The sequence below is a fragment of the Miniopterus natalensis genome, chromosome 5 (genome assembly GCF_054644295.1).
Source record: "Miniopterus natalensis isolate mMinNat1 chromosome 5, mMinNat1.hap1, whole genome shotgun sequence".
In the NCBI taxonomy this organism is placed as follows: Eukaryota; Metazoa; Chordata; class Mammalia; order Chiroptera; family Miniopteridae; genus Miniopterus; species Miniopterus natalensis.
Window position 1 is genome coordinate 4,303,332 of NC_142085.1, and position 69,201 is coordinate 4,372,532.

Sequence of the window (69,201 nt, forward strand, 5' to 3'; positions counted from 1 at the left end):
TTACCTCCTGGGGATTTCTGCTACATTCACATGGGAAAGCCTTTGAGGAAATACCAGCTGGGTGTGCTCGTGTGCTCCTCAAACAGGTTTCCCAGTTTTCTTAATCTTAAGTTATAACCTATCAATTCATTTAATAGTTTGGAAGGCCTCTTTCATTTTGGATAGGGGTTGGAGTCATCATTGTAAAAACATATTCAAATGGAAAATCCCAATGGTTTGCAACTACATTGTTTTTGCACACAACCACCAAGTTTGCTACCTGAGCTCGTTACCAAAATACTTGAAAATGCCAATACCCACAAATTACTTAGCAGCTCTCTCTGCCATTGCTTATAAAATCAGAAACCATTAAGCACATCTATATTTAAGTCTACCAGTCTTCTTTGTTCCCCAAAGTATTTTAACTGAAATCAAGTTCAAAAGAACATTAAAGTTATGTCTAAGGGAACCCAGGGGCAGCAAGGTGGGCGTGAAGGGGACTGGGTGGGCTTCTCCATCAGCTGCGCTGTAGCTCAGGTGCGCGTGGGTCAGCGTCAGGACCTTTTGATATATACCCCTGCAGATTCTGTGTGTGTGTGGCTGTTTTCATCTTAAAAACTCAACCTTTAAGAATTTGAATTTCCAAACCTATTTTAATAAAGGGTTGATGCCAATGGTATGACTACAAACACTGAATTTTGACCCAAATGGGAGCTTCTTAATGCTGTTTCATTAATTCAATAATTTTCATTTCCTTTACCCAGCAGTCTTGTTCCAGTTGACTCCCAACTGTCCGAGTCAAACTGGTGCCACACGAGATTCCATTTGTTCTGACCCTGACAACTTTTTACGGCTTCATCTACTACCACTCCCCTAGCCCTTACCCTTGCACCTGCTGTTCCCAGGGCCCAACTTCCCTTTCTCATCCACTTATCAAATGCTCCATCCTTCGGTTTAAAAAGTGTCCACCTCTTCTCCAAAGCTTTTCCAAGAAGTTCTTTAGCTCTATTCCAAAGGGCTGAGCAGTCTTTCTCCATTGTTTCTGTAGCACTTAGAACATTTCTATTAGTGATTCCCTCCTGTCACATATGTATCTACCTCTGTCTCTACTACTAGATTTGCTCTCACAGGGCAGGGATCCTACCTTACCCACCCTTATATCCCTGGCAACCAGCAGAGTGCCTGACCAAGAGGATTCTGTACCTGTGGAATGAATGAATAAATGGGCTTTGTGTCTAAAACAGCGTGTCTTCACCTCCTGGGCAATTACTTGCCATGGACTCTGCTATGCTTCCTCACCCCAGATTCTGCCTACCACAGTATCCAACAAGTTTATGTAATCAACACCTGGCAAAACTTGCTTTATTATCAGTCTACATTTTCCGCTCTGCTGTTTTTCCTTGTCTACAAATTGGCTTTTCATTCATATCCTTCTTTATTTTTAATTTTCTTAAACTTATGGGGGTGACATTGGTTTATTAATGTGAAGCTGACCCCAAAGGCAAGATAACAGCAAAGCTAAATGAATGGGACCACATCAAACTAAGAAGATCTGCACGGCCACTAAGAAGATCTGAAACCATCCACAAGAGTGTGACCACCACACGGAAGAAGGTACCTGCAAACACCACCTCTGGTAAGGGGCTAATATCCAAAATGTAACAAGAACACACACAACTCAACAACAAAAAAACAAACTCATCTTTCTTCAGCATTTTAAACTTGAACGATGGGGTTTCCAAGCTGACAGTAGGGCAGTAACTCATATTGAGGAACTTTATGCTTATAAAGCACTACTTACACCTCATGGGAACAACTGGGTGAGGAAGGGCTGTTTTTTTTGTTTGTTTGTTTTTAAACCTCACCTGAGGATATTTTTTCCATTGCTTTTCAGAGTGGAAGGGGGAGAGAGAGAGAGAGAAACATTGATGTGAGAGAGACACATCGATTGGTTGCCTCCTGCGCAAGCCCTGACCAGGGCCAGGATCAAGACTGCAGCCAAGGTACATGCCCTTGATCAGAACTGAACGCAGGACCCTTTAGTCCGTAGGCCAACACTCTAACCACTGAGCCAAACCAGCTAGGGCAGGAAGGTTTTATTACACCAGTTGTGATCCTAAGGGTAAGGGCTTCCTCCTATCAGCCAGCCAATATATGGCCGAGTTGGGACCCAAAACAAATCTCCAAATTCCAAACTCAGTACTCCATTGGGGCTGAGTCATAGAATGCTTGAGGGCTAGGGAACCTGGACTTCTGTTCAGCAGACATCAGGGGCTGTTACAGAGACCATGAATCTCCAGGGACTTTAGCACCCTGGTATTAAAGGGGGGCTCCCAGTAGTCCTCGGGGAGCCCTGTTGTTCAGACTTTAATGAAACTTTAAGTAGACATGTAGGGGCCTTGTCTGGAAGGCAGTGAAGAAAGAGTTCTGAAAAGGAGGCAGAGGAAGAGACAGATCCTGAATTTACTGGAAGGGTATTAAAAAACAAATTAAGTAAATAAATATATTTTAGTACCTCAAGTAAAATAAAAAAAAATAAAAAGGTTTACGCTGTGCATTTTGGGCCTGGCTCTCTTGGACACAGCTGTTTCCAGCAGTTAACAAATGTCTTTTTTCCCCTAACAAGTATTTATTAAGTGTAATATGTGCCAGACTCCACAGAACAAACCTATAGGTACAAACCACCACGGAATAAATATCTAACAAACTCCAGGACCAAGCTGTAATAACGGGTGTACAACTTACACACCTCAGAGAAACGCTCACACACCTGCACCAGAAACATGTTAAAGGAATGTTTATAGAAGGACCATTTGTAGCAGAAAAAAACAAAAACAAAAGCTGGAAACAATCCAAATGGCACCAACAGTAGAAAAGGTGATTAAGCTGCGGCATGTGTCATGCCATGAGAATGAGCTCACTAGAAATCTGCATTTGGGTTATTGGTTATCAGTGTACAGATGACGTTAAAGCCATGAGACTCCAAGGGACTGAGGAGCAGCAAGTGGAGAGGTGCTCTGAAGGCAGCTCTACAGCATCCAACCACCTGGGGAGAGGAGGGGGAAAGAAAATGAACTAGTGTCACACATCAACACGAATGAACTAGAAAACACTACCAAAGCCAGGAAATCAGACGCGGTATATTCCCATTTACATAAAGGCAATGAACAGGAAACTGTCAACAGCTGTCAGCCAGGATACAGCTGGCCCATGAACAATATGGTTTTGAACTGCGCGGTCAAATTTTATGTGGATTTTTTCAATAACTACACACAGTACTGTAAATGTATTTTCCTTATGACTTGAACAACATATATAACATACAAAAATATATGTAAATCAACTATTTTATGTTATTGATAGGCTTCTGATCAACAGTACACTACTAGTCGTTAAGTTCTGGGGGAGCCAAAAGTTAGACGCAGATGATGTTCACAGCTTAGGAGGGTCAGTGCCCCTAGGCCCTGCACTAAGGGTCAACTGTACGTGCATGGGTGGTAAAGACTATAAAAAGGTGGCGATTACTACAAACCTCTGGCCAGGGGCTGCCTCCAGGACCGGGGAGAGGGATGCAAGAGCGAGCACACACAGGTGGGGCGGGCCACGTCCCGCCTCAGCCTGAGCAGCGGACCCCGGACATCTCTTGTGCTGCCAAGTGCACACATACGTTTTCATTCGTATGACATTTCACATTGAAAAGAAAAAAGATTACGGGATAAAAGAAAAGCATTAAGGGTGACATTATGATGGCATCATGTGCACACAGTACATTGGAAAGGTCTTGCTTAACACCTTGCTGACTAGCCCTAGCCCGTTTTGCTCAGTGGTTAGAGCATTGGCCTGTGGACTGGAGAGTCCTGGGTTTGGTTCCGGCCAAAGGCACGTACCTCGGTTGCAAGGTCAATCTCCAGCTCCAGTCGGGGCTTGTGAGGGGAGGCACCAATTCATGTCTCTCTCTCTCCCCCTTCCTCCCCCCCTTCCCCCCCCTCCACTGTCTCTGAAAAGCAATGAAAAAAATATCCTCAGGTAAGGATTTTCAAAAAAACCCACCTTGCTGACCGGTCAGAAGGCTCATGTCTGCACTTACATTAATGTAAGTAATTTTAAACACGTTGCTGACCAGTCTCAAGTATCCAAGTGTGGAAAAGTAGCTGGCCACACAGGCGAGCTCCGGCTCGAAATAGCTGGTCAGCAAGGTGATTAAGTGGGTGATGGAAAGTGACAAAATGTGGAGCTGGAAGAAAATGGAGAGACCAGCACACTCCCTTCTCCGACCTCCCTCCTCGCCCTCTACAGCTCCACTGCACAGCTCTACCATAACCCTTACCACCCTTATCTGCTTAGAGAGTGACCTATGCCATTAGCTGTAACCTTCTCAAGGGTGGGGACTTCTCTTTATTCACTCGCAGTGACTAACGCATGGCACAAAAGAGGTTCTCAAAATTAAGTTTCTCATACAAATAAGTTACACGGTGCAAGTTAAGACTTTCAGGGCATGGTTAACAGCTCCCTGATAAAGGAATGACTGGGAAATGAAAGACCGTATCCTACCTATTGCCATCTCGTGGAGGCAACCTTCCAGGTTGGGGCGGGGAGCGGGGAGCAGCAGATGAGAACAGCTCCTGATTCATCATTGCTGCCCAGCCTGGGTCTTCCCAACTGGGAAACAGACATTTATGAAACATCCGATATATGCTAACACTTCACAGAAGTCATAATCCACCCAAAGACACTATAAAATACCAATCCCACTTTACAGATGAAAAAACTGAACATCAAAGGGAAAAAAGCAACTCAGACAAACTAAGAACAGCTGCACTGGTCCCCAGGCGCAGCTCTGGAGTTTCCATAGCTGACACACATGGGACCATTCACTCAACTCTGGGGACAGGTGAGAGCCAGCATTGAAAAAAGGTTCGCTTAAGACACACGATTTTATCAGAAAAGCACTGAAACGACTAACCTTTTATTTTTATTTGACTTCTCAAGAAGGGTGGCAAAGTCAGGAATTGCCTTTGATGAGGTTTTACCACTGTTTCCTCTTGTCTGTTCCGAGGTTTTCCCATGAGAATGTTCACTCGGACCTGGCTGGTGTGTGGCTGGAAAAGTGGGTACGCAGTAACACTTTCCAACTTCTCTCTCTCTCCCCTCACTCCCTCTTGCTTCTCTCCTCTTGGTGGCTGGTTCTGGCTTTTTCTCAAGAATCTTTCCTTGAGCCTCTGCTCTGTAAGCTCTCTCCCTCGAATCATGCGTTCCTGGTGACCTTTAATTTGCATCTGCTCCCTCTCATTTACCTGTTTCCTTCTCTGTGCCTTCTGGACACCAGGCCCGTCTGGCACGATTTTTGGGAATGATGGTTCAGGAGGGGACTGCAGTAACTGTCTAAATGTTTTCTTCGTAAATTCTCTGACCTGTACTGCTCGATGCGTGTGCCTCTCTATGTGTCTCATCTCTCTCTCAGGTACCAAGTAGCACCGTTTCTGTCTCTCTGTGCTTTGGGTTGTCTTCCCTTCCAATTTCTTCTCAACTCCATTGCCTGTCTCTTGTTCTTTCAGCATGTCCACCAGTCTTTTACTATAATAAGACTCCACTCGGGCAAGCCAGTAGTCCAGGGAAAGATCTTGCTCCCTATAGAGTGTTTGGTACTCTTCTTGATTTTTTTGAGTTATCAGTTGTCTTGCTGCTTTTGTATGTACACCACCTAGATTCTATCAGAGGGAGGGACAGAATTTTATAAGGTGACCATATTTATACATTGAACGTATTTAAACAGGAGCTTACCCTGACTACTGACACCAAGAAAAGATGAGAGAGGTCTTTTATATACTTTGGTTTAAGAACTGTGATTTCACTCCCATCATTCCTAGGTGAACCTGTGAGCTCTGAAAGTTGAACTATCTACCACCAGAATCAGAAACTAGTTTTTTAAAAATATAGTGTTGGAAGTTTTCAAAATAATACTTTATTTTTCAAGTAAGGATATAGCTAGAAAACAGTTGCCAGTGTAGACACACTACTTGACGGTGTCACTTCAGTAGAAAGATTTCAAACCTAAGGTTCTTTCCCTTAGTAGTTCCTAACTGTATGATGTGAAGATGATTTATTTACCAATATTTTTTTCTCCAGTGGGGATTGCTGACCTGAAGCAATCCTAGGGTCTCTAGATGCTTTAACCCAGGCCAACCTGAAACATAAAAAGCAAAGGTAGGTTAGAATGTGGGAGAGGTCAGAACAAATCTCACATACTGACTGAACCAAACAACCCAATTATCTGGCCAGGGCCATGGGTATTCCCGAGTAGAAAGAGTAAACCTGCTACCGGCAAGACCACCACAGGGCCACTTCCCCATGGAGGCCTGCGTGCTCCTACAGTGGACAATAATAAAATGAATGCCCTTTTAATAAGAGCATATCATCTTTTCATATAAATTAAAAGCATACTTCTCTTGTGGGCTCAACGCAAACCATTCCGAATCTTGTATCAGGGACTGGGAGAGGGGAGAGACAGGTTCCTTGGTGAAGCGTTGCCCACGCACACCTATATCAGACTGCTCAGTGCCCCAACCTCCTCTGTCTTCAAGAACTCTAGACTGAGCTGTTAGTTCATTCTCTTTCTGCAGTTTCTTGATCCGGGCCCTCTCTGCCTCTATCAGCAAATACAGCATCTCCGCCCTCCAACCTTTTGTTCTGAAATTCTGCTCCTCCTTACACTGCCACTCATCTTTCACCTTGAATCCATTATGACGCCGCTCCCTGCTGAAACCCTTATGATGGGAATTTGCGCTTACTCTGGGTTTATCTATAGGACAGGCTGACGGCAACACAAGTGATGACCAACTTTTTGTGCCATCCCTGGTCTAATCTAAAGTTCACTGTGAGGTCATATTTAAGCCACCAAAGATGCCTTGAATTTCATCTCTAAGTCCTTCGTTTAAAAATACTACTCATGGTTAAGAGCATGGCCTTTGAAGCCTGATGGGGCATGTGTGACTCCTACTTCCACCACTTCCTAGGTGCAGGACACAGGGCAAGCAACTTAATCTCTCTTTACATCAGCCCCCACATCTATACAACAGAGATATAAGACAATTATCTGCCTCTTGAGATAATAAAGAACAACTGTGAACTAGATGAAAGAGCTTGGCATGATGCTTGATATGTGCCAAGTTCTCCATAAATACCAGTTGTCTCTCCTCCACCGGTGAAGCCCCAACTCTATAGTCTTTCTGCTTTACTCAATGTAACAGTGATTTTGCCTTCTTCTGAACCTTAACATTTTTCCTTCTATGACTCATTTGAAAACCAATCATGGTTTACATTATGGTATCTGTATTCATATATCACTTTAAAAACTCTGACTAAAAGTCAGACTCATAAAGGGTGGGACTTATATCTACAACTCCAATGCTGTGTCTCTAGTATCAGAAGGGATCCTCATGTCAAACACTGGGTCTCACTGATGTCTTAGGTACATTCTTCTTTCTTACTGCTCACCTAAGGACATTTTTTCCCATTGCTTTTCAGAGACAGTGGAAGGGGGAGAGAGACACCGATGTGAGAGAAACACACGGCTTGGCTGCCTCCCTCATTTGCCCCAAACGGGGCCGGGGATCGGGCCTGCAACTGAGGTGTGTGCCCTTGGCCACAGTCGAACCCGGGACCCTTCAGTCCAAGGGCCAATGCTCTAACCACTAGCAAAACCAGCTAGGGCCTAGGTATGTTCTTATTTCCCTTACTATGTATATCTATTTTGACATTTTAAAAAAGAGCATCTTACTTTTATTTTTCTGTATATAGCACCAAGCACAGTGCTTAGCATTAGAGTCTGTGGCCCCAAGTCCTCGCCGCTGACTGCCGAGCACCACACGATACCTGAGCACCTGTCTCTCTCATGTTCCCCGTAACACTGTACCTACTTTTCATTAAAACACTCGCCAGTCTTCCTTGAGGTGTGCTGGCATGTTTGCCTTATATGCCCGTCCTGGCTTCTCACGTTGCCCTACTGGTATACTTTCATTGCATTTTCATTCCTCATTTGTACTTCCTAATGTCCCAGAACAGTTTCCAGCTTTGCGCCGAGCCTCAGCTCCTAGGCGGCAGAGGCGCTGACCGACACTCGCCGGGCGGCGGCCTCCCCGGAGGGCCTGGCGGGAGGAGACCGACTCCACTCCGGGCTTCATGGGGACCGGCACGCAGAGAAGCGCGGGCAGAAACGCCCACCCCAGGGCGGCGGAATCCCTCCGCCGGGCGCCGGCCCAGCTCCACCGCCCCTGCGGCGGCTCCGCCCGCGTCCCTCAGGGGAGGGCCGGGGCCCGGCTCCAGGCCCGAGCCGGGCGCCCGCCGCAGCCGCCCGGCGCGGGGCCGGGAAACGCTCCGAGGCCGTCCCCGCAGCGCGAGGACGGGAAGCGGCAGGGCTTCCTAGAGCTCCTTGTTCTCACATCCCAGGAGGGGCTGGGGCCGCCAACTGCGCACCTAACGGGGGACCAAGTCCAGCGGCGGGACGCGAGGCGGGGACGCGGCGGGAGGTCGGAGCGCGACCGAGACCCGCCCGAGCTGCGGCCCCGCGGGCGGCCCCCCGCGCGCCGCTTCCGGTCGCCGCGGGACCGCGAGCCCTCCGCCCCGCCCCGCCCCGAGGCCCCCGCAGCCCCGCAGCCCTGAAACGCTGCCTCCCCCGGCGCCCGGCGCCTGCTCCCGACCGCCGCGCCGGGAGGCCGTCAGGAACGGCGGGGCCGCAGGGCTCCGGCCCCAGAAATCGACAGTCGCTCGGGCTGGCGCGATTTTCGGGGGGAAAGCCCCCCGCACTGGGTCCCTGTAAGATGCGGGACCGAGCAAACACCCCCCCAGCTTCGGGTCCTAAGAGGAACAGCAGCGGAGGCGCGTCAGTTACCGCTTTCCTACTGGAAGTCACAGAACCAGGCTGAAGGCGACGCTACGCTCCCCGCCAGAGGTCGCCATCCCCAAGGGTCTCGGGACCGCGTTTGCGTTCATTAGGACGTCACAGCCGACCGCGCGCCGGCGCTCTAGCCCGCCTCGAGCTCGCTGCCCGCCGCGCCGGCGCTCTAGCCCGCCTCGAGCTCGCTGCCCGCCGCGCCGGCGCTCTAGCCCGCCTCGAGCTCGCTGCCCGCCGCGCCGGCGCTCTAGCCCGCCTCGAGCTCGCTGCCCGCCGCGCCGGCGCTCTAGCCCTACCCTAGGCGGCTCCCGCTCGCCGGCCCAGGAGCGCCCCCGCGTCCCCCGGTGTCCGACGCGGGCTGGCAGTTCCCGACGTGGGGGCTCCGTGGTCGCGGAGGCACGACACAGGCGTGGGACGGGGCTCGAGGTACGCAGGCTCGGGTCCAGGAACAGAATAGGAACGACCCCTGAGTGGGGAGGGGCCCCCTCGTTTGTTCATAACCTTCTCATGCGCTTCCCAGCGCTCTACCGCCCGTCGGTCATGGAGCTCGCCGGCAGCGGCTCCAGCTTCCAGTCGGACCTGGACTTCTGTCCGGATTGCGGCTCGGTCCTGCCGCTGCCAGGGACTCAGGATACAGTCACCTGCCCTCGCTGTGGCTTCTCCGTCAACGTGCGAGGTGAGGCGCCCCGAGGCCGCGCCCGGGCTGAGATCCCGCGCGGACGGGGCGGAGGCGCGGGGCCGGTCGGCTCCCCCGGTTGGGACCCTGAGGCCCGAGGCCAGGCGCTAGGACCTTCCCCCCGGGACGGCGCCTGAGCGGAGGGCGGGCTGCGGCCGCCCGGCCGCGGGGGCGGTGCGCGCCGGCTGCCGCGCGCGTCCGTGCAGCCGCCCCCTGTGCCTGCGCAGACCTGGAGGGGAAGGTCGTGCAGACCTCAGTCGTGTTCCACAAGCTGGGGACGGCCGTGCCTGCGTCGGCGGCGGAAGGACCTGAGTTCCAGGGGCCCGTGGTGAGTGAGTGACTTCGAGGGCGGGCCCCACGGGAGGGTGGGCAGGAAGCGGAGGGGCAGTTGCTAAGGTCCGGGGAGCCTGGGGCCCAGTTCCCACGCAGAGGAGGGCCCTGGAGAAGCAGCGCCCGGGGCGCGCGAGGCCCCTAAGCCGCTCCCCGCAGGTGGACCGGCGCTGCGCGCGCTGCGGGCACGAGGGCATGGCGTTCCGCACCCGGCAGATGCGCTCGGCCGACGAGGGGCAGACGGTCTTCTACACCTGCACCAACTGCAAGTGCGTATCCTTTCCCTTGCCCCCGCCCTTCCTGTCTGTTTGCTAACTAAACAGATCTAGTGATTTACGTCTTGTAGTGAATAAACAATTATTTTTTTTGGTGCCGTCCGTTTTTTGTACAGTTCTGGTAATAGGGAGACTTGTGGTCTTTTTTTAAAAGAAAGTACACTTTTCTTATCCTTTTAATGCCAATGGACTAAACCTTTTAACATATTTAAAAGGAAATGAGCCCTGGCCGGTGTGGCGCAGTGAATAGAGCCTCCGCCCACAGACCGAAGGGCCCCGGTTCGATTCCGGCCAAGGGCACGTACCTCGGTTGCAGGATGGATACCCGACCCCTGTCTGGGAGTGTGCGGGAGGCAACCAATGGATTTGTCTCTGTCACATCGATGTTTCTCTCTCCCTCCCCCCCTTCCACTCTCTGAAAAGCAACGGAAAAAATGTTCTCGGGTGAGGGTTAAAAACAAAGCAAAACACAGCTAACTAACTAGAGTTCCAGCGCGGGAATCGGGAACATGGGGGAAAGCAGCCTCCAATGAGGTGATGGCTGGTAAGTTTTCCAAGGTTGATGGGGAAAAAGAAAACTCAATTCTCAGTGTCGAAAAGTCCAACAAATCGCAAACAGGGTAAATTTTAAAAGCCACATCGCGATATATTGCATAACACTTCAGAACACCAAAGACAAAGAGGAGCCCTACTAGGCATTCAGAGAGCCTGTATTCTTTCAATCATGCATGGCTAGTTCTCACAAAAGTACCACTTCCCCAAGTGTAATGGAAGAATCCAGCAGATTCGTACTGACCACGGAGCAGTACTTGCCTTCTGTATTTTTCATTTCCTTTTATTTCATTTTTTTATTATGTTTAATCCTCACCCAAGGGCATTTTTTTCCATTGCTTTTTCAGAGAGTGGAAGGGAGGGAGGGGGAGAGAGAGAGAAACATGTATGTGAGAGACACACAACCATTGGTTGCCTCCCACATACTCCCAGAGGGGCCAGGGATCAAGCCTGCAGAGAGAGAGAGACATCTATTGGTTGTCTCCTGCTCATGTGCCAAGGGGGCCAGGGATCAGGCCTGCAACCCAAGTACATGCCCTTGGCCAGAATCGAACCCTAGACCCTTCAGTCTGTGGACCAACACTAACCACTGAGAAAACCTGCTAGGGCTAGTTGTTTATTAGACTGTCTATTCGCCATTTCTCTCTCTGTCTTTCATATTTTCCATCACTTTCTCTCTATTCTGCTTCTGGGTAATTGCAGGGTTCTCTTCCAGGTCACTAATTTTGTCTTCAGTTTAGTTCAGCTATTATTACAATAAATTTTTTTTTGAGCCCTACTTGATTATTTTTGAAATTTCCTGTCATTTTTAATAATTCCCAATTCTTTAATCATTTCAAATTGCTCCTTTGTTCTTAAAATATATATTTAAATATTAAACATGGCTATTTATAGTATGTCTCATAATTTTGATACCCACAATTTTTGTGGGTCTGATGCTGCTGTCCATTATTTCTGCTGACACTCTAATGGTGCTTTTTTTCTTTGTTTTGTGTTTTTTGACTGTAAGTTCAGTTTTTTAGAATTTGAACTGTGGGAATTCTTTGAGGCATGGGGTGAATGCTGTATTCTCAGCATTTGTGTTTCCTGTTCAGGTGCTTTGAGGTGCTACCAAGCCAGAATCACTTTAAATAAACTTGGTTTCAGGTTTTTTTGGACTACATAGGTAGTATGGATTTGGGCTGCAAGTCCATGTAAGGGCCAGCTTATGGTTAAAAAATTTCAGGGAGATTTTTCTTTATCTACCTAGTGACACAAATTCCCCTTCTGCAGAGTTAGATTTTTTTTTTTCTTGTTCACTTTTACACAGAGGGGTAGCCCCTTGGGGGTCCCAAATTTATGCAGAGTCTCTCCTACCAGACATTGTAGATCTGTCTCAGTTTCCTCCATATGGCTGTCAAAACAGCAGGGGTTTCAGTTTTAATGTACCTGTTCAGTTTCCTGGTTTTACATCATTTACCCAATGCAAAGATTGCCTTTACTTTCAATGGATTAAAAATGTTTATTGTTAGGTGTCTTTTGAGAGTATTTTCCCCAGTCTTGTCTATTTATTTTCTTAACTTTTTTTAAATGAACAGAAGTTTTAAATTTTTATTAGGTCCAGTTTACCTTTTTTTTCTTTTATGGCTGGTGCTTTTTGCATCCCAAGAAATATCTGCATACTTTAGGTCATAATTCATTAGATATATTTTTAATCCCAGCATTTTTAGTTGAAGTTGGAGGATTGTTTAGGGGAGCTAGCCTTTTACAGTGTCCTATATAAAAGCCCTTCCTTGACTATTTGAGTATTTCATCTTACTCTGCTGGAACCTCTTCCTTCGGTTCAATATAACAAAGAAATCCTTTCTTTCTCCATAGGTTCCAGGAGAAGGAAGACTCTTGACTTTTTTTTTTCCTGGGCAACTCAACAATCCCTCCCTGCCCTCCTCCTTGGAGGTGAAGGATATTGATACTGGGTTCCTAGGTCCTTCTCCGCCCCCTGGCTGCAGTATTTGCTCCCAGAGGAGAGGCGGGTCATGTGGGGATTACTGTTGTCTCCATCGTGCTCCTATTCCTATTAAAGCTATATTTTTCCTATTAAAGTTCCTATTGAGTTTTCCTATTAAACTATATTTTTCAGTACGTCCCAGACATGTGTCTGTTACCTATAATCTGTCTTGTTCCAAATGGAATTTAAATAGTTCACAGAGACATATTTGTTCTTTCAACAAATACATCAACTACAAAAAGTATAGATGAGAAAGAATGAAAAAAAGGCAAAAAAATGAAGCCAGCAATGAGGCTAATATAAAAAAAGCAATAAGTATTTTCTTACTAAATCTATTTGGTTCCTTAGTTTAGTGAAACAAAAGGTGGGAGTTTGGATAGTGAGAGATTCAACAGAAAATTTAACCAGATCTACTTGATAGGTAAGTTTAGACAAAAAATCTGATGCTAAGGGATACCAGAATGCACTTACTACATGTGAACACTCTGAAAATTGTTTTTTATTGCTCTTAAGATAAATGTAATATATGTTGTAATAGATTGATATCTAGAAAGATAAAAAGTAAAAACTACAAGGGATCCCACTCCACAGATTTTTAAAAAAATATATCTTTATTAATTTCAGAGAGAGGGAGGAGGAGAGAGAAACATCAATGATGAGTCAGTTATTGATCCTCTGCCTCCCGCACGCCCCCTACTGGGGATGGAGCCTGCAACCCAGGAACGTGCCCTGGCCCAGAATCCAATCTCTATCTCTTGGATCACAGGTCAACGCTCAACTGCTGAGCCAAGTCAGCCGGTCAGATATTTGTCTTTTTAATGGGTTATATTATACATACTGAGTTATATCTTGCTTTTTGCATGTTAAACCAAAAACTTCAAAGGGAAACAAATACATAGTCCAGGCACAATAAACATTCAAATTGTAGCCTGGGAATCAAGAGTTCCTGCATTCCTAGGCTTAAATGGTGATCAAGGGGTGAAAGCAATGATTGCCTTGTGATTGTGTGACCCTTCGTGTATTCAGAGCTCTCAAAAATCCCGGGTCTTGCTGGACCCCCTCGGCTACCTTGAGGGGTGGGCAGGACAGTCTTCTGCACTGTACATTGGAACTGTTCTGGCTTGACTGCCCTGCCCCATTCCTGAAATCTGAAACAAGGTTCCTGTTTCTGCCCTACGTTAAGCCTTTCCCTGGCCCATTACCCTGGATAAAGTCCCCGTTTCTTAGCAAAGCATACAGGGCCTCCCATGTAACCGAGACTACCTGTCAACCCTCCACACCCCTTACATGCCAGCTTTGTACATCCCAACTGCATGTCCTTCCGTGCACACACCTATGACTGTAAGCTGCTCTTTTACCTAAAAAAAAAAAAACATTTGTCTGCCTTCGGGTTCCCTTTTCACCGCTCTTGCTCCCTGAGAAACATGCACATATTTTTATCGTAGCATAAGTTGCCCTGTGTTATAATTTATGAGCATTTCTCTGCGTATGCTTACTCATTACCCCAGAAGAAGTGTTGGCAGTGTGCGGCTAACCTCGTTTCAGAGGTGAGATTCCCATCTGCCTGGATACCCCGGCGTCTTACGTTCTGTTAGCGCCAAGCACGCCCGCCCTTCCCACTGGCCTGGGAGCTGGAGGCGGGCCGAGGGTTCCCGCGCCTGCCCCTCCACGGCCTGGCGCGGCCAGGACAACGCCCCAAGTCGAACGCGCCTCAAGGGCGCTGCTCCAAAACTCGCAGGCGCCGGCCCTCGAACCCAGGTTCTTCTCTGCTTGTTTTTTTGTTGATCCTCACCCTATTTTCCCACTCATCTTTTGAGAGAAGGGGGGGGACATCGATGTGTCTCACGTCGACCCCCCCACACGCGCCCCACGGCCGGGATCACCCTGCGACACGGGCGCGCGCCCTTGACCCGAGCGAAGCCCAGGACCCTCCCTGGCGCGGCCGAGGCTCAGCCCGCGGAGCCCCCGCCGGGCTAGAATCCAGCTTCCCACGGCTGCTGGGCCCCTGACTCCCGCAGGAAACAGGAGGGACACAGCGCAGGGGCGCTGCCTTCGCTCAGCGTCCTCGCCCTGCCACCCACCGGGGGCTGGGCGGCCCCGGCGCCGCGGCTCCCCGCCCCCGCTCGCCGCGCCGCGCCGCGCTGCCCTTGACCGCCCTCCGCGCCCCCGGCGCCTGCGCACTGCCTCACCGCCGCGGCCCGCCCCCACGCATGCGCTGCGACGCGCTGGGCGCCGGGCGAGCCGAGGGGTCCGCGGCCTGCGTCACACCCGGAAGCGGAGGGCCGGAAGTGGGCTCGGCCGCGCTCCGCAGGGCTGGGGAAGCGGCCCGGAGGAGGGGAGCGAGGCGCGGAGGGTCCGGCTGCTCGGCGTCAGACACCGTCCTCTCAGGTCCAGGCGCGGGCGAGGGAAGGGCTCATCCCCCGTCCTCCCCGCTTCCCCTCCCGCGGCCTGGCCATGGCCGAGGCCGGGGCCGGGCTGAGCGAGACCGTCACGGAGACGACGGTTACCGTGACAACCGAGCCCGTGAGCCGGGGCGGCGCGGGCGTGGGCCGGGGCGCGGGCGTGGGCGTGGCCCCGGGCGCGCCGGGAGGGAGGGGGCTTCGGAGCGGGGCTGAGGCGCTGGGCGGGGAGTGGGGCGGAGCGGGCGGAGTATCGGGTTGGGGGAGCCTCAGGTCTGGGGGTACCTGGAGGGGCAGAGGTGGTGCAGAGGGCGGTCAAGAGCCGTGTTGGGACGTGGGGTGCTGCCCGGGCTGGCGGCGTGTGTGATGAAGAACGGGAGCCCGCGGTGCGGGAGCCAGGGGTGCGGGCGACAGCGAGCGTGGTGGGAGGCCAGCTGTAGGGGAATTGGGAAGAATGCTGATCAGTATTTGTCAGAGGGATGAATGTACAAGGAAGCAGAGAGAAGGAGGGAACAAAAAAGGAGATGCAGATAATGTTTGAAAAATCAGAGAAGATGTAAATACAGAAAAGGTAGCATTTTTGCAAAAACAGGTTGTTTTTAAAGGGAGAAGATTGTATTGGGCTTAATAACACCTGGATTGAGGGAGTTTAGAATAATAGTTACCAGAGACTCCAGGATTCTGGGGAATGGGTGGATAAGAGGTAGAGAGGGCTGGGCTTGATGAGGAGAGGTGAGAATGGAGTTCTTCCTCTAATGGGAAAAAGATTAGGGAGTCTGGAAAAAGAGATCATAGACTAGGCATTGGGACTGAGAAAATAAACACCACCATGATAATTTGGGGGAGAAAATGGAGAAACAGCAAGGGTTATATTTTCCTTTGAAGATTTGCTGGGACCTTCCCTAGGTTAGGAATTGTGACTTCTTTGTATACTAGTGGTTGTCAAGAACAGGAAATACATGATTCCTGCTGGAGGTCAGAGACCTGTTCTATTTCATCTCCGACCACTCAGCTCTGCTGGTGCTATGATACTGATTGAGCTGGGATAGGGCCTCAAGGAGGCCCCTGGGAGGGAGTGGGAATGGTCCGTAGGAGGTAACTACATAGGTATGCCCATCTCTGTTAACCTAGGAGAACCGGAGCCTAACCATCAAACTTCGGAAACGGAAGCCAGAGAAAAAGGTGGAATGGACGAGTGACACTGTGGACAACGAACACATGGGGCGCCGCTCATCAAAATGTGAGTGATTGTTGGCCCACAGTGACGCTGGAGTTATCACTCCCGCCCGCATGCCTTCTACCTTCTCACATCCACTGCCATCCTGAAGCCACCAGATGCCCCCAGTCCTGTCACTGCCTTGGTTGTTCTCTGGCATCAGGGAGAGGAGGTTAAAGTTAGAGGGGAAAGAGGTACGGATGGGCTCAAATTGGGATGGGCATGCCAGGGTTTGAAGGGTATCAGGTGAGAGAAGTGCAGCTTTGGATTCCTAGCTCTCTAAAAGGATTAGGGGTTGAGTGTCTGAGTGCCAGGAGGTGAGCCGGGGGAAGCTGGATCCTGGATGGTGTTAGGAGACAATGGTGGAAGGAGGAAGCTGGATCCTGGATGGTGTTAGGAGACAGTGGTGGAAGGAGGAAGCTGGGTCCTGGACGGTGTTAGGAGACAATGGTGGAAGGAGGAAGCTGGATCCTGGATGGTGTTAGGAGACAATGGTGGAAGGAGGAAGCTGGGTCCTGGACGGTGTTAGGAGACAATGGTGGAAGGAGGAAGCTGGATCCTGGATGGTGTTAGGAGACAGTGGTGGAAGGAGGAAGCTGGGTCCTGGACGGTGTTAGGAGACAATGGTGGAAGGAGGAAGCTGGATCCTGGATGGTGTTAGCTGGATCCTGGATGGTGTTAGGAGACAATGGTGGAAGGAGGAAGCTGGGTCCTGGACGGTGTTAGGAGACAGTGGTGGAAGGAGGAAGCTGGATCCTGGACGGTATTAGGAGACAATGGTGGAAGGAGGAAGCTGGATCCTGGATGGTGTTAGCTGGATCCTGGATGGTGTTAGGAGACAATGGTGGAAGGAGGAAGCTGGGTCCTGGACGGTGTTAGGAGACAATGGTGGAAGGAGGAAGCTGGATCCTGGATGGTGTTAGCTGGATCCTGGATGGTGTTAGGAGACAATGGTGGAAGGAGGAAGCTGGATCCTGGATGGTGTTAGCTGGATCCTGGATGGTGTTAGGAGACAATGGTGGAAGGAGGAAGCTGGATCCTGGACAGTAGCAGGAGACAATGGTAGAGGACTTCTTACTGAGGTCCAATGGGAACAGAACTGACCCTACATCTTACTCTTCCTCGTTTTTAACTGGGCTCCTCCTTCCAAATGCAGGCTGCTGTATTTATGAGAAACCTCGGGCCTTTGGTGAGAGCTCTACGGAGAGTGAGGAGGAGGAAGAGGAAGGCTGTGGTCACACACACTGTGTACGAGGCCACCGCAGAGGACGGAGCCGCGCAACCCCAGGACCGAGCCCCACCACCCCTTCCCAGCCCCCTGACCCATCTCAGCCTCCCCCAGGGCCAATGCAGCACTAAATTCCTCTCTCCCCCACCGTTCCTGTGTCTGTCTGGCCCTGACTGTGTTCATGTGGCTACTTGGGGACTAAGCCCGTGGTTTGATCACTCTCAACACCCCCTCCCCCTCCGCCTGAGAGGGACGCAGAGGAGGGTGGACAGAGATCCTGGAATTCTGATTTGCTGCTATTCTATTCTGGGTTGCCCCAGCCCTTGTGGTTTTTCCCCCCCAACACCCATCCTCCTCTTGCCCACAGGTCCAGGCATCTTGGTCCCTCTCTTCCCTTTGTTCCCACTGCCAAACTGCCTGTCCTGTATCCAGTTGTCTTCGCCCCTATACTCTGTACTTGAGTCCCAAACACTTAGATTGGGTTTCCAGCAGCCCAGCTTTCACTGCCAGGGTCCCAGTCAGATGCCAGCTGATCTTGCCCAGCTCTGCCTGCTAACCCTGGCTTAGAGCTCATCCGCTGATGTGCTTATAGGGTCCGAGCTCTTGGTGTGGCTGGGAGCTCTCCCACTGCACTCCTGCCCCCGTCTCTCATGCCCACAAGAGGAGCTGGGGGGGGAGAGAGGTCTTTGTCTTTCTCACCTTTAATGGAAAATGAAAAAAGAAATAGTCATGTCCTCTCTCCTCAACCTCATGAGATCTAGGATTTCTGACACAGCTGGTTTCAAGAGTGGTGGCTTAGAGCCAACTCTCTCCTCAGCCTTCGGTCTCCTAGCTTCAAGACTGATCCATTGTAGTCCCAGGAAGAGGAAGGAAAAGAGAGCAAAGAGATGGGGGAAGGCCCCGACACTCTGCTCTCACCCCTTCCTTCTTAGGCTTTGCTGTCCGCCGGTCCAGATGTCCAGCTCCCTTGGCCCTCCCCATACCTCATGGGGATCTGAATGTCATTTTCCAGGCCTCTTGCCATGCACACTTGCAGACATCAGTCAAATCCATACCACCATGGAGAGCTCATTTATTGCCACAGATGCACAAAATAAATAACACAACGTCACAAAACGTGTTAAATATGGGCCCATTTATACATAGGGGGAAAGGTGAGGCTGCATACAAGGATGCCTTCAGGGTGTCGGGCCATTTCTCGGGTTGAGGAAAGGAGAGGTAGCATGTGCAGGGGGTAGTTTAAAGAAGGTTCTTAATGAGAAAAGACTGAACAGGGGAAGCAGTCACCATGGAGTAGCGCCACCCCCAAAACCCTTGATACTAAGCTTCCTAGAGAACCCTAAGGCTAGAGTCCAGCCTCTTGCTTTTCAAGAGGAGGGTCTTGTTTTGAGAAACCCGAGAACGGACTGGGCAGGAAGGCCCAAGCCTCAGGGCTGTGGGGAAGGCACTGGGCCTTTCTTTGAGACTAGCAGAGGCAGGAGTCAAAGGTAAATATGTGAGGAGCAGGGACTCTGCGTAGTAAACATGGGCCGTTGGCCAAATCTGATGGGGGGAGGGCCTGTTCCACATCCCGACCTGGAGCAGGGTAAGAGAATGGGGAGACCAGTTGGGAAGTACTGGGGCAGCTGTGGGGAGAAGCTCCCAAGAGGAGGGGGTGGGAATGGACTGGGCTTTGGGAGTGGACTTGGAAACGAGGCCGGCTGAGGTCTCACTACTTGGGAGGAGAGAGTGTAGGTGGGAGGGGGCGCTTGTCAGTACTCCGCTGGGCACGTGGACGCGGTCCCTGGCGGGCGCAGGGAGTGCCAGGCCCAAGAACCAGCCTCGCCGGGCCAGGCTAGAGGAGCTGTGGGCGAGGCGCTCAGCCTTCCGCGGGCACGATGCGCAGCGGGGCGCGAGGGTCTCGCGTGCAGAGCAGTGGGAAGACTCGCTGCCCCAGGGGGCCCGGAGCCTGGAAGGCGAACAGCAGGTCGAGCGAGCGGCCGTCGTAGAAGGCCACGCGGCCCCGCTCCCAGTCCAAGTCCACGCGGATCCTCCGCGGTGGGGGCCCGGCGCCCCCCAGCGGGGTGGGCTCCGGGGCCGTGAGTGCCCACAGGCGGCCGCCTCGGCCCTCCAGGGCCCACACGGAGCCCACGGGGCACAGCCCTACCCGGCCCTTGCGTTTCACCGACTCCCCGGCCGCGCCGAGGGCATAGAGGCCCTCCGCGTCCCCGCCCTCCCCAGGAGGGCCTCCGCCGGCGGCCGCCGTCTCCACCTCCCAGCAGTGGCGCCCGGCCCCGAAGCCCTGCGCGCCCAGCACCGCCGGGAGCTGATCGAAGCGCGCCGGGCTGTCGGGGGGCTCGGGCGTCCCCGGCGGGGCCAGTCGGACGCTGCGGCGGTCAGCAGAGATGAGCAGGCGGCGGTGTGCGGTGCTGGGGTCCAGGGTCAGGTCCGCTGCGGAGCACAAGACGGAGAGCACCGAGTGAGGGGTTTCGGGGTTCTGAGGTAGGGGTGGGACAGGACCAAGAACAGGCGGCAGCTGAAGGGGCTGTGGGGCCAGAGAGGGTGCGGGCATGTGAAAGCAGGTCTAGGCCGGACCCAGCCTCTGCACCGATGCACCATTTCTGTGGAATTGGACTTGGAGAAGGGCCTGCTGGCGGGGGCAGGGGGCACAGCGTCGTCGGAGGAGGGTGCGCCTGGCTTGTGCGGTGGGGGAAGGTGAGGCTGATGGGACAGGGAGGGAGGAGCATCTGGGGTGGAGCTCAGGAGCTGGGTCAGCAGGATGGGGAAGGTGGATCTAAAGAGGAAGACTGATACCAGATACCGAACCCCAAGTGTCATAGGGGAGGGGCAAAGGGAGGAATCCTAGGTATCTGGAGAAACCAGCCCACTCACCCACAGGAATAGGTGGAGTGGACAGGCCTATTCTACAGGGAGTGGGGCTGAGTGGCACAGTTTGGTGACAAAGGGGCCAGAGAAATGGTCATTAGCCTTGAATGTATGGGGTGCCCCGAGGAAAGACTTCTGGATTCAGGTACCAGAAGCAGGGAGCAGGATGGTGGGTGACCAAGAGGGTGGAGCATCTTCTCTAGCAGTTTAAAGAGGGGTGAGGACAGCCTTGGAGGGACTGAGGAAGGAGCTCCCAGAAGCTGCAGAGAAGGCCCAGAGTGCCAAGGGCAGGGCAGGGCTGGCGTCCTGGGGTCCTGCTGGAGAGGAGTGAGGAGTGGTGGAAGCAGAGACTCCTGAGAGGCAGCTGACCTCCAAGGGTCTGCTGTGTGAGTGTTTGAAAAAGTAAGAGAGGGGAATGGCTGGAATGTGAGGACTTGAGGGTAGACATTGTTATGGGTTGAATTGTTTCCTCCCAAAAAGATATGTTGAAGTCCCCCAGTACCTTAGTACACGACCTTATTTGGAGACAGAATCTTTATAGAGGTAATAAAGTTAAAATGAGGTCAGTAGGGTGGGCCCTAGTCCAATATGACTGGTGTCCTTATAGAAAGAAGTTTGGACCTGGAGACAGATGCTCACAGAGGGAATGTGAGGTGAAGACATAGGGAGACTACCACCCACAGGCCAAGGAATGCCGGGGCCACCAGAAGCTAGGAGAGCCACGGGACAGACCCTCAGCCCTGAGGAGGGACTGAAACGGCAACACCTTGGTTGCTGCCTGCAGAACTGAGACAAGAACTCTCTGCTGTTTAAGCCACTCGACGTGTGATGTTTTGTTACAGCAGCCCTAGGAAACTAACACAGACATCAAAAAGGACTTGACTGTTTTTGAGAGAGAAAAGGGAGCCACCCTAAAACACTTACTCACTTTCCTCCCTCCTGCCCTCCTTACCGGTCAGCCTGTGAAGCATGTTCTTGACCACTGGGTAATCTTCAGGGAGATCATCATCTGAGATAGACGACTTGGGTGCTGGGGCATCAAATCTGGACGAATGAGGAAGAGAGGTCAGGAAACCAGTAGACACCCTCTGCCTCCTGCTGCCCCTGTCCCACCGACTCGAATCCTTAGAGCAAGGAGGGGTAAGGCACACCCAGAAAACCTGTCTTGAATGGGTACAAAGATGTGGGCCCAGTGAGGTGATGGATGTGGCAGCTGGTAGTGGAAAGAAGGAACAGTAAACATGGGACTCACCTTCTCCATGCCTTCCTCATATCCTGGGTGGGCAGAAGAAACGTGCAGGTGAGCTCTGAGCTTTTACTGTGGGGAGCCCCCCCCCCCCCCGCCCGCGAGCTGGGTCCAAGCTGGTGAGGGCCCTCCCCACCTCTCAGCACATCTCGTTACACCCCCCTTCCTGTCCTCCTCCATGCCCCCCCCACTCAGGTCACCACCCCTTCTGACACCACCTTCCCCGTTCCCCAGGGGCCTTCGGGCCCAGCTGCATCCGTGCCATTCCCTGCTGCCCCCACAGCCCCTCTGTCCCCCACTCTGTCCTTGTGCACCCTCCTGAGGGTGTGACCCCTCACATCACACAGGCCAAACACATACTCAGAGCCCCCGGGCTAAGGGTTGGTATATAAAAGCCTTATAATAAAGCTGCTTCACTTCTTGTCATAAAAGCCCAGTGGCGTTTATTGAGCCCTTTGCTTTGTGGTCTCTCTACTCTGACCAAGGAGGCAGCTGGACTTGTGTCCAGGAGGCTCAGCAGATCTGCAGGAAACCGTGGGAGCCGGAGAGCCCGCCGGTTACCGCCCCCACCCCTCCACGGCGGGGATTCCTCCTTCCCCTTTCCCTGTCCGGCGAGAAGGCTGGAGCCGACCATTCTGGTGCTGAAGGGACGAGAGGAAAGGCTTTGCCTGGTTATGCCAATGACACCTAAACCGATTAGTTCTACGCAGACTTCAAAGAGGGGCAGCGGGACCGAGATGGCTTAGCTGCTGGCGGGGAGCCGGTGGGGAATCCCCGGCACCGGGGGGCCGCGCGAGGGAGTGGGGGTGGCTGGCGGCCAAGGAGTTGGGGCCCGGGTGGGACGCGGCCGGTGGGTGGGTGAGAAGGCTGGGAAGCAGAGGAGCCGGGGCCCCAAAGGCAGCTCTTCCGGACGTGGCCTCCACCCCGACCGCCCCTGCCTGGGGCCCTGGGAGGAGCCGAGGACCCGGTAACAAACAACCGGCTGCGCGGACCGCGCGCTCTCCCTCCCTCCTTTCCTCGCCGCCCTCCTCGCCCTCCGCTGCAGCTTTTTCTCCGCGGCCCCGGAGTTAGCTACGACCTCCCCACCCTCCGCACCCTCCGCACCCTCCCCCGGGGTACCCCGCTCGGCTCCCGCCCTCAGCTCCCTCGGCTCAGCCGGGCCCCTGCTGCGCGCGCTCTGTCCAGCGCGCACCGGACTCGGCCGCGTCCCTCCCTCCCCTGGCGGCAGAGGGTCAACTCCTTCCCGCCGTCCTCCGGCCGCCTCTCCCCTCGCTTAGAGGGCTGGTGGTCAGCCACCGCCCCTCGTCCTTCGCTTTTCTCTAAACTCCAACCTTTGCCTCAACTGCCGCAGAGGCCCCGGCTCGGAAGGTGCCCTTCCCCGCGCCCCAGGGGACCGTGAGGCCCCCGTTCCGCCGACGGCAGCGGCGGGCGGAGCGCACCGCGGCCTCACCTCTCCCAGCGGGTCCAGGCTGCCCATGGTGGGGATGCGGCCGCCTCGGCGCCTCCCCGCGCGGGCCCCGGGCTCGGCCAGCTTCTCCCGCAGGCCGCGGCTGATGCGCACCTCCACCGCCAGCCGCACGTTGGACCTCAGGCTGCGGCGGGGGCACGGCAGGCCGCAGGAGGGGCAGGCGGGCGGGGGCGCCTCGGGGCCGGGCGCCGGCGGGGCCCCCCAGCGGCGCGCCAGGCACGCGCGGCAGAAGCTGTGCTCACACGCCAGGAGCACCGGGTCCTCGAAGGGGCCCCCGCACAGCGGGCAGGTCGCCAGCTGCTCCAGACGCTCCACCAGCCCGGGGCCCAGCGCGGGCGCCTCCATGGGAAGCCAGCGTCCGGGCGCCGTCCCTTCCGCGACCGCCTTCGAGCCCCCGCTGCCCGCTGAGCCGCTGCCCTGCCGCCCGGCTCCCGCATGAACTGCCTGCCGCGCCTCTGCCCCTCTCCCGGGACGGCCTGAGTCCCGTCCAGCCCCAGCCTCCGACCGCCCGGCGCGGCGGGCTTTATAGGGAGGGAGGAGGCCCCTGCGGGAGGTAAACAGCAGGCCTTGCGCAACGCCTCGTCTGGTTCTCCCGCGTCCCGAGGAAGGTCTGGGGGAGGAGGGCGAGAGGAAAGGACACCTGGTTCTCGAACCCGAAAGGGGTCGCAGGGGCGCTCTGGGGCGAGGGAGCCGTCTACGGGGAGAGAGCCCAGCCCCTCTCACCCCCCGAAGAGCCCAAATCTCCCCTCCCCTCTCGGCCTGCGGTGTGCGGGTGGGCAGGGTGCCCAGGCTCGCTTCTGGCATGTGTGCCCACATCGCCGGGGTGTGAGTCACCCCGGGTGGCTGGCACGCCCACACCGGGAGCTGCGCCGGAAGCGCGGCCGGCGTGCGGAGCTCCGCGGGCCGCTCCGCCCGGTGCGCGCCTCTCCCCCCGCCGCTGCCTTACCTACCGCGGGCGAAAGGACGCTCTGAAGCTTCGGGGTCAGGGGTGGGCAGCAGGCGCCCACACTCCTGCCTCAAGGAGTCAGGGTAGGGCTCTCTCAGCTCTACTTCTGGCTGGCTCCCAGGCCTCTCTCCTCACTTCTTTCTGTGTCTCTCTTTCTAGTTCGTTCTTACTGTTCTTCCCTATGTATCTTTATTTCCACTTTTTTCTCCCTTCTTCTTTGGGATGTATCCAAGGGTTAACTGTTTCAAATCTCTTGGTAAACTGAGGCCCAGAGAGCCGGCATTGCCAAGGTCTCACAGCAAGGAAGTGACCAGAAGTGGAGCCATGCCCAGATCTTCTAATTTGTGTCCTTTCTGTGACTCCACCTGCCTCTGTTTATCCACACCTGAGGATATTTTTTCCATTGCTTTTCAGAGAGAGTGGAAGGGGGAGGGAGAGAGAGGGAGAGGGACATCAAGTGGTTGCTTCCCCCAGGTGCCCCAACCAGGGGTGGGGAGCCAACCCGGGACCCTTTGGTGCATGGGGCGACGCTCTAACCACTTAGCCACACCGGCCAGGGCCACCTGCCCCCTTTTTATTTCAGATTCCTATAACTCCCTTCTGCTTTCTGGTGCTTTCCTGATCTTTCCCTATCTTTCCTTGTGCCCTCTTTCCTCACCTCCATGCCCGTCTCTTCCACCCTCCTCCCTCTCTGCCTCCCTTCCTTCCTCTCAGCTCCCTCTTCTTCCTAGCTCCTGCACCTAGCTCCAGCCAGGCCTTTCTGTCTGGATACTCTTGGGGGGTTGTGAGTAAGTAAACATTCAGATGTCTACAACTAGGATCATACACACTGTTGTTCAAACATGCGTGTGCTTCCATCAATGTCTAAATGCCCAAAAGTGCACAGACTTACAGACAAGTACATTCACATAATGCCAACCTCACAGACGCCCATATCGCCGCACACACACTGAATACCACAGGGACGAACACCAGGTATTATTCAGGGGCAGGTGGGCATACTCCCGGAAAACACGCAGAGACCCTCTGTCGCTAGTCTTATTGTCCATAAGAACAGTACAACAGCAGCGGGTCCCTAGGGTGCGGCAGCACTGTATTGGGCACCCCTCAGGCACCCTCCTACCCCCTGCATGCTCAGCAGGGAGACATCCAGATATGATACCCTAATGAACTATCACAAATAAACACACACGCACTCCGCTTGAAACACACCTTCCAGATCAATGCTCATAAAACACTCAGCTATTCAAGTAAAAGACTACAGATACGACCAAATCTATTTTGTGAAAGATGGGCGTCTCTGTCCTGTTATAGAATGATGGTCCCCCAAAGGTGTCCACATCCTGATTCTGGAACATGTGAACATGTGACCTTACATGGCATAGGGCAATCAAGTTTTCAGATGGAATTCAGGTTGCTAATCAGTTGAGTTTAAAGTAAGAAGATCACTGCAGATTATCCAAGTGGCTCTAGTACAAATTCAAAGTCCCTCAGAGTGGAGAAGACAAAAGAGGACAACCAGAGACACTGAATCATAAGGCATGCTTTGCTGCCACCCGGCGTGGCTCAGTGGCTGAATGTCAACCCATGAACCAGGAGGTCAGGGTTCGATTCCTGGTCAGGGCACATGCCTGAGTTGTGGGCTCGATCCCCAGCAGGTGGGGTGCAGGAGGCAGCCGATCAATGACTCTCATCATTGATGTTTCTATCTCTCTCCCTCTCCCTTCCTCTCTGAAATCAATAAAAACATTTTTTTTAAAAAAGAAGTACTTTGCTAACATTGCTGGCTTTGAAGACTGAGGAAGGGGCATGTGCAAAGGAAGTGGGCAGCCTCTCGGCGCTGCAAAGAGCAAGGGGAAGGAATCTCTCCTGGAGCCTCCAGCAGAATCCAGCCCTACTGACACCTTGGCTTTAGACTCTAAGACCCATTTCAGACTTCTGACCTCCAGGACTGTAAGCAAATAAATGTGTGATGTGTGTTATTTCACACATTTCAAACATAAGCGTGTGATCATTTGTGACAGCAGTAAATAGGAAAGGAATGAGCAGGCTTTCTTTCCCTTTCCCCTCAGTCTCTGGTCCTGGGGGCTGTCTGCACTTGCTCGCCCCTTCCAATTCGTCTGGATTTCTCTGAATCCCCCTGCCTCTTTTGGCCTTCTTGTCCAACCTTTCTTGTCTTTTTTCCTTTGTATTGCTTTATCTTCTTGCTCCAGCCCCACCTCACAGCCTCTTAGACATTGGGTTCTTTCTGGATCTGGGCCTACAGCGTGGGGGAAATGCCTCTGGGTCTCTGCATGTTTTCTTGGAGCATGCACACCTTCCCTGAATAATACCCGGTGTTCGTCCCTGTGGTACTCAGTGTGTGTGAGGCGATATGGACGCCTCTGTGAGGTTTGCGTTATGTGACTGTACCTGTCCGTAAGTCTCTGCACTTCGGGGCACTAGACATTCAAGCAGATTAACCAAATAATCCTCATGCCTAGGGGCATGGCCCATGTCATAGGAAGGTCATCTTCACAGCCTGGTCTCATGCTGTGACAGCCATGGGACCGAGAGCCCAGCCATTTGCAATGAAGACCCTGGGGTCCCGCGAGGTGAGGGGCTTGCCTAGGCTGACACCGCAGGTTAGAGGCAAAGCCAGGCTGAGACTCAGGTCCACTGCTGCACTAGGTGTCCTTCCCTTAAACCTGACTCCTCTCGCGTTCTCTTGTCCCTCCTGTGAGCCTCCCTCATCCTTGTGGCATTAAAGCCCTGCTGAGGGCTGAGGGCTGGCATTTCTGTCAGAGAGGTTTGTTCTGGATGCTCATCTTTCCTTCTGACGACCCTTATCAAGGTCACTGATTTTTCTTTATCCACCCTTTATTTTTTTATTTTTGTCTTTTAGAAACTTTATTTTTCATCAACCTTATTCTGTATAAGAGTTTGGGGAAGAAGAGCCAAGACCCCTCGGTGGTTCCTGCCCGGTAGGTGCCCTGAGCAGTGGGTGCAGCCCAGTCCCAGTCCTCCCCGTGGCGGCCGAGCCCCAGGCTTCCGTGGGAAACCGCTGAATGGCTGGGGGCCCCGGTGCCTCCAGACCCCCTGCAGCCTCAGGCTGAGCAGCAGTGAGCTCAGGGCCCAGAGCTGTCCATTCCCCCTGAAATGCCTCCTCGGTCACACCCGTCAGCAGCGCCTGCTCTTCCTCTCCTGTCTCCTCAGGGCCTCTGTAGAAGCAGAGATCAGGCCAGACCTCCCGTGGGTGCTCTCGGGAGATGGTGCCACCATGCACAGAACTTCTTGCGCCAGCACCCACTACCAGAGACCCACCGAGTGAGCCCCTTTGTTGCTGCTGCCAGGGCAAGCAGTATCCACAGAGCGCTGAGGAATCTGTGTGACATGGAGCGTGGCAGACAGGTTAACACAGGCTGGTGCTCAGACTGGGGTCAGACCACCAGCAACCTCGGCTGTGGGGATGCTGCCCGGGTCTGGCTGGTGGACGTTCCAGGGCTGAAGCAGCCAGGCCGGCAATAGGAGCAGCTCCAGCAGCAGCAGCAACTTCAGCGCAGCTCGCTGGCCAGTGTTCTGGAGGATATGCCACCAACCTCATGGGGTTTTCAGAGGCGACAACGGCAGAGCTGCCAGCAGAAGCTTCTCCCAGGTTCTCTCCAAGGCTTCTGATGTAGATGTGTCACTCTTCCTTCTGTAGATATGATGTTCCACTTGGGAGTCAAGGTAGGTGCCACCTAAGTGAGTTCCTGCTGCAAGGAATTTGAGGACACCCCCTCCTTCGTGTGCAGGACATCAAAGGCTCGGGACATTCTGAAAGTTTCCCTTTAAGTTGCGTGGGAACCAAGAACAACGCTGTGTGGACCCCTCCTGGGTAGCACAGAAAAGCTCTCTACCCTTCACATTCCCCTTAAACGGTTACTAGTCATTCTGTTCTGAGTGTCCCTGGCCCTCTTATCCCTCCCCCACTCAGCAGGGTTCCTTTGGGAGTGTGCATTCAATCACTCAACAGCTAGGAGTTAGGGTATAGTGGTGAGGAAGCCAGCTGGCCCTGTAGCTTCTGTTGGGGAAGACTAACAATAAGCGGAAGATAATTACAGATGGGACAAGTGCCCTGAAGAATATAAAAGGGGTTATGTAAGAGGAATTAACTGGAGGTCTGCACTATTCATAATAGGGTGTTAGAAAAAGCTTCTCTGAGGATGTGACTTTTTAATTTTACCTTTTTTCAAAAAATACATTTTTATTTATTTATTTTTTCTTTAGAGAGAGAGGAAGGAAGAGGAAGAGAGAGAGAAACATCAATGTGAGAGCAAAACACTGATCAGCTGCCTCCTGCACGCCCCCTACTGGGGATCGAGCCCACAATCTGCAACCTTTTGGGGCACAGGGATGACACTCAACCAACTGAGCCGCACCAGCCAGGGCAGGATGTGACTTTGAGCTGAGTCCCAACTGAGGAAAGGAAGCCAGCAGTGACAAGAACTAGGGGACAGCATTCCAGGTAGTAGGAACAGCAGGTGAAAAGACCCCGAAGTGGGAAAGACCTTGATAAAGCATGAGTTGTAATGAGAATGGTTTGATGTAAGATTGGAGAGGTACTAAGGGCTAGGCCGTGCAGGCCCTGAGGGCCCAGGCTAAGGAGATGAGTTTTCTCCTAAGAGCAGTGGCATGCCACTGAAGGACTTAAGTGGAGAATTTATAGGGCCCAATTTATGTATTTAGATGCTCTATCCTACTAGTCTCTTCTCCCCATTTTCTTTTCTAAGCCTTGTCTTCCTTTGCATATTTACTGTGAAGATGAGCATCCCATTTCCATTCCACTTCCCCAAGGGAGAGAATGAGTCTTCCAGACAAATTGCTTATTAACCTGCACACCAGTGCAGCTAACTCGATTCTGGTTCCCATCTCTAATAGAGAGTTGTAGATTTGTAGGATATTAGAGTTGAAAAGGACATTAATGACATGTAATCTAACCCTTATATTATGGATAACAAAACTGACCCCCAGAGGGTGACCTGGCTTTTGAAGATAACTCATATGTTAAGTGGAGGAGGTGGAGGAGTCCTTACCCCTCGGAAATACAGCAGCAGGTTGTTCCCTGTTTCTTAAACACTTACTTCAATTTAAAAAGGTATTAACTGACCCCTTACTATATGTCCAGAATCGGGGCCCAGCTTCACCAGGAACAGAAGGAGCAAATGACGAGGTCCATGCACAGCGCCACTGGGGTATGCTGGTGAGGGGGACAGCCACTGCCCCGCAGCAACTTAGAATTCACAGCAGGAGAGAGACTTCGCAATCGCAGTTACACAGACTGTGCTATGGAAGGAAAGTACAGGGTGAGGATCATGTCAGGTAGGCCTTAGTAAGGAAGCAGAAATCACTCCAGATGTCTTAAGCAACAAGGAAACCGGATCATAAGAAAATCACTTAAAGGCCTGGAGGACTAGAAGTCAAGTGGTCCTTCAAGGTCACCATCATAGGTCAGAAATGCTGCAGCTACTCCTAGCATGACAGCCACCCCCCAACTGTCCTACTCCAATGGACCTCTCCTGTTGATGGGAGCTTGTCTCCCCAATCTGTTAGAGGAAAATGGCCTCCACCTCACCCCCGCCTTTAAAATCTCACTACATCTAATTAGCCAAACTTGATTTTCCTGTCCAGAAACTAGCTGCAAAAATTTCTGAGAAATAGATGCTTTTTACTTTCCAGTCTCTCCAAGAGGAATGAAGTCAATCCATACATCTACAGTTGCCAGATAAAATACAGATGTCCAGTTAAATTTGAATTTCAGAAAAACAATGAACTTTTTTAGTATAAATATGTCCCAAAACTTGTATGGAGCATACTTATACTAAAAAATAACTCATTATTTATTTGAAATTCAAATTTAAATAGGTATCCTGTATCTTTATTTGCTAAATCTGGCAACCCTACAAAAATCCAACACAGACACTAATTAATAGCAGGGTGTCCTAAGTTAGACTGGGGTAACCCGAGAGATAAATAAGAGTTCATAAGGCACAGAGAGGAGGGAAGGGCATTCTAGGCAGAGGGAACAGCCTTGCAAAGACTCTGAGGCAAGACGAGGGGCCTGTCAGACACCCCGCACCTCTGCAAGCTGTGCAGCCCTCTAAGCATGCGACATCATCAGAACAAGATCAGGTCTCATTTACGCAGCAACTCATAATTTTCAAAGCTTCTTGTTTTTGTTTTTTTAAATTTCACTAACTACTCCAGGAGTGTGTATAACATCATTACAGGGAGAAACTGGCCTAGGCTCGCCTGCCCAAGGTCAAAGGCTGCAGGGGCCAGAGTCGGGGCTGGGAGTCAAGTGCTTCTCCAAGCCCGGAGCTAGAACCCTGACTCCTGACCCCCAGAGACACAGACACAAAGAGCGCCAGGGACAGGGACCATGAGTCAGAGAAGCCGAGTCAGGAGCATGAAAGGAAGCGGGAGGCAGGGCAGGGGGGCAGGAGGGAGCCAGCAGCACAGAGTGACCTAGAAAAGCTTCCGAGCCGGAGCCGGGGCTGCGAGGAGCCCCGCGCTCTCGCGCAAGACAGATTCAGCTTCCTCGTTCCTCCGCCGGGTGACCTGTCACCAAAGCATCGCCGGCACGCGGCGCGCACCCAGCCTCCTAATTGGTTCCGGAGCCTCCCAGTCCTGCCCCCGCCCCCGGCGCTGCCCGCCCTGCACCCCGGGGGAGGGGGAGCGGGCCCGGGACCCACCCGGCGCTCGGCCGCCTTCCAGCCCGCCCCGCGCGGAGCCCGGCACCTGGCGCGCTTTTATCTGCAGTCTCTGGGCGCCTTTGCTAGCGTCCTAGAAACCCGCGCGGGTAGCGCCCCCGCGCCCGCGCCCACGCCCGCACCCCGCCCGCGCCCCGCCCGGGGGTGTGGCAGGGAGCCCCGAGGGGGCGGCCCGCGGAAGCTGGACACTTGGGAGGAGAAAGCAGAAGGCTGCAGACCCGCGGTGGCGGGACGAGCTGGGGGGCAGGGCCCACCCAGTGGGGGGGGAGTGAAATGGTCAGAGGCGGGAGAGAAGCCGCCTCACAGGAGTGTCTGGACCTGCGAGACCGTGTCAGAGCTGACGGAGAGCTGGAAATGGGTTTGGAGAAGGCGTCACAGTGCCTTTTCCATTTACAGCACCTCCATGTGCTTTCATTTAGTTCATCCTCTGAAGTGGGAATCCTGACCCCATTACAGACCCAAGCAAGCTGAGCGTGGGGGGCTCCGGGGACAGGGTGTGCGGGGACTGGGCAGAGGGCGGCGACACCTAATGCATGACCTATTAAAGGCGCGGCACCGCCGCAGGGGGTCCCACAGCCACTGCGGTCCTCCCTCGGGTGGGCGGTAGGGACTTAGGCGAAGCCAAGACACTCCCGGAGCCCGCAAAGCGTTTCCACGTGCAGGACGTGACTTCATCCCCGTAGCAGCGGAAGAGAAGGGGAGACCCCTGGGCGGGCGGGCGGCGGCGTCGGAGGCCAGCGCGCACCGGAAAAGTAAGCGCGGAGCGCTCGGGGCCGAGTTACCCGCGACCGAGACGCCGCGACCGCGCAGTCGGAGGGCCCGGGGGCGCGCGGGGGGCGGAGCCCGGAGGGGACGCGGGGGCGGGGCCTGGAGGGCGGGGCGCCCGGGGCGGGGGCCTGGAGGGCGGGGCCTGGAGGAGGGCGGGGCCTGGAGGAGGGCGGGGCGGGGCCTGGAGGAGGGCGGGGCCTGGAGGAGGGCGGGGCCTGGAGGAGGGCGGGGCGGGGCCTGGAGGGCGGGGCCTGGAGGAGGGCGGGGCCTGGAGGAGGGCGGGGCGCGCGGGCGGCGCGGGGCGGGGCCTGGGGGAGGGCGGGGCGGGGCCTGGAGGAGGGCGGGGCGCGCGGGCGGCGCGGGGCGGGGCCTGGGGGAGGGCGGGGCGCGCGGGCCGCCGCGGCGGGGTGTCCGGCGCGGCTGCGGGCTCGGGGCCAGCCCGGGTCTCCGCGGGCCCCGGTTAAACGCCCGCGGTGGCGAGCGGGGCGGGGGCAGGGAGCCCGAGGGCTGCACAGGCTGCGCCGGGAAAGGCGGAGCCGCGAGGGCAGCGGCCTGTGACCCGGCGGAGGCCGGGTGGGCAGCACCGCGCAGGGCTGGTGGGGAGAAAAGGAACACGACGCGGATCACTTCTCAGGATTGTAACCGAAGCTACGCATACACGGGAAAAGTCAAATAATTAGATGAGTTAGTGAGGAAAATGAGTGGCCCCACCCCCACCTTCCCCGCTGTGACTCGCCGCTGAGTTGCTGTCCGGCGTCTGGCCCACGTCTGCAGACACCAAGCTCCCATCCCCGCGGCAGGCTCCTTCAGTTTCAGGCTTTGGGCCGTAATTTGCTTTTATGAGAGATACATTTTTTTTTTTTTTGGTACATCTTTATTGATTTAGAGAGAGAAGGGAGAGAGAGAGAGAGGAACATCAATGAAGAGAGAGTAAGAGAGTCACTGGTCGGCTGCCTCCTGGGTGGAGCCCGCAACCCAGGCATGTGCCCCGCCGGGAATCGCCCGGGATCTCCTGGATCCTTGGTATATGCTCAACCGCTGAGCCACGCCCGGCGGGTGGAAGATCCCTTCTTTCAACCACCAGTCTCAGCTGACCCACGGACAGATATCCTCACCATCCCCCGTCCTTACTTTATAGCTGTTTCAAGAACACTTACGCCCACACCGCATATGCATTTCCCCATGAACATAAATATGTAGGTAAATGCCCTAAAAATGTCCTGAAGGACATCAAACTAGGATTTGGGGGGACACTGGCTCAAGGAGAATTTCATTCTACCTGTCTGGTTTAAATTCTTTGCAAATGAATGTGTACATTCATTACTTGTGAAATAAAAAAAAAAAAAAAAGGCAAAACTAATCCACACAACAAAACAAAAAGGTAGCTATCATTACCCACAGTTTACAGATGCGAAACTGAAGCCCAGAGACTTGAGGATTTGTTCAAGGCCTCAGGCAAGCACAAGTGGTAAAAGCCAGATTTGAACCAAAGGCAGAGACGGAACAAGCAGCGGGGCACAGCAAAGGGAAGCAAAAAAGAAAGCCAGGCGTCAGGGGTGGGGGACAATGAGGAGCCTTTACCAGGAGGGCCGTCACCTCTGGCAGAAAGGGACGGAGAAGGCAGAAGGTGGGACACTAGAGCTGTAGGTTTGAAGGAAATGTAAGGGCTCTGCCGAGGAGGAGTCTCAGTCATTGTCGGAAGCTCTGGACTGGAGGAAGAAAGGTCACAGCCCACGTCCTCAGAGAGCATCCCCAGGGAGCTCAGATGCCAGGCACCTGCAGAGAGTCACCGGATCCCAGGAACTGATGGCAGGAGTGAAATCATCACCCCAAAAGGCAGTAAGCAAAGACAAGGACCTTGAGGTCCAGGGAGCTTAACCCATCTAGTCTGAGGCCACTGTCATGAAACCAACAAAGAAGTCACATCTGATAAGTTTCCTAAAGGCCCAAATGAGTAGGTATGGGAGTCACTGGGAGGCTGTGATACCAGCAGGCTGACTCACACAGGCAACCGGGCCAAGCAAACACGCTGCGGTCTCTGCCCTGACAGAATAGGAATGTTGGGGAGGAGTGGCAGAGAGAGGTCACAGCCAAGGCCAGGACAGCTGGCTCCTCCCTAATCACGACTCAGCCCCACCAGTGCTCCGGGCACCTGTCCCCTCCCAAGGTCCAGGGGTGGTGACATTAGGGCTGAAAGTGGCAGCCCTGTAACCTGGGATAATATGATTGGGTTGGGGGCTGGACACGAGATAAACTGGAGACTTGCTCTACTTGAAAAGTGATTTCTGTACAGATACACACACATACCCCAACCCTCCCAATTCACCCTTTCCCCCTTCCCCACCTAAATACTGAGAAAAAAGAAAGAGCAGCCTCGGACATTGAGAAGCTGGCCTGACACTCAGCATCTAAGCCATGTCATTCTCCGTTAGGCATAAACTACTGCACAGAACACCAACCTCAGAGAAGTTTACTCTGAGACCATGATAAGTGAGGCAAAGTAAGTCTAGTTTATAATTCTGTGCGAACACAGACAAAAACAGGTCACTCTGCCACCCACAAAATATCAAACGTCCTTTCTCTTGGCCAAAAGGAATGGCTGCTACTAAAAAAAAATAAAATAAAAAGGCAAAAATAAAAACACAATTACAACTTTATTCTCATTATAGTTTTCCCTACCTACAGATAGGATTGACATATCCAGCCAGAATTTTCTCTGCTTTCTGATGCTATTCAATCTAGAGCAAATCCCTACTTTCCTAGACTCTCCTCCAAATCACCAAACCAAAGCCCAAATCTTATAATAGGTATTTTCCCTAACACCTTGTACTGAGATGCCCCACAGTTCCTTGTCATATGCACCCACTCTTGCTGTAAAGAGTAATAAACTCAACTTGTTCAACTGCAGGTGCGTTTCTGGGGGTCTTTAGCGGGAGGACATTGATAACATCCAGTGTTTCTCTTTTTCATTCTTACCTTCTGGGATCTACAATGAGAGACTGGAACAAGCATGTGTGGGAAAAGATGGTACAAAGGCAGGATGTGCTGTCAGAAGGGACAAAACCAGTCATGCATTCATTCAACAAATATTTATTGGGCACCCACATGTGCCAAGGACAATAGGCAAATAAAGCAGAACCCATGATTATCAGGAAGCTCTCAGTGGGCAGCAGGAGTGGGCAGACATCTGAACAGATCACTGTGACTCACGGAGGTAAGTGCAATGACTGAGATGTGCCCTGGGGACTGTTTCATCTACACTACTGTGGTAATGCGGGTAGTGGAGGTAGCGATTCCAGAAAGGCTTTCTGGGCCTGGCAGGTGTTCTCAGTGGTTAGAGCATCAGCCCATACACGGAAGGGTCGTGCGTTCGATTCCAGATCAAGGACACATACCTGGGTTGCAGGTTCAATCCTCAGCCCCAGTTGGGGTGTGTATGAGAGGCAACTAATTGATGTGTATCTCTCACATCAATGTCTCTCTCTCCCTTTCTCTCTCCCTCCCTCCCTTCTATTCTCTCTAAAAATCAAGGGAAAAATATATCCTCGGGGGAAGATTAACAACAACAAAATTTTTTAAAGAGAAAGAATGAATGAAAGGCTCCCTGGGAAGGGGAGTACTTGAGGCCCTGCAGGCTGAGGACAATCTCATGAGAGTGGACAACAAGAGCAGGTCAGGGAGATGACAGATGAGATGGTGGGGAATTTTACCTGCTATTGATCTTTATTAGAATGAAAACTCGGAGGCAGGTTAGGGGGCTGGAGGCACTTACAAATCATGATATGCAATTTGAGTGTTTTCCCTTATCGAAAGTGGGCATCATTGAAAGCCTGTTGAAAGTTCAGTAAGTCCTGACATTATCATATTATGTTTTAAAATTTTCATTTTTCAATTTCAGTTCACATTCAGTATTTTGTGTGCGTGTGTGTGTGCGCACACACATATATAAATATATACATATGTATTAGTTTCAGGTGTACAGCACAGTGCTTAGACATTTATATAATTTATGATGTGATTCCCCCAATAAGTCTAGTACCCACCTGGCATCAGACATAGTTATTACAATATTATTAACTATATTCCTGATGCAGTACTTTACATCCCTATGACTATTAAGTAACTACCAATTTTTACTTTTTAATCCCTTCACCTTTTTCACCTATCATCCCAACCCCCCTCCCATCTGGCAACCTTCACTCTGTTCTCTGTATCTATGAGTCTGTTTCTGTTTTGTTTGTTTGATTACACATAGAAGTGAAATAAATTGGTATTTGTATCTTTCTGTGACTTATTTCACTTAGCATAATACCCTCAAGTCCAGATGGTAAGGTTCCATTCTTTTTATGGCTGAGTAATTCTCCATTGTATATATGTACCACCTCTGCTTTATCATTTATTTAAGGCCTCTGTCTCCTTGTTGATTTTCTGTCTGAATGATCTATTCACTATTTCAATGGTGTGCTAAAATTACCTATGGTGACTGCATTACTGTCAATCTTTCTTTACACCCATCAACATTTGCTTTATGTATTAGGTGCTTATGTTGTAACAGAAACCCAGGTTTGACTACCTGCCAAAACCAAAGCAAACTCGTGAGAGAGGTGCTGCTGAAAAGGAAAGAGGTTTATTCAAGTGCCTTCTCCCCCCTGAGAAGATAGGAAACCATTGTCCCAAAGCCTATCTCCACATCTCAGTGCAAGCAGAGGTTTTTATAAAGAGGGAGAGGGAAAGCAGAACAAAGAGATCAAGGGGAGGGCATTGAAAAATTCTCTACATGCAGTCAGTCCAGCACAGCACATTCTGATAAGGATCTCTAAACCAGTCAAATGATGGTCTAGTGTGACTCTCCTGGTTTTATGGTTGAAGGTCAGCAAACCACCCATAGCTGGGATGACTGCAGGTCAGAGTCATACCCTTTTCCATCCCCTTACTTTTAGTGTGTGTGTATCTTTCATTCTGAGGTGGGTCCCTTGTAGGTAGCATAAATATGGGTCTGTTTTCTTATCCATTCGCTACCCTCTGTCTTTTGATTGGAGCATTTAACCCATTTACATTTAAGGGTATTATTGATAGATAAGTATTTATTGCCATTTTCTTCTTTATAACTATGTTCTCTCTTTTTTTCCCTTCCTCTTCTTAAAGAAGACCCTTTAACATTTCTTGTAATATTGGTTTGGTGGTATTGAACTTTTTATTTATTTATTTATTTATTTATTTATTTATTTATTTATTTATTTATTTATTTGACACTATTACAGATATCCCCCCCACACACACACGCACACACACACTTTGCCTGCCTCCATTCAGCCCTCTGGCCATCACCACACTGTTGTCTGTGTCTATGGGTTATGCATATATGTTCTTTGGCTAATCCCTTCACCTTATTTCATCCAGTCCCTCCATCCCACCTCCCCTCTGACAGCTGTCTGTCCATTCTATGTATTCATGCTTCTGTTTCTATTGTGTTCTGTTTCTATTGTGTTAATTTTTTTAAATGTATTTTTTAATTGATTTTGGAGAGAGAGGAAGGGAGAGGGAGAAAGAAACATTGATGAGAGAGAAACATTGATCAACTGCCTCCTGCACACCCCCTACTGGAGACTGAGCCTGAAACATGGGCATGAGCCCTGACTTGGAATTGAACCAGTGGCCTTTTGGTGCATGGGAGGATGCTCAACCAACTGAGCTTCACTGGCCAGGGCTTTCATCAGTTTATTTTGTTCATTAGATTACACATATGTGGAATTTATGTTTCTCTGACTGGCTTATTTCACTTAGCATAATAATCTCCAGGTCCATCCATGCTGTCACAAAAGGTAAGAGTTTTTTATTTTTTATGGCCGTGTAGTATTCATTGTGTAAGTGTACCGCAGCTCTTTTATCCCCTCATCTACTGATCTTTATTTTACCTTCCATTTTGAATGATAGCCTTGCTGGGTAGTCTTGGTTGTAGGTCCTTGCTTTTCATCACTTTGAATATTTTATGCCAATCCCTTCTTACCTGAAATGTTTCTTTTGAGAAATCAGCTGACAGTCTAATGGGAGCTCCCTTGTAGGTAACTAACTGTCTTTCTTTTGCTGCTTTTAGGAATCTCTCTTTGTCTTTACTTTTGACATTTTAATTATGATGTGTTTTGGTGTGGGACTCTTTGGGTTCATCTTTCCTGGGATTCTTTGTGCCTCCTGGACTTGTGTGTTTTTTCTTTCACAAGGTTAGGGAAGTTTTCAGTTATTATTACTTCAAATATATTTTTAATGCTTTGCTCTCGCTCTTCTCCTGATACCCTATGATGAGGATGTTGTCACGCTTGATGTTGTCCTAGAGGTCCTTTAAACTATCCTCATTTTTTAAAATTCTTTTTTCTTTTTGCTGCTCTGATTGGTGTTTTCTGCTACCTTGTCTTCTAAATTGCTGATTCAATCATCTGTTTCATCCAACCTACTGTTTATTCCTTCTAGTGTATTCTTTTTTAAAAACATTTTTTTATTGATTTTTAGAGAGGGAGAGGGAGAGAAACATCGATGTGAGAGTGTTATATTGATTGGCTGCCTTCTTCATGGCCCCTACTGGGGACTGAACCTGCAATACAGGCATGTGTCCTGACCGGGAATCCAACCAGCAACCCTTCCGTGCATGGGATGACACCCAACCAACTGAGCCATGCCAGCCAGGGATAGTGTGTTTTTCATTTTAGTTATTATATTCTTTATTTCATTTTTTTAATGTGTTTTTATTGATTTCAGAGAGAGAAGGCAGAGAGAGGTAGAAACATCAATGAGAGAGGGCAGGAAGAGATTAACCAAAGAACTTATATGCATAACCCATGGACACAGACAATGGTACAGTGAAGGCCAGGGGGGGGAGGGGAGAGGGGAGGAGGAGGGGGTCAATGGAGGAAAAAGGGGAACATCTGTAATACTTTCAACAATAAAGATAAATAAAATAAAAAAGAAAAGAAAAGAAACATCAATGAGAGAGAAACATTGATCAGCTGCCTCCTGCTCAGATCAAGGCTGCAACCGAGGCACATGCCCTGACTGGGAATCGAGCCGGTGACCTCTTGGTGCACGGGACAATGCTCAACCAACTGAGCCACACTGGCCAGGCTGTACTCTTTATTTCTGACTGGTTCTTTTTTATGGTTTCTGTGTCCTTTCTTATGCTTATTGTTCCTGTGTTAAAGTTCCCATGAGCTCACTGAGCATCCTTATAGCTGGTGCTCTGAGGTCTGTGCCTGGTGGATGGCTTGTCTCCATTTCACTTAGTTTTTCTTCGTGAGACTTTTCTTCTTCTTTCACCTGGGGCGTGTTTATTTGTCTCCTCCCTTTGGCTGCCCCTCTGTGTTTGTTTCTGTGTTAGGCAGAGCTGCTACATCTCCCAGTCTTGGTGGGGTGGCCTTATGTAGTAGGTGTTCTGTGGTGCAGCCTTTCCATTCACCTGAGCCAGGTGCTCTAGGAGTGTCCCTTGTGTGGGCTGTGTGTGCCCTCCTGTTGTAGTTGAGCCTTCAATGCTGTCGGCATGTCAGTGGGTGGGCTTGTCCCTCAGGCTGACTGGCTATAAGGATTGGCCATGACAACAGTCTACTGGCTGCTGTGCTGCAGCTGATCCCACAGAGCAGGATTAGTTCCAGCAGGTTCTGGCGTCTGCCAAGACCACCCTTTGGGCGGGCCACTTGTGGAGATAATCATGTGGTGCTCTGTTGTAGCCTGAAGCTGGCCACCAGGTGTGTTGGTCTGGGGCCTCTTGGCTGTGGTTTCTGATGCAGGTCAATGTCAGATGCTGCCTGTGACCAGCCCAGCACTACCTGATAGGAGCTACAAACTGATCTGTGGTTGGTAGCTGCCTGTACTGGACCTGGATGCACGTGGGAGAGGACACACTGTGAAGCGAGACTGCCACCAGTATCTGGCCTGGGGCAGGTCAGCAAAAGACATATGGCACCCTGAGGCCTGCTGCCACCTGCTGGCTGCCTGTAATGCTCGGCAGCTGAAAGAGCCTTGGACATTGTGAGTTTGCTGAAGGATGTCATCAGGGTGGGGCAAGAGGTGTTCACCAGGTTAGTGCAGATTCAGATCTGATGCCAGTGCTGAGTCTGAGGCTACTCAGAAAAGTCTCAGAGTACACCGAGACCAGCTGCCACTCCCTGGGGCCTGAGGACCTTCGCTGAGGGATGTGTTCTCAGGGACTGTCAGAGTTGAGTGAGTAGAATTCACCAGACTAATGCAGATTCAAATTTGGTCTTGTGTGGGAGGGCTCAACACAGGGACAATGGAGGCTGTCCCTCCAGCCCTGGCCCTGAAGCCACACAACCGAGCTTTTCCCTCTGAGCCACTGTCCCTCCCCCGAGCCCAGGTGAGTACCTGTAAGTCTGAGAATGGACACTTTAAGAGGATGCCTGGGTTTCCAGTAGCCTTCTGTCTTGGGAGAACAGATTTCCCACTGATATTCACAAGCATATGCTTTGTGGGCTCCTCAGGGGGTCCTCTGCAGTGTGATATCCCTCCAGATTTTCAACTGCCACATGTGGCTGTGGGGCCAGTGGTTTCATGTCTCGACATGGTTTCTTTTTATCTTTAGTTATAAGACTTCTGTTCAGCTAGTCTTCAGATGGTTCTTCAGGCTGATTGCTCTATAATTTAGTAGTAAGTTTGACGTGGTCATAGGAAGAGGCAAGCATAGCGTCAACCTGCCTCACCATCTTAACCAAAACTTCAATTACATTATATTTTTAAAAATCACGTGAATGTCTGCAACTTATTTGAAAATGCATAAAATTATAAGATGGGGTCATGGATGGATAAAGGGAAGGATAGATAGAAACATTTGATAAAGTAATTATAATAAAATACAAATAATAGAATCGGTGTAATTATTTGGGTGGTTGCTGTAAAATTCTTTCAACTTTTCCATCTAAAAATTTTCATAATAAAATTTTGGGAAAAAGTTTAGTTTAGCCTCAGTAGTGGAGGATGGGTTGGACAGGATAAGTCTAGAGGCAGGGAGATGGGGGAGGCAGCTGTCATCATAATCTAGGTGAGGTCGACCAGACAAAAAGACAAATTACTGAATGGAAGGAGCTATTTGCTAATGATGCATCCAATAAGGAGTTAATATGCAAAATGTATAAGGAAGTCATACAACTTAACACTCAAATTACAGAACATCTGATTTAAAATGGCAAAGGAATTGAATAGATACTTTTCCAAAGAGAGCGTAGAGAAGGCCAACAGAAAAGATGCTAAAAATCACTAACCATCAGGAAAATGCAAATTAAAAGCACAATGAGCTATCACCTCACACCTGTCAGAATCAATAATAAATCAACAAAGAACAAGTGTTAGCGAGGATGTGGAGGGACGGGAATGTTCCCCGCACGCACTGCTGGCGGGATTGAGAGTCGGTGCAGCAATTATATAAAACAGAACGGGTGTTCCTCAAAAAAGTGAAAACAGAACTACCATATGACCCAGTGATCCCACTTGGGTTTTTTTATTTATTTTATTTTTGTTTAAAATATTACAGATGTCCCTTTTTCTCCCCAATGGCCCGTTCCTCCTCCCCAGTCCCTCTCCCCACCATTGTCCATGTCCTTGGGTTGTGCATATCTGCATATAAATTCTTTGGTTGCTCTCTCCCCCTCCACCCACCCGCCCTCCTCCATCCCTCTGACACTCCTCAGTCTCATCTATGCTTCCATGTCATTGAATCTATTCTGTTCATCAGTTTATTAAGTTCTTTAGATTCCACGTATAAGCGAGATCATGTGATGTTTGTCTTCCTCTGCCTGGCTTATTTCACTTAGCGTAATATTCTCCAAGTCCATCCACACTGTCCCAAAGGGTACAAGATTCTTCTTCTTTACAGCTGTGTAGTATCCATGGTGTGAATGTCCCACAGCTTTTTATCCACTCACCTCCTGATGGGCACTTGGGCTGTTTCCAGATCTCAGCTATTGTAAATTGCATTGCTATGAACATTGGGGAGCATATATTCTTTCTTACTAGTGCTTCAGGATTCTTAGGATACATTCCTAGGAGTGGAATCCACTTTGGGGTTTGTATTCAAAGAGATCCAAAATACTAATTTGAAAAGACATATGCATCCCTATGTTCATTGCAGCATTATTTAGAATAGCCAAGATATGGAAGCAACCTAAGTGTCCATCCATACACAAATGGATAAAGAAGATGTGGTGCGTATATACAATGGAATATTACTCAGCCATAAAAAAGAATATAAGCTTACTATTTGGGACAACATAGATGGACCTAGAGCATATTATGCTCAGTGAAATAAATCAGTCAGAGAAAGACAAATACCATGTGATTTCACTAATATGTGGAATTTAAAAAACAAAATAAATGAACAGAAAAACAGGAGCAAACTCATAGAAACAGAATATTTTGATGGTTGCCCTATGGGAGCGGGATTAAGGGATGCATGAAAAGGGGATGAGACTGAGAAGTACAAACTTCCAGTTATAAAAACAGTCATGGGAGTAAAGTACAGCATAGGGACTACAGTCAATAATATAATAACTGTATGGGGTCAGATGGGCACCAGACTTACTGGGTTGGTTGCTTAGATCTAATCACTATGTTGCACACCCGAAACTAATATAATGCTGTATGTCTACTGTAATTGAAAAAATTTAATTTAAAAAATGAGATAACTATAAAAGTAAAAAAGAAATCAGATGAGGGCTCATGGCCTCGCCTAGGCACTGGCAGGGCGAAGGACTGCGGGAGTGAGGAAGAAGGGGCTGAGGACAAGGCCCAGGGGAGGGTGACTGGGCAGGTGATGGTGCCATCAAATGAGCAAAGAACAGGGCAGTGGGGACAGATCTGGGGATGGGGACAGTGTGACTTGATGACCTCGAAGTGTCTGCAGGAACATGCTTTGGGACTCACAGATTCGCGGCCCCTCAAGGGGGCCTTGCTTGCGGTGGAAGGAGGCTCGGCACTGTGGGCTTCCTTCTGTTGACACCCGCGCGGCTCCGATGGAGTTCCCTGAGGGTCGGGGGGCTCCTCGCACTGTCCCCCAGGGAGCAGCCCTGCTGCCTTCCTAGTGCCTCCTCAGCTCCCATTACACCGTTTCCTCTGCAGCCTTTTGAAGTCTCCCCCCCTCCTTCCCCCAGTCCCCAGGCGCCAATCGTCCCTCTTTCTGGAGAACATGTCCTCTGCCCCCCACTGCCTGTCTTCCCCTCTCTTCATCTTAGCCTTCCTCAAGGCTTGTCTTTGGCTCCCTTCCCCGTGCCATGGTCTTTCTGTGCTTTATAGCCAGGCCTCCGGGGCGACAGGTGGAGCACCGGTTGAACTGTGTCTGCCGGAAAGGCGTGCTGAAGTCTTAACCCCTGGTATTTATAAATGTAACGTTATTTGGAAATAAAGTATTTTCAGGCGTAATCAAGTTAAACTGGGGTCTTCCTGGCTGAGGGTGAACTGGACACCTAGTCCAATTCAACCGGTGGCCTTACACGAAGAGAAGAGTTTGGACACAGATGGGGGAAGAAGCCGCGTGAAGCTGGAGGCAGAGGCGGGGCCGATGCGCCTGCAGGCCACGGAGCGCCGGGCGCTGCCCTCGGGCAGCAGAAGCCAGAAGCGGCCGGGGTCCCCCGCAGCCTCCGGGGAGCACAGCCCCGCTGACACCTCGTGCAGACTCCCGGCCCCAGGGCTGCGGGAGCACCAGCTCCTCCCGCCCAGCGCCGGGCTGCGGCGCGTGGAGCTGGGAGGCAGCGGCCGCCCCGCGGCTGCCCAGGGGATTCTGCCCTTTCGGGTGGGCTTCGTGTGCGCCTGGTTCGAAAGACCTGGGCCTGCGCATCGGTGTCGCACCGGGACCATGGGGATGCACTGGTGCCTGATTCAGGTGAGGAGTGAACGGAGTCATGTCCATGGGCCGAGTTAGTAAAGTGTCAGGGGCGTAAGCAAGTCGTTCCGGCACCGCCGAGACCTGCGGGGAGCAGGAGGCCCAGGGCCGGGGGCAGCGCGGCCAGGCCTGGTGGCGAGTTCGCAGCCCCAGCCTCGGGCCGGGCCTCGGCGGGCGCGCCGGCCTCCGGGAAGTTAAACAGCCCCCCCCCGGGAAGCGCTCCCCCGGCAGCTCGCCGCAGAGTATCCCTCCGTGCACCCCCGCAGCTGGAAGGAGGGCGGAGGGCGAGGCCGCTTCTGCCGCCAGGGGTTCGCGGCCTTGGGGTGCGCGCAGCTCCACGGGGGCAGCCGGGGACCCGCCGGCGAGGCGAGGAGAGCTGTTCCGCCAAACCCGAGAGGGCGGGAGGAATTAGGGGCGGCCTCGGTTTAGTAAACATCTGTTCACCGCCCGGCCATTCTGGGGTCCGCTGGCGGCGAGGGCCCGAGAGGCGGCAGCGTGGCGTCGGCCCCGTGCGCCCGGAGAGGCTGTGCCCCCGGGAGCTCAGCTCAGTCCGCGCGCCGAAAGGAAATGGACGTGACGCCAAAGACGCGGCTCTGAGTGCGGGAAACGGGCAGTGCGGGCGGGCGGGAGGATCCCGGACAAACGTGCGAGGGCTTATCTTGCGGGTCCTGGCCCGCGGGTCCCCGGTCCCTGTTGTCACCGGACAGCCAGGTGAGGCTGCTCGTGAAGCCCGCGGCGCCTCGCGGGGAGCCGGCGAAACTGGACCGGGAACCGGCCGGGGCCGCCCGCGCCCCTGGGATCCGCGTCCCCCCGCCCCCGCCGCCCGCCCCCGCCGCCCGGGTCCCTGGGGTCCGCGTCCCCCCGCCCCCGCCGCCCCCCCCCCGCCCGCGCCCCTAGGATCCGCGCCCCCCCGCCCCCGGCCCCGCCCCCGCCGCCCGCGCCCCTGGGGTCCGCGTCCCTCCGCCCCCGCCCCGGCCGCCGGGACTGGGCGCCTCCCCAGGCCTCCGCGCCCCGCCTCTCAGCTGGAACCGGCGGCGAATCCCGGGGAGCCCGGCGCCCCGGCTGGAGAGCCAGGGCGGGGAACCGCGCTCATTTTCAACTCCGGCGAAAATCCCGGCCCTTGTCCCGTCTGCTCCGGGCTTACGAGCCCCTCTCCGCTTCACTTCTTCGGGGTCCCCGTGGAAACGGGGCCAGTCCCGCCCCCGAGCCCCGGAGACTGCGCGCCCCTGGCGCCTTTGAAAGGAGCTCTGCGGGGAGTCGCACTCGCTCCCGAGCGCCTGCCCTGCGAGACCGTGCTTGCAGCGTGTCTTCTTCAGTTTTTGTTAAGTGTGAACTTTCTTATTATGGAAATTTCAAATATGTTTAAAGCGGAGAAAATAATAGGATGAAGTCTCGTGCACCAATCGTCCCCTTCAACAGTGGTCAATTCTTGACCGATTCTGTCTTATCCGTTACCACCCACTCATCTCATCCTCCCACTGTCCCCCCTGTTATTTTTTATTTTTATTTTTTAATCCGTAAGGAGAGAGAGGCAGAGAGGGAGGGAGAGGGGACATGGGCCACCCTCGGGTGTATGGGACCGTGCCCCAACCAACTGACCCACACTGGCCAGGGCTCCCACTGCGCTTTAAGCAAATCCCAGACATGTTTTATTGGTAAACACGTTAATATGTAAAAAACTAGGGTGTGGGGGGTTCTTTTGAGAATTTTTGTGAGTTTATTGGAGCCAAACTGACAACATGCCAGGAGGCAAGATCTCAAGTGCTCCAGAGAATAACCGTTTTTGCAGTTTCTTTTTTGCGTTTGAAATTGAGGGCCCGCAGGTGTGGCTCGGTGGCTGAGCACCGCCTCCTGACCCAGAGGTCGCTGGTCGGATCCCCGCGCGGGGCACTCGCTGGGCGTCGGGGGCTCCGTCCCCAGCGGGCCGGGCAGGTGACCGATCAGCGACGCTTCTCTCTCATTTCTCTCTCTATTCCTCTCCTTTCCTCTCTCTCTTAAAAAAAAGAAAAGAAAAAAAAATTAAAGGAGGGGGAAAATCCCTTATGAAAATGCAATTCTCGCCCAGCGGGCTTACTCAGCGGCTGCTGGGCGCCTCGGGGAGGCGGCCGCCCTGTGCACCCCACGTCCGCGCCGCGCGCTTCCACTCTCCGAAAAGCGTCGGAGAAAGTATCCTCCATGGGGACAAAATAAAATAAAAAACGCAGTTATCATATCTTTAGGAAGCACAGTTCTTTAATATAAATGTGCAATGTTCAAATTTCTGTTTCATAATTTTAAAAATCAGATTACAATTGACTTGCTCAGACCAGTGGCTGTGAGTGAGTGCAGGGGGCATTGGCAGGTGTGTCCTTAACTTTCTTGTCTAACAGGCTCCCTTTCTCACCCACCACCCTTCTTTTTTTTTTCTCCTGGCAATTTATTTGATGAAGAAAACTGGCCCTTTGTCCTGTGAATTTTCCCAGACCGGGATTTGCTCGCCATATCTGCAGTGGTGTTACAATGATTATGATGCTAGGAGTGATCAGTGGGCTCAGGTGTTGTCAGTCTGGTCCAACACGACAAGATTCCCCATCAGCATGTCACATGTTTCTAGCAGCTTTTGATGACTATCACCAAGGGCCATTATTTCGTTAGGTGTTAGCCAAAAATAATGTTCTTTCAACCGTTCTTCACTCATTACCTGAATTTGTAATGCAGACTGTCCCTCAACCATTGGGTTGTCCTAGATATGTTTGAACAAGAATGGGAGCGTAAACACTGAGGCTTTCTCTTTACTTACCAGTTTTCAGAAAGTTGAGTGGGTTCCTGGCATTCTCCAAAAACGACCAATGAGTTAATTTTTTTAGTTATTATAATGAACTGATTATTTTTTACAGATCTGGTGTGTTTCAGTCAGTCAGTTATTGTCTTTATCGATGTTAAAATTGTCCCATCTTTGACACTTCAAGTTGTCTCCTGAGTCATTTCTGATGTGACTCTAGGAGCTTTCTCACAATGTAGTGCGTCACGGTGTTCCAGAGTCATCTTGTATATTTTTTCCCGCAGACCTAGAATTAGCCAGTTCTCCAAGGAGCTGTTTTCTTTTTGCCAGGAAATAATATTTGGAGACCACCATCTAGGTGTAAACAGTGCTCACTCTGTGCATCTAGTCAGGCCATTATTTTCAGGCCTTCTTTGTGAACTGAGATTAGAAATATATTTTATTAGTGTTAAGAGAAAATACATCATGAGTTTATACTGCTTTTCCAATTCAAATTTGGGATTACTATATTTTTATTTCTATTCTTTTATGTCACATTCATATAAGAAAACCTAATATTTTCTTTTAGGTTGAAAATCTTGAATCCTAGTAACATTAACATAATTACTTGTTTGCTTCATCCTACTATATAGGTGTATATACGTATATGCCCAAACACATAATAGATTCAGAATAACAACATTACCAAGATGACAACGGAAAATTTTGTTTTATTTGCAATTCTTTATGTCATTAAGATATATCCCACTAAATATATATGGTCAATTACAGCATTTAAAAAACATGTGTTTTTATTGATTTCAGAGAGAGGAGAGGACAGGGAGAGAGGGAGATAGAAACACCAATGATGAGAGTCATTGATCAGTTGCCTCCTGCACCCCCCTGCTGGGGATGGAGCCCACAACCCGGGCATGTGCCCTGACCGGGAATGGAACCCTGATTGCCTGGATCCTAGGTCCATGCTCAACCGCTGAGCCAATTACTGCATTTTAAAGTCACTTAAAATAACTCCTCTCCTCTCAAATACATTTTGTTTTATAATGATGTAAAACATTTACATGGTTCCAAATGTACACAACAAGGTACATCCACAAAAGACTAGTTTTTACCCTTTCCACCCGGCTTTTCTTGCCCCCATAGGTGTTTTGTTAGGTGTTGGTTTATCCTTCCACTTAAAAAATAAATGCAAACAAACAAATATGTATATTTACATTCCTTTTTTCTTAGGTAAACTGTAGCATGCTGTGTGCACAGTTACCCTCCCCCCCCCCTTTTTCACTTAACAGTATATCTTGGAGGCCATCCTATAATAATACACAAATAGTCCTGATCTGCAAGAGTGGAAGGCACGGGGAGCCTGACCGCGTTCCCTGGAGACACAACGTCCAACATCACGTTTTTCAGGTCCCCAGAAAACAGACGGGCCAAGGCCGCGTGGGCAGTGAGGCGAGGAGAAGGGCGGCGGGGTCAGCCGTGCAGGCCCGTCTGCGTCGCAGCCAAGGAGCAGCTGGGCGCAGGCCTGCCTTCCACCGCTCCGCCTTCAGCGCCTCGTTGGTTGCCATTTGGGTGGTTTCCAGTCTGGTCCCTCTGGCCCCGGTACACACTGCGCTGCAATGACAGCCCGCGGAGGTGCGGGGAGCGGGCTGGTGAAAGTGGGGCCAGAAATCAGGCGGGGCTCAGGAAGCCCGAGGGCTGTAACCTCCCCGAGGGCTCGCGGAAGCCAGCCCCACCCTACCAGGTGCGGCGTGGGCCAAAGCGAGCGGCGCGGGGAGGAGGCGGGGAGGAAGGCAGAGGAGCGACTCCAAGGGCTCTGGGTGACCCGGTGCTGGCCAGCGCGAAGGTCTGCCCGGGAGGGAGGTGCGCAAGGTGTGGGCGTGGTTGCTCGAGTGGGGTCGGAGGAGGCCACCTCCCGCACTCGCGATCCACGCGGACGCCCGCTGTCCTTGGACAGGCCCGGAGATCCTCGGGTGCGGGCCGGGTGAGCGCCTGGCTCCCGCAGCGCGCGCCGCGCTGCGCCCAGAAGCCTCCCGCGGGTACCAGCTCCAGGACCCCGCCCACGGCCCCCGCCCCGAGTCCGGGGGAGCCCCGCACCGACCGCACGAGGTCCTGCGTCACGTTTCCGATCCAGGGTCGCCGGGCTGCTGGCAGGTGAGCTGGAGGAACACCGCAGCCCCGGGTCGGGTCGCCCCGCCCCGCTCCGAGCGCCCGGGCCCAGCCGGAGCGAGGCTTCCTCTTCCCAGCCGCCCCCCGGGGTGGTGCCCCACCCTGCGCGCCCGTGTTAGCCCCTAGCGGGCCCCGCGCGGGGCTCTGTGGGTGTGGGGAGCTCCCGAGCCGGGTGGGTGTCACTCGAACCCGGAGCTGAGACTGCCTCTTTTCCTTCCCGCTTTCCTTTGGTCCCGACTCGCCTCTCGAAAAGGACTTGGGTCCCGTGCAAGACGCGTGGGGCAGACCCGCCAGGCCCGAGCAGCTTCCCCGCGCGGGAGCCGCTTCGCAGAGCGCGGGGCGCGCGGAGCTCGGGCTGCGGGGCCCGCCCGCGGCCTCCGTGCCGAGGTTGGGGCCGCCCCGGCTCGCACCCCACAGCCAGCGGGGTCCGCTTCCCCCGGGGGTGTGCCGCGGGCCGCCTCGGGTCCGTGGGGGTGCGGTCGGCTGACCGCGTGACTCCCGCAGGGCTTGCGGGTCCCCAGACCCCACGCCTGGCAGAACGGCTGCCTTAGGAAATGCTAGTTTTTTTTTTTAAAAAAAAAAGTGTAAGAGAGAGGAGTCACTCTAGGGACGTCCTCGGCCCACAGCGGGGCGCTGCCGCTGACACCACCCCCCCCCCCCCCCCCCCCCCCCGCCCAGAGCGGACCCGTCCCCCCGCGGCGCCGAGAGCCCGGCCGCGGGGCCCGCTGTCCCGCTGGTCCCGTCTCCCTTCCTTTTCTCGGAGTTGACAGAAAACCCCGGCGTCGCCGAGTGCCCGCCGTCCCGCATCGCTCGCGGCGGGAGGCCAGCGCCCCCGGAGCTCCCCGGACCCCGCCGCCCCGGGCGCCCCGAAGGAGCCTGGCGCCGCCGGACCGAGCTCCGCGGGGGGCGGGCTCCGGAGAACAGCCGGGGCGGAGGACTCGGAGAAGGGGTGCGGGGTGTGCTGCTTGTTGGCTGTTGTTAATCCCCCCGAGATACTTTCCCCACTGATTGAAGGGGGGGAGGGAGAGACCCAGGCTGTGAGAGCCGCGTCGACCCCACGCACCCCGACCCGCAGGCAGCGAGCGAACCGCCGCGCGGCTCTGCGCCCTTGAGCGGGACTGAGCCGGGACCGTCGGTGGGCGGGTGGGCCCCCGCCAGCCCCGCGGGCCAGGGCTCCTGCGGGCCGGGATTCTAACGTGGGAAGCCGCGGAGACGGACGAGGCGCCCCACGCCCGCCGCGCCAGCGCAGCACCCCGTCTTCGGGAGCGGGAGCCGCCGCGGCCCGTCCGGGTCCTCTCCCCGGCGCGCAGCCTCGCGCGGCCTCCCGAGCCCCTCCCAGCGCCCCCCGACTCCCGCCCCCGGCCGCCGCGGGGCACCGCCCACTCCGGCCGCCCGGCTGGGGGGGGGTTCTGGCCGCGGGGCGTCTTCCTGCGGGGGCCCCTCAGCGCCAGCTCCCCGCGCTCCTCGCTGGGCTCCGGGTGGGGGGCGCGCTTGGACCCCTCGCTGCACCGCAGGGAGCCTACCCGAGAGGGTGCTCCGGCTCTGAGTTTTTATTCCTTTGGGAATTATTTTTCTTTGACAAGCACCCTAGGAATCAGGGAAAGAAAACCAATTTTGCCAGAAGCTGCAAATTAAAAACAAAAGCAAACACCCTGCCGCCGTCATTAACAGCAGGAGTCGGTGGTTCTCCTGAGCTCCGCCCCAGACTCAGCGAGTGTGGACGGCAATCTTCAGGGCGTCTCAGTGACAGCAGGAGGGGGGACATGCACAGGGCACAAGGTGGTGAGCACCGAGAGAGGCTGGACCCGACGTCCGAATCCTGCTCTCTGCCTCCGAATGCAGCGTCGTTCCTGGCTTCAGCAAAATGACTTCTAAGTCTACCCCTTGGCCTTGTTAGTCGCATGGCCTGGGAGACTTCCCTCAGCTCCCTGCAGTTGGAGGGACTCACTTGTGTAATTTGCAGATAGTTACACCTGCCCTGGGTTAGCTGTGGGACTCTGAGCTATCCAATGGGGAGCTTCACAGGAAGGTAGAGGGTCTTTAAGAAATAGGACGGCCAGTGTTACCACCTCAGGTGGCTAACCGCGCTGACTGCTTGGCGTGGGTGTGGTTGTGCGGAGTCTCCATCCGGGCAGTGTCCTGAGCTCACACCCAGGGGTTTGCCCAGACACCCAGCAGGTGGCGGAGGGCACCTAACACCCCCGAGACTGAGCTTGTCCCACCTTTTCCTCCTTCCCTCTGAGGAATGAAGGAATAAATGTATAATTTTCTTTACTTTTGAGTACTTTAAAAGTTGGAGATTAGTCACTGTTTTGTGAGTTACCTGAGTTTCAAATAATAAAACACATCCATCTGCCCGCACTTCTCAATTGGCTGAGGAAGGAGCATTCACCACATCTGGCCTCCTGTGATCACAGAGTGATCCAGTTCAGGAGTGATCACAGAATTCCTCCCCTTGACTTTCTCACTTTCTCCAAATGGCAGAAACAGTAATTAGTCCCCACTTACAGCTCTTTATGTACTTTTCATTCATGCCTTTGGTAAAAATCTGCTCTTATTTTTCTTCCTATCAGTACTTTGTGGGGAGAGAATAGAATGAGATGGAGAGAGTCCAGAGAGGTTGAGTTAAGAACCCAGAACCACACAGCAAGACACTGACTTGAAATGCTGTGGAGAAATGGAATCTAGATTTGTCTTTTATTTCCTTAGTGGATCAAGAAGGTATAAAACACTGAGATATGGCCCTCTACTCCCCTGAGGTGGCTCTCCAGCTCAGGAGTGTCCACAGAAAAACAATCTGAGCCACAAATGTCATTTAAAATTTTCTAATAGTCACAGTAACAAAACCAAAGAGAAACTGGCAAAATATTAATTTTAAATTCTATTTAACTTAAAAATATTATCATTCCCACATTTAGTATAAGAAATAATTGCTATATTGTGCATTCTGTTTTCACACTAGGTCTTTGACATCCAATGACAGTGCACTTGAATTTGGACTGGTCACCTTTCAAGTCCCCAACGCTACATGTGGCTAGCATCCACCAAATTGGGCAGTGCAGATCTCATCCCTTCCTCACTGTCTAAACCTAGGAGAAGGGGCTGCAAACCAAAGGTGCTTTGCAACCTCTCCCTTTAGCTCCCAAAGGTGCTTTGCAGCCACCTCCCCAGAAGGTGGCCTGCTGTAGTGCCAGCCAACCAGAAGTTGGGGTGTTAAGAAGGATCCCACCCCCCTAAAATCTGGATGGCAATCCCACCCTCCTACCCCTATAAGAGGGCTTGGGGGGGAGAAGACAGAGGTCCTGAAGCCTGCTTAATATCCCTTCTCTCCCAGTGCAGACTTAGAGGGCTATTGACTTGCTTGCACCTGCCAGAATCAGAGGCAGAGGTGAAACTGTGCAGTTGGCAGATGAGCCTAGAACCTGGGTGTCTTGGGTTTCCTACCTTGGCGCTTTACTGGGCAAAGAGCTGTAGAGTGTGGCTCCTAGATGGCAGCTGCCTCTGGGCCCTGGGCCCTTCCAGTCCCTTGCCTTTCTGATTGACCCACCAGCCTAGCCACGGGGGATACTCAGCAACCTTCTTCTGAGGGGCTCACATAGCTAGAGCCAAAGCAGAGGAAACATGGGGAGCTTTGCCTGCAAGGTCTTTCAGGGTCCAGATGTTACCAGAGAACCTCCCGAGTCAGAGGGGGCTCTTCCCCCCGCAGTCTTGCCAAGCTCACGAGAAAGAATTCAGATGAGCCCTGGCCAGTGTGGCTCAGTAGTTAGAGTGTGGGCCCACACCAAAGGGTCTCAGGTTTGATTCCCAGTCGAGAGCACATACCTGGGTTACAGGTTCGATCCCTGGCCTCAGAGCATGCATGGGAGGCAACCCATCGATGTGTTTCTCACATTGATGTTTCTCTCTCTCCCCCCCTCCCTTCCACTCTCTCTAAAAATCAATGGAAAAAAATATCCTTGGGTGTGGATTAACAAAAAAACAAAAAAAGAATTCAGCCCTGCCGGGCGTGGCTCAGCAGTTCAGCTTTGACCTAAGATCCAGGAGATTGCAGATAGATTCCTGCAGTTCGATTCCTGGTCAGAGCACATGTCCAGGTTGCAGGCTCGATCCCCAGTAGGGGGCATGCAGGAGCCAGCCGATCAATGACTCTCTCATCATTGATGTTTCTGTCTCTCTCTCTCCCTCTCCCTTCCTCTCTCTGAAATCAATAAAAGATATATTTTTTTAAAAAGAAAAGAATTCAGACAAGTGACAGAATGCAGTGTTGAAGCAAAATAAGTGAATTTATTAAGAATACACTTGGCGCCCGGCCGGACGTGGCTCAGCGGTTGAGCATAGACCTAGGATCCAGGCGATCGGGGTTCCATTCCCGGTCAGGGCACATGCCCGGGTTGCAGGCTCTATCAATGACTTTCTCATCATTGATGTTTCTATCTCTCTCTCTCCCTCTCCTTTCCTCTCTCTGAAATCAATAAAGATATATTTAAAAAAGAAAGAAAGAAAGAATGCACTTGGCATAAAACACAAGCAGGCAACTCAGCTAGTCTGAGCATCTCACCTGGTGGAGGCTCAAGGGTTTTATACTTTTCCCCCATAGCTTCCAAGTTCCCCCTGCCAGATATACTAGATTTCAAGGTCCCCATTTTACATTGTTGCAGCTTTTTCCAGTTTTTATGAGAACACCTGGTGATTTTATCTTGGCAATTCCCAAGATTGCTGACTTCTTTGTTCAGTGGGTCAGATAAACTTCTCTTTCCCCTCCTCTTTCCCCTCCTCCTGCCCTAGCAGCTATCTATCCTGTCTAACACAGCCATCCCAACTCCTGTTGTCCCCCAACAAAGAACAATGACCCTCAGACTAAGGAACTATAGGGCTCAACCAGATGTATGTATAGACTCCCCAGTACCCCTTTCAGTCCCTGGTGGGAGTTGGAGACTGTGTGTATGTAAAGGGGACACAGAACAAACAGACTACACCCATCCCAGCATGTACTATACCTTTATAATCCCCTCCCACACTCCAAATCTGTGCTGAAGTGAAGGCAGGGGATCCCTTCATTGAAAGTCTAAACCGGAACTAAGCTATTTTAAAGCTGAAGTGACTATAAAGTTGCTGGATCCAGTAAGATTACACTCAGTGGGATGAGAGAGCTGGACAAAGCAGTGCAGCTACTGGGGGAAAGAAAGTGTTAGGTGGGCCAGGTACAGAAACTAGGGCACAGAAACTCACCAGCGTGGGAAGCCCCGGATGCCTAGCAAGGGGAGAAACTAGGAAAACAAGAACCTTGTCCCCAGGGGAACCCATTCTCCCCCAGCATATCACCGGTCATAAAGTTTAAACACCTGAGCATTTCCTCCCTAAAGATAACATCTAGGCCTCAGTTGTATTTCAGCTCCAGACCCAGAAAAGCAGCAAAACCAGATAAATAGCACCATGGCTGCCTCAGGACCAGATACATTGACTAATGACCACCCCCCCACCCCCCTGGAGACCATGACCTGAAAGAGCACCCCTAGAAAGCTGATGAATATTCTATTGAGACCTTCCCCTGAGACCTCCCCTAAGATTCCCACCTGAAAGGAAGAGATAAATACACTCAGGACAAAGGACCCAGCACGCGCCCCCCTCCCCATCCTGCCCAGGGGAGCACACCAGTTCTATCTCCATTCTTCCAAGGGGACCCCATGAAACTTGTAAAAGGGGAACAACGGGCAGCAGCAGCTCGTCCCGGGCTTACCCCTGCCCCTGCCCCAAGGCCCCTTCTCTCTCTGCCGTCTCAGTGGCCAGAGCCGCCCGCCTGGGCTCTCCTGCTGCTTCTTCCAGCACCTTCCTTGTCTCACTGTCCTAAGTATAGTTTGCTGCCATCGTGGACCCAGTGCCCTTGGGCCCGGTGCCCTGTAGCCTTCCCTTTGAGGTCCCATCCCCCAGCCCCTTTTATTCAACCATCTGAGATGGCTATTTGCCTGCACTCAGCACCACCAACTCTAACCTTTCAGACAGCTCACATAACAAAGCTAAGACCCAAAACAAAACAGTTCCCTGGCTGGCTGAGTGGATGGGTTTCTTGGGGCATCACCCTAGTCCTTTTACATAGATGCAGGGGAGGATGTGAGTGTGTGTGTGTGTGTGTGTGATATTTCCAGGAAGAACACTTCATCCAGCTGTCTGTATTCCTACCATAGTCAAGCATAATCTTTGCAGTGAAGGGAGTCCTTACAAAAACTGAACCTTCTTCTTAGTTGCAAACCCAGACAACTCTTTGAAAAACATCTGACCAAACATCTGACGACCAAGCCATCCGTGTGCTCTCGCTCCTGGTGTGCTCTCCCTTCTGTGCCTTCCCTCCCCCCTTCTTCCCCCTAGGCACCATGGACCAAAAGGGGCCACATACTAAACCTGAATAAGCTCAGGGGGGCCCTGCATGGCACCCTTGCAAACCCAGAGACCTAAAGTAACCACAAAGGATGGTCTGAAGTTAAAAACTTTCTAACTAAAAGCAGTTCATGGCCTGAGTCATGTCCTAGGCTGGTATTTTTCCCTAAGGAAGGTTAATTTCACCCTAACTAAGCCTGTCTCTTGTCTTTCTGCATCTGAGATAACATAACCTGATTAACATACCTTTGCAGAAAAAACCATTTCCCCTTTTTCCTGGCCCTCAGTGCACCATGGCAAAGACCATGAATCCTTTCATTGTATCATGTTAATTGTTGACTGGTAATCCTGCACCCACCTAAGTAAAAGAAGTGTGTCTATCATTTTACTTTTCATCTAATCCCAGAGGTTTCCCCACTTTGCTTTCTCCTGCCTCCCTAATCTCTCACCAGTGGATTTCGTGTAACCCACTTACGTCTCCTTGGATCATAATATGTGAAACAAAGTGCAAAACTGCCATTCTCTGCTTCCCCCCAACTGTCAACAGTTTGGATCATATAAATTCACAAAAATTCTTCACAGGTTTGAATGTTTCTTACATTAACAAGGTTCAGAGGAACAGTGGTCGGACTGAGAAAGCGAACCCCTTCACTGCTACAAAGTATGGAAAGCTGGACGGTGAGATCAGGGTCTGGGCTTCAGGGAAGCAGGAGCTACAACGCGGAGCTGGGGTGAGTGGCAGAGTCCTGGGGCTGGGGCAGGAAGTCGGGATGGGGCGCTGCAGTCGGGCAGGAGCAGGGCAGGGACGTGGGGCCCCGGCAGTTGGGGCAGAGTACGGTCTGGAAATGAAGATGGGAGATGAAGGCAGAGAGGAGAGAAGACAGAGGAGATGGGAGAAAGAAGATGGGCAGAGAGGAGATAAAGAGAGTGTGAGGAAGGGGGCAAGGAAAGAGAGTAGGGGGCCCAGGAGCCGTCCAATTGGCCAAGAGGGCAAGGAAATAGAAGACTCTAACTGAAGAAAACAGTTCTGTTTAGCAACCAATCTGCTTGCTAATATGCTCAGCTTGGGCCTTTCCTGTTTGCAGCCTAAGTATCAGACGGCAAAGCTAGCCAGCCTGCAAGGGAGGGAGTTCGGGAGGGAGGACTGCTGAGTGTGTTTATGTTGAGCGTTGTAGAATAATCGAATCGGTGGCAAAATGCGTTTGGGATGGCCCATCATACCTGCACAGGACAACTTGGCAGTCCCAGAAGAGAAGGGGAACTGGCAGGGCCTCAGCATTTGGCTGATTGCGGGAACCAGTGAGGAAGTGCACACGCCCTTGGATGTGGGCACAGTTGGCACAGTGAGAACCCCCCAACCCTTCTCTCTCCCCACCTGCCAGGAAGGGCTCCATAAGAAGTGCCTGATAGGCCAACAGGCAGGAAAATCACTAAACCTCAAGGGGCACTGAATGAAGAGCAGGGGAAGCAGTAATGAGATTTTGGAGATGAATTTTGTCTTGGAGACTAAACCAGAGACAGGAGAGGGGCTTGAATGGCTTTGCCAGGATCCTTCTTGAAAGAAGGAGATGGATTCCCGAGCTGGTGGGAATGGGAGGTGAATTTAGGACGAATCTCATCTTATTTTCATCATCGGCTAGTTCTGCACTGTCTAATACATTAGCTACACCCGGCTGCTGAACACTTGAAATGTGGCTACCATCACGAAGAACGGGATTTTTAACTCTACTGAATTTTCACTAATCCAAATTTAAATTTAAAAACTGAAGCAGTGTGTGCCTGGCCAGTGTGGCTTGGTGGTTGAGCGTCGACCCATGAACCAGGAGGTCACAGTTTGATTCCCCGCCAGGGCACATGCCTGGGTCGTGGGCTCCATCCCCAGCAGGGGCGTGCAGGAGGCAGCCGATCAATGCCTCTCATCACTGATGTTTCTCTCTCTCTCCCTCTCCCTTACTCTCTCTGAAATCAGTAATAAACAAAAGTATTTAAAAAAACTGAAGCAGTGTAAAACACCTTACGCATCAAACATGACTACGTAGATTTGGTAGGACTAGATTTTATTCAGCCATTGAAAATTTAGTGTCCACGTTGAGATCTGCTGACAGGGAAACATACACCAGACTTCAAAGACCCAGTAGGGGGGGAAAAACCAGATCATAAAATATTTCATTAGTACCTTTTTAAAGTCGATTTTAGAGAAAGAGGAAGAGAGAGAGAAACATTGATTTGCTGTTCTACTTATTTATACTTTCTTTGGTTGCTTCTTGTATGTGTCCTGACCGGGGATTGAAACCTCAACCTTTGTGTATCAGGGTGACATTCTAACCAACTGAGCTGCCCGGCAGGACATGAATACTTCTAAGTATTAATCTGGTTAACAGATTGAAATGATAACATCTTGGCTATATTGGGTTAAATAAAATGTTTTATTAAAATTAACTTTATCTGTTTCTTTTTATCTTTTTAATATGGCTACTAGAAAAAATTTTAATTACATATGTGGCTTGCAATATAATTCTAAATTACATTGGCTGCTCACATTATATTTCTAAATTACATATGTGACATGCATTAGACTTCTAAATTACACACGTGGTTCACTTTATATTTCTATTGGACAGCCCTGGGCTAGGGGTAGGATGGGCTGCTACCTTTTTGCAATTCATCCCCCAAAGCTCTCTCCCCAGAGCTGTGGACTGGGCGCAGGTGCTGTCTGGCCTTAGGGGAATGGGTCAGTAGTTTCTGAGAGTTCAGCTGAAGCTCAGCAGAAGTGGCTGTTTCTTCTCCTTGCTCTCTCCTGACCCGGCCAGTTTCCCCAGGGCAGAGGAAAATCTCCCTACCACCTGACCAGCTGCTTAAATTCTGTGAGGATCCTTTGCTTCTCAAGTTCCACCTGGGCTTGGGGGCAGAGTAAATGTATGCTCAGGAGAGGAGACGGTGGCCTTAACAATCCTTCTAGCCCATTCAAGTCAGTTTTTCAATTTTATTAAGTTTCTACTGAGTGCCATGAAGAGCAAGGTGCTGGAGCAGAGCTGGAGGTGGGGCCAGGAGAGCTTTATAAAGGCTTACTCTGTGCTCAGTTTTAGTTTTAGGCTATTCATTTATGGTTTATCATTTTTTTTGCCTTCAAGGACTAAGTACTTAAGATATTTAATACCTAAGTTTCTGAGTATACCCACATTTCTAAAAGGCTTTTCAGTTTATAATCTGCTTACATACATTTTTCCTCTCTCCCTCTCTCTCTCTCTCTCTCTCTCACACACACACACACACACACACACACACACAGACACAGAGATAAAGACATCGGGTGGGCTTTCAATGGCCTCATTTCCTTTTTTTTCCTTTCTTTTTTTATTGTTCAAAATGTTACAGATGTCCCTTTTTCTCCCCATTGACCCATTCCACCCCTTCCACCCCCCCTCCCCAGTCCCTCTCCACAGAATTGTCTGTGTCCTTGGGTTATACATATGTGCATATAAATTCTTTGGTTAATCTCTTCCCCCCCACCCCCACCTTTCCTCTGACATTTGTCAGTCTGATTCATGCTTCCATGTCATTGAATCTGTTCTGTTCATCAGTTTATTAAGAGAGATCATGTGATGTTTGTCCTTCTCTGCCTGGCTTATTTCACTCAGCATAATTTTCTCCAGGTCCATCCACACTGTCCCAGAGGGTACGAAATCCTTCTTTACAGCTGCGTAGTATCCATGGTGTGAATGTCCCACAGCTTTTTATCCATCAGCTACTGATGGGCACTTGGGCTGTTTCCAGATCTTAGCTATTGTAAACTGTGCTGCTGTGAACATCGGGGTGCATATATTCTTTCTGATTAGTGTTTCAGGATTCTTAGGATACATTCCTAGAAGTGGGATCACTGGGTCAAAAGGCAGCTTCATTTTTAATTTTTTGAGGAACCTCCACACTGTTTCCCACAGTGGCTGCCCCAGTCTGCATTCCCACCAGCAGTGCACCAGGTCCCTCTTTCCCCACACCCTCGCCAGCACTTGTCCTTTGTTGATTTGTTGATGGTGGACATTCTGGCAGGTGTGAGGTGACACCTCATTGTGGTTTTAATTTGCATCTCTCTGACGATTAGCGACCTGGAGCATTTTTTCTTGTCTCTTGGCATCTGTATGTCCTCTTTGGAGAAGTATCTATTCAGGTCTTTTACTCATTTTTTAATTGGATGGTTTGTCTTCCTCTTGCTGGGTTGTATGAGTTTTTTGTACACTTTGGAAATTAGCCCCTTATCAGATGCATCCTTGGCAAATATGTTCTCCCAGACTCTGGGGTTCCTTTGTATCTTGAGGCTGATTTCTTCTGCTGTGCAGAAGCTTTTTAGTTTGATGTAGTCCCATATGTTTATTTTTTCCTTTGTTTCTCTTGCCCTAGGAGATGCATCAGTGAAAAGTCCACTACGTGGGATGTCTGTGACTTTACTGCCTATGTTTTCTTCCAGGATTTTTATGGTTTCGTGATTTACATTTAAATCTTTTATCCATTTAGAGTTTATTTTTGTGTATGGAGAAAGTTGGTGGTCTAGTTTCATTTTTTTTGCATGTAGCTGTCCAATTTTCCCAGCACCACTTATTGAAGAGACTGTCCTTACTCCATTGGATGCTCTTGCCTCCTTTGTCAAATATTAACTGACCATAGTGGTGTGGGTCTGTTTCTGGGGTTTCTGTTCTGTTCCATTGATCTATATGTCTGTTCTTGTGTCAGTATCAGGCTGTTTTGATTACAATGGCTTTGTAGTACAGTTTGATGTCCTAAAATGATATCCCCACTCTGTTCTTCTTTCTCAAGATGGCTGCAGCTATTCGGGGTCTTTTTTGGTTCCATATAAATTTTTGGAATATTTGTTCTAGGTCTGTGAAATATGCTGTTGGCATTATAATGGGAATTACATTGAATCTACAAATTGCTTTGGGTGGTATGTACATTTTTTTTTTTTTTTTAATCTTTATTGATTTCAGAGAGAGGAAAGGAGAGGGAGAGAGATAGAAACATCAATGATGAGAGTCATTGATCAGCTGTCTCCTGCATGCCCCCGACTGGGGATCAAGCCCTCAACCCGAGCATGTGCCCTGACAGGGAATCGAACCCTGATCACCTGGGTCCTAGGTTGATGCTCAACCGCTGAGCCACACCCGGCAGGGCAAGTATGGACATTTTAATGATGTTAATTCTTCCAATCCATGAGCATGGTATATTCTTCCTCTTCTGTGTATCTTCCTCTATTTCTTTTTTCAGTGTCACGTAGTTTTCTGAGTACAGGTCTTTTACATCCTTGGTTAAGTTTATTCCTAGGTATCCTATTTTTTTGGTTGCAATGGTAAATGGTATTGTTTTTTTAGTTTCTCTTTCTGAGAGTTCATTGTTGGTGTATAAGAATGCCATCGATTTCAGGAAGTTAATTTTGTATCCAGCTACCTTGCTGAATTCCTTTATCAAATCTAGTAGTACTTTGGTGGAGTCTCTAGGGTTTTCTATGTACAATATCATGTCATCTGCACATAATGACAATTTTCCTTCCTCCTTTCCAATTTGGATGCCTTTTATGTTTTCTTTCTTTCTGATGACTGTGGCGAGGACGTCCAGTACTATGTTGAATAAGAGTGATGAAAGTGGACACCCCTGTCTTTTTCCTATTTTAAGAGAAATGGTTTTAGTTTTTGCCCATTGAGTATGATGTTGGCTGTAGGTTTGTCATATATTGTCAGGAACCAGCCTGAGAAACGAACAAACCTGAGTTCAAGAGGTGGAAATGAAAGAGACAAAGTTATGGGATCAGGAGGGCTGCCCTCTAATGAGGAACAGCCCCAAATGGCTTCAATGCCTTTATTATACAGTGAGTAACAAACAATTGGTAAGGAAGTGAGGGTGATACAAAGTAGCTCCTTCAAGGCTGCATAAACACACTTTCAGAGTAAATATTCTGCCTCCTGCGTGAGCCCAGATCCTGGTAATTTCTTTATCTCGGCTCCTCATGGGAACTTGTGGGGAGGGTCGAGTCCTTGACTTCAGACCCTCAGGCGACGTGGACCATGTCCAGACACGTCACCAGCTTCCAACAATATATGACCTTTATTATGTTGAGGTATGTTCCCTCTATTCCCACTTTGCTGAGAGTTTTTATCAGAAATGGGTGCTGGATTTTGTCGAATGCTCTTTCTGCGTCTATTGATATGATCATATGATTTTTGTCCTTCATTTTGTTTATGTGATGTATCACATTTATTGATTTCTGGGTTGTACCAGCCTTACATCCCTGGAATAAATCCCACTTTGTAGTGATCTTTTGAATATATTGCTGGATCCTGTTTGCTAGTATTTTAGTGAGGATTTTAGCATCTATGTTCATCAGGGATATTGGCCTGTAATTTTCTTTCTTTGCAGTGTCTTTATCTGGTTTTGGGATTAGGGTGATGCTGGCCTCATAAAAAGAGTTTGGGAGTTTTCCCTCCTCTTGAATTTTCTGGAATAGTTTGAATAGAACAGGTGTTAATTCTTATTTGAATGTTTGGTAAAACTTGCCTGTAAATCCATCTGGTCCAGGACTTTTGTTTGCTGGGAGTTTTTTGATTACTGCTTCCATTTCATTAGTTGTTATGGGCCTATTCAGGTTTTCTGCCTCTTCTTGATTCAGCTTTAGAAGGTTGTATGCTTCTAGGAATTTGTCCATTTCACCCATGTTGCCCAATTTGTTGGCACATAGTTGCTCATAGTATTTTCTTACAATGCTTTGTATTTCTGTTGGGTCAGTTGTTATACTGCCTCTTTCATTTTTGATTTTATTTATTTGGGTCCTCTCTCTTTGTTTCTTAGTGAGTCTGCCTACAGGTGCATCAATCTTATTTACCTTTTCAAAGAACCAGCTCTTGGTTTCATTGGTCTTTTGTATTGTGTTTTTAGTCTCTATTTCATTAATTAATTTCTGCTCTGATCTTTATTATTTCCTTCCTTCTACTTCCTTGGGGCTTTTCTTGGTGTTCTTGTTCTAGTTCTTTTAGTTGTTGTGTTAGATGGTTCATTAGATCTTTTTCTTGTTTCTTGAGATAGACCTGTAATGCTATGAACTTTCCTTCGGGACTGCTTTCGCCGTGTCCCATAGATTTTGGGTTGCTGTCTGTCATTTTTGTTACTTTCCATGAAGTGTTTGATTTCCTCCTTGATCTCATTGGTAACCCATTCACTGTTTAATAACATGCTATTTAGCCTGCATGTGTTTGAATATTTTTGAGTTTCTTTATAGTGGTTGATTTCTACTTTCATGGCATTGTGATCCGAGAAGTTGCTTGATATGATTTCAATCTTCTTATATTTGTAGAGACTTGCCTTGTGCCCTAACATGTGGTCTATTTTTGAGAATGTTCCATGTGCACTTGAGAAGAATGTGTATTCTGCTGCTTTGGGGTGAAATGTTCTGTAAATGTCAATTAAATCCATTAGATCTAGTGAGTCATTTAAGATCTGCATTTCCCTGTTGATTTTTTGTCTTGATGATCTGTCCAATGCTGACAGTGGGGTGCTAAAGTCCCCCACTATGATTGTGTTGCTGTTGATCTCCCCCTTAAAGTCCACCAAGAAGGTTTTTATATATTTAGGTGCTCCTGTATTGGGTGCATATATATTTATAAGGGTTATTTTCTCCTGTTGGATTGATCCCTTTAGTAATATGTAGTGACCATCTTTGTCTCCTGTTATGGTCTTTATTTTAAAGACTATTTTGTCAGAAAAGCATTGCTACTCCAGCTTTTTTTTCCATTTCTATTTGCATGGAATATTTTACTCCATCCCTTCACTTTTAGTCTTTGTGAATCTTTTCCTCTCAGGTGGGTCTCTTGTAGACAGCATATATTTGAGTCCTGTTTTCTTATCCATTCAGCTACCCTATGTCTTTTGATTGGAGCATTGAATCTGTTTACATTTAAGGTTACTATTGATATATACTTATTTAATGCCATTTTCCCCCTTTATGCTGATGTACCTTTCTCTCAATATTCCTTCTTTTTCTTAAAGCAGTCCTTTTAGCATTTCTTGCAGTGCTGGGTTGGTGGTACTGAACTCCTTTAGCCTTATATTCTGGGAAGCTTTTTATTTCACCTTCAATTTTAAATGATATACTTGCTGGATAAAGAAGTCTTGGTTGCATGTTCTTGCTTTACAGTTGGCCTCATTTTCTAACTGGGGAAGCAATCTCCACTTAGTAAGGGCTGTGAAGGGCAGATCTGGATCTTTTATTTATTTTTTGGGTGTAAGAAAGACACATCTATTGGTCGCCCTGTTGGGGCTTACTAAGGATTGAGCCTGCAACCAAGGTACATGCCCTTGGCTGGTATTGAACCCAGGACCATTCAGTCCATCGGCAGACGCTCTAATCACTGAGCCAAACTGGCTACGGCCAGATCTGGATCTTAAAGCTGCTATTTCTGCTTCTAAGATCAGTGCTGGTTTTTCTTCCATTACCTATCCACAGGTAGAGGAGACCAAAGCAGGGATGCTGGACATGGGAGGTGCGCCACACGGCCAGCCCCGTGCTGGGGGAGGAGAAGGCGTGGGCACATCCTGACCCACAGAGCCACGGTTCCTTCTTCCCTCTCAGTCTGAGTGGTCAGCGCAGTAGGCAATTGCAGGTGCTCTCACGAGACAACGTTTCTGTTTCTGAGCTCATGGGACAGAGACCCACACCTGAGCTGAGTTTCTTCTTACCACGAAGAGTTGATCCTCTGTTCATGTTGGGCCTTCACTTATACTATGGCCTTCTTTTGCTGCAAGACGTCAACCTGCCACTGATGTGCCCCTGTGGGGAGAAAATTGTTTTGGGAAGCTGTGCTGGAGTTCTCTCAGCCTCATAACGCCCTCCTGATCTGTCAGGATGGTGGTTGAAACTCAGCAGGGCAAATCCTCCTGCAATTATCAGTAGAGCCCCCTTTGCTGTTCAAGTTGGGGGATGGAGGTACAATGGGGAGGGAAAAATCTAGAGCCTAAGTCACTTACAGGAGGGAAATGTCTAAAGTATAACTAATAAATTGATAATATTTGGATGGTGCTTTGGAATTATCAAAGAACTCCCATAAACTTTCCCTCATTTGTCAAACCAACAATGTTCTTTTTCTTCTTTTTATTGAACTTATTGGGGTGACATCGGTTAACAGAACACAGGTTTCAAGTGTACAACTGAACAACACATCGTCTGTCGCCTGCGCTGTGCGCTGGCTGCCCAAAGCCAAGTCTCCTTCCCTCCCCATTTACCCTCCCTTTGCCCAGCTCCCCTCCCCCATCCCCTTTCCCTCATCCTGCCAGCGATTCTTTTTGTTGGTGTTAACCCTCACCCGAGGATATTTTTCCCATTGATTTTCAAAGAGAGTAGAAGGGAGGGGGAGAGAGAGAGAGGGAAACATCGATGTGAGAGAGACACATCCGCTGGTTGCCTCCTGCGCCTGAACCTGAACCTGCAACCCAGGTATGTGCCATTCACCAGAAATCGAACCCGTGACCCTTCAGTGCATGTGCTGAGGCTCTAACCACTGAGCAATGCTGACCAGGCCCCATTTGAAAGATGAGGCACCTGAGGCTCAGGTCATACAGTAAACTCAGGAGTCTCTACTCAAGCCCAAACCTTCTGACTCCAAATTCCACGTTCTTTCTGTTTTTCGCTGTGGGGGGCAGACCCAGAGGGAGGAGGTAACAGCTTCCAGGTTCTCACTGAACTCCTCGTCTGACGGGGGTCAGGGACCTGATAACTCTGGGCAGTTCTTCTACCAAACTTGCACTGTGGAATCTGTGATCCTTTCCTTCCCTGCGCACCGGACAGCAACTTCCCATCATTCCCACAGAAGCACCAGGCCCCTGCTCTGGAACCTCAGCAGGCCCCGCCGTGACGTCACAGCGCCCCCCCCCATCTCCTCCAGGGCTGTATCTCATGGGGCCAAGCGGTCAGTACAATGAGACACTGTGAGAGAGAGCACATTCACACAACTTCCACTGCCATTTATTTTTATAATTGTTCTCTTTTATTATTAGCCATCGTCCTTAATCTCTTACTGTGCTTAATTTATGAATTAAACTTTATCCTAAGTATGTATAAAACAAAGTATATATCGAGTTCAGTGCCACTGGAGGTTTCAGCCCTCCCTGGGGCCTTGGATCGGACCCCAGAGGAGCTGAACCCTGCGGCAGAGGACGTGGGAATGCAGGCAGCCCTCTGAAGCCCTTGTTTCATCTTTTCCAGATATAGACACACAAGTGGGGCTGCAGGTCTATTTTTAAATTTTTGAGGCTCACCCCACTGTTTTCCACATGGCCGGGCCAGCTTGTGTTTCCAGGGGCACCAGCGCTCCCTTGCCTCCACCTCCCTGCCAGCAGGTACCTGTCTTTTTGGTGACAGCTTTCTAACAGGGGTGCGGGTGCCTCTCTCTGCGGTTTTGATCGCCTTTCCCTGATGAGCAGTGGTACCGAGCACCTTTTCACGCTGCTGGGCATTTGTATGTCTTCTTTGGAAAAATGTCTCTTCGTGCCATTGAATGGACCTTTTAATCAGACTATTTGTGATTTCTTGCTGTTGAGTTGTATGACTCTCTTGTACATTTTGGATGCTAACCCTTAGCAGATATATGCTTTGCAAATACTTGACCCCGTTCCACAGGCTGCCTTTTCATTTTGTTGATGGCTTCTCTTGCTGTGCAGACACTTTTTTGTTTGATGGAGCCCCACGTTTTGATTTTTGCTTCTGTCGTCTTTGCCTTTGGTGTTATATCCCAAAAAATCATTGCCAAGAGCGCGGTCAAAAAGCTTCCCCCCTGCCCCGCCGGGCGTGGCTCAGCGGTTGAGCGTCAACCTAGGATCCCGGGGATCGGGGTTCGATTCCCAGTCAGGGCACAGGCCTGATGTGTGGGCTCGGTCAATGACTCTCTCATCATTGATGTTTCTATCTCTCTCTCTCCCTCTCCTTTCCTCTTTCTGAAATCAATAAAGATATATTAAAAAAAAAAAAAGCTTCCCCCCTATGTTTTACCTTAGGAGTTTCATGGTCTCAGGTCTCACATGTAAGTTCTTAATCAGTTCTGAGTTAATTTCTGTGAGCGGTGTAAGATAGAATCCAATTTAATTCTATTGCACGTGGATATTCAGGTTTCCCAACAGTATTTATTGAGGAGACTGCCCTTTTCTCATTGAGATGCCTGAGGTCTTGCTGCCTACGTTTTCCTCTAGGATTTTTGTGGTTTCATGACTTACACGTATGCCTTTCATCCATTTTGAGTTTATTCTTGTCTATGGTGTAAGTTGGTGGTCTAGTTTCTTTCTTTCTTTTTTTTTTTTTTTTTGCTTGTATCTGCCCAATTTTCCAAACACTGTTTATTGAATAAACTGTCTTTACTCCATTATATGCTCTTGCCTCCTTTCTCAAATATTAATTGATCATATGCTAATAACATATGCATATATGCAGAACCCACGGGCACAGACAATAGTGGGGTGAAGGCTGGGGGGAGGGGTACAGGATGGAGGGGATCAGTGGGGGGGAAAGGTGACATTTGTAATACTTTCAAGAATAAAGATAAATTTTTTAAAAAATCCAGAAACAGCCAAATACAGACATTGATAAAGATGCATCTCAAAATGATGATTCAATAAGTGATGTTGGGACAAGGCAGCCATTTAGAAAAAATAAATTAAACTCATTCCCTAGACCTTATACTAGGATTTATGCCAAGCATAGCACATATATAAAGGTAAAAAATGAAAATATTTTTAAAACCACAGATTTATTTTATAACTTCAGTGTAGGGAAGGCCTTTATAAATATGACACAGAACATAAAATATTGATAAATTTGCCTACAGAAAAATGTTTCTGCATGACAAAGTTCACAAAAACAAATTAAAAAGACAAAAACTGGGGAAAATATTAGCAATTCATATTATAGATTAATCAAAGGTTAAAGGCCAATTTCTTTAAGGTACAAGGAGCTGCCACAAATCAATAATATCAACAGCCTCATAGAAAACTAGGCCAAGGGTGTGAATCGACAGCTCACGGGAAAGGAAACACAGATGACTTCTGAACACATGAAAAATTCTCAGCCTTATTTATAATGAAATGCATTTTATTTTTTATTTTTATCTTTATTATTGAAAGTATTACAGATGCCCCCCTTTCCCCCATTGACCCCTTCTATCCCACCCCCAATCACTGTCCCAGGCCTTCACCACTCTATTGTGTGTGTCCATGGAAATGACACTGAAATACAGTCATTGGTAAAAATACAGTCACCAGGAGTCTGACGACACAGTGATGGCCAATGTCAGGAGCACCTGGTTTCCACACTGCTGGGCCACTGTAAATGGTACAGTTCCTCTGGAGGTCAGCATTGCAACATCTTTCAAAATTACAGGCACTCATTCCCTTTACCCCAGAAATTCCTCGTCTAGGAATTGTTCCTACAGACACACACACACATAAAGTTACTTTGGGTTTTGTGTCTATATTAGCAAAAGGTTGGAAACAACCTAAATGCCCACCAGCAGAGAAATGTTTAAATATGTCCAGCTCTATAACTGTATAGAAATAAAAAAGAATGAGAAAGTTCTGTGTTTACAGATAGAAAATATCACCAAGATATGTTGCTACATGAAAGAAAAAAGCAATGATGTAGAACAATGTATGTATTATGCAAGCATTTGGGTAAAAACATATACTTATTTTCTTGAACATGCATGGGAACTTTCTGGAAGGATAGGATGTGACAACATTGGTCACCTCTATGGAAGTGGACTGACCGGCTGGGGAGCCAGGGTAAAGAGAGACTTTCATTGTATACTCTCTTACATTTTGTGAATTTTTAACTTTGTAAATATATTATGTTTTCAGAAATTGAATAATAAAGAAATGACATTCATAGCAGCACAGTTTACAATAGCTAAGATCTGGAAACAGCCCAAGTGCCCATCAGTAGCTGATGGATAAAAAGCTGGGGGACATTCACATCATGGATACTACACAGCTGTAAAGAAGAAGGATCTCTTACCTTTTGGGACAGAATGGAGGGACCTAGAGAGTATTATGCTGAGTGAAATAAGCCGGGCAGAGAAAGACAAACATCACATGATCTCGCTTATACGTGGAATCTAAAGAACTTAATAAACTGATGAACAGAATAGATTCAGTGACATGGAAGCATAGTTGAGACTGACGAATGTCAGAGGGAGGGAGGAGGGCGGGTGGGTGGAGGGGGAGAGAGCAACCAAAGAATTTATATGCATATACGCACAACCCAAGGACAGGGACAATGGTGGGGAGAGGGCCTGGGGAGAGGGAAGGAACGGGGTGGAGCGGGCCATTGGGGAGAAAAAGGGACATCTGTAATATTAAACAAAAATTTTAAAAAATGACAAAGATTGAACTGGAAAATTTACAGAGCAATAAAATCAATTGGCCAATAAACATGAAAACAGTAATCTTGAAAATGCAAACTAAAATAAGATATCAACTTATACCTCAAATCTAAAAGTCTGGGAATTCACATGTGGCCAAGGACATGGGGAAATGGGGACCCCTATGCCTTGCTAGTGAGAGTGTAAATTACTGAAATTGGTGACTAATTAGTAGAATTTAAAATGTGGCCCTGGCGGGTGTGCATCCGTGGGTTGGAGCGTCGTCCCCCATATGGACAGGTGGCGGGTTGGATTCCTGGGCATGCTCCTGGGCTGCGCGTTTGATGCCCGGTCTGGCGAGCGCAGGAGGCAGCTGGTCCATGTTTCTCTCTCTCCCTCCCTTCCTCTCTCTAAGATCATTAAATAAATGATAAATAAAATAAATAAATAAAGCATGCAATTTTATTTCAAGGTTATATCATAATGATGATAATTATAATGGGACTACTGCTACTAATAATCAATAAAAGTTAACATTATCTAGTGCTTACAGCATGCTGAAGAGTTCCAAGCATTTTGCATACATTATAGCTTATTTACATGGGAAAGTATTATTATCAGTATTTTGAGGACATGTCAACTGAGGTCAAGAGAGACTAAGTAATTCGCCCAAGATCACTCAGTAAGTAAATGGTGGAATGGGGACTTGAACCCTAGTAGGCTCCAGAGCCTCCTTACATCCTACAGGATTCTGCCCCTCTAGAGAAAATCTAGCACATCTGCATTCATAGGTATATAAAGATGTTAGTGTAGGACTGTTTATAAAAGCCAATATCAAATAAAAGCTGTATTAGAGTTTCTCAACTACAGAGCTATTGACATCTAGGCTGGGTAATTCTTTGTCGTGGGGACTGTCCTGTGCGTTGTCACATATTTACCACCATCCCTGGCCACCTGAGGTGGTGGTGGCTGGACAGGAACGTGAGGACAGCTAACAGCACAGTGTCAACAGCTATTTTTGCTGGTTGGTAGAGTTATGGCTAATAATTTTCTTTTATACTTTTCTGTACTTTCCAAGTATGTTACAATTAATACACT

At 50.4% G+C, this 69,201-nt stretch overlaps 3 protein-coding genes and 1 long non-coding RNA gene across 9 annotated transcripts; 2 read left to right on the plus strand and 2 right to left on the minus strand.

Moving 5' to 3' along the window:
- Positions 1–2,761: 2,761 nt before the first annotated feature.
- Positions 2,762–8,987, minus strand: LOC107538500 (uncharacterized). 5 transcript variants are annotated; one of them, XR_015714540.1, is made up of 6 exons: positions 8,878–8,967; positions 6,088–6,163; positions 4,943–5,078; positions 4,531–4,638; positions 3,512–3,627; positions 2,762–3,025 (listed from the first exon to the last, which is right to left on the minus strand). It is a non-coding gene; the product is annotated as an uncharacterized LOC107538500 (long non-coding RNA). The 5 variants fall into 5 exon arrangements; XR_015714537.1 differs by having other exon boundaries at positions 4,531–5,078; positions 8,878–8,987; XR_015714539.1 differs by having other exon boundaries at positions 4,531–5,078; positions 8,867–8,987.
- Positions 8,988–9,190: 203 nt separating this feature from the next.
- On the plus strand, positions 9,191–12,783 carry POLR1H (RNA polymerase I subunit H). Its single transcript, XM_016214816.2, has 5 exons — positions 9,191–9,295; positions 9,390–9,545; positions 9,773–9,873; positions 10,035–10,144; positions 12,560–12,783. The coding sequence occupies exons 2-5, from the start codon at positions 9,410–9,412 to the stop codon at positions 12,582–12,584; spliced, it is 372 nt and encodes a 123-aa protein (XP_016070302.2). The 5' UTR covers positions 9,191–9,295; positions 9,390–9,409; the 3' UTR covers positions 12,585–12,783.
- A 2,236-nt stretch (positions 12,784–15,019) lies between these two features.
- Positions 15,020–18,632, plus strand: PPP1R11 (protein phosphatase 1 regulatory inhibitor subunit 11). Its single transcript, XM_087817063.1, has 3 exons — positions 15,020–15,212; positions 16,220–16,328; positions 17,461–18,632. Exons 1-3 carry the CDS (start codon positions 15,144–15,146, stop codon positions 17,661–17,663), a joined length of 381 nt encoding a protein of 126 aa, XP_087673189.1. The 5' UTR covers positions 15,020–15,143; the 3' UTR covers positions 17,664–18,632.
- A 665-nt stretch (positions 18,633–19,297) lies between these two features.
- Positions 19,298–23,486, minus strand: RNF39 (ring finger protein 39). Of its 2 annotated transcripts, none has more exons than XM_087817065.1 (4): positions 23,094–23,486; positions 21,650–21,672; positions 21,350–21,441; positions 19,298–19,962 (listed from the first exon to the last, which is right to left on the minus strand). In XM_087817065.1, exons 1-4 carry the CDS (start codon positions 23,454–23,456, stop codon positions 19,391–19,393), a joined length of 1,050 nt encoding a protein of 349 aa, XP_087673191.1. In that variant the 5' UTR covers positions 23,457–23,486; the 3' UTR covers positions 19,298–19,390. The 2 variants fall into 2 exon arrangements, with proteins under 2 accessions (XP_087673191.1, XP_087673190.1); XM_087817064.1 differs by lacking the exon at positions 21,650–21,672 and adding an exon at positions 21,558–21,610 and having other exon boundaries at positions 23,094–23,456.
- Positions 23,487–69,201: the final 45,715 nt, after the last annotated feature.

Excerpts from the sequence above, each read along its gene's own strand:
- POLR1H (XM_016214816.2), top strand. The coding sequence starts at position 9,410 with ATGGAGCTCGCCGGCAGCGGCTCCAGCTTCCAGTCGGACCTGGACTTC. Across the intron at positions 9,546-9,772 it reads CTTCTCCGTCAACGTGCGAG|ACCTGGAGGGGAAGGTCGTG; the intron begins GTGAGGCGCCCC and ends GTGCCTGCGCAG. Across the intron at positions 9,874-10,034 it reads CTGAGTTCCAGGGGCCCGTG|GTGGACCGGCGCTGCGCGCG; the intron begins GTGAGTGAGTGA and ends CGCTCCCCGCAG.
- RNF39 (XM_087817064.1), bottom strand. The coding sequence starts at position 23,456 with ATGGAGGCGCCCGCGCTGGGCCCCGGGCTGGTGGAGCGTCTGGAGCAG. Across the intron at positions 21,611-23,093 it reads GCCTGGACCCGCTGGGAGAG|CTGCCACATCCATCACCTCA; the intron begins GTGAGGCCGCGG and ends TTCCACTACCAG. Across the intron at positions 19,963-21,349 it reads CATGCTTCACAGGCTGACCG|CGGACCTGACCCTGGACCCC; the intron begins GTAAGGAGGGCA and ends TGTGCTCCGCAG.
- PPP1R11 (XM_087817063.1), top strand. The coding sequence starts at position 15,144 with ATGGCCGAGGCCGGGGCCGGGCTGAGCGAGACCGTCACGGAGACGACG. Across the intron at positions 15,213-16,219 it reads TTACCGTGACAACCGAGCCC|GAGAACCGGAGCCTAACCAT; the intron begins GTGAGCCGGGGC and ends CTGTTAACCTAG. Across the intron at positions 16,329-17,460 it reads GGGGCGCCGCTCATCAAAAT|GCTGCTGTATTTATGAGAAA; the intron begins GTGAGTGATTGT and ends TTCCAAATGCAG.